The following is a 72,089-nucleotide window of genomic DNA, read 5'->3' as shown; positions in this document are numbered from 1 at the left end:
GACATCTGAGCAAGAGTGAGGGCACAGGTGTGAGGACAGGCATCCTGAGAAACGGTGATGCCCTTAACCTGAACAGAAGTGCCAAGAAAAAGAGTTGGTTTGTTGGGAAGCGTTTATGAGTTCAGGTTGGAAATATCGAATTTGATTTGCCAGTGAGACATCTAGGACATCTGGAAAATTGAGAGTAGTATTAAAAGAGAAACAATAGTAAACATTTATTAATGAATTGTTGTATGCTAGGCACAGGCACAACACTTTACAAGCCTAATCCATTGTAATCTTCCCAAGCGACGTGAGACGAAAAATCTCAACTGTACAAATATCTCCTTTGTACAATGGAAACAGAAGGAGCTTCAGGAGGTTAAGCTGCGTAGGAGACAGTCAGTCAGAGGAGCAGCAAGGCGGCCAGTGAAGCTGGAGAGCTGAGAGCAAGAGGTGACAGGGGTAGAAAACGAGACTGAAGACGTGCCGGGAGCCAGGTCAGGGAGGGCCTCTGCAAGGTATCTGCCTTGATTCTAAAGGAGACGAGAAGTCGCTGGAGGAGCAAAGGACTTAGGCTCTTTTTTTTTTTTTTTTTTGATTTTGTTCAACTTAAAATTTATTAACCAAATCATGTTACTTAAATTGTAAGGACTGAGGTTCTTAATGTAATTTAATGTTTCAGAAGAATCACTCTGGCTGCCGTGTGGGAACAGACTGTAGACAGCAAGAGAGGCAAAACGCCAAGGAAGAAGGCTCTTGGGGGAACCCAGGCCAGAGAAGAGGATGCTCTGGACCAGAGAGTAGGGGAGATAGGGTTGGGGTGGGGATACATTTTGAAATTAGAGCCCCCAGGCTTTATTCAGGAACTCAGTGTGGGGTAATAGAGAAAGAAAGAAATCAGGGATGATTCCAGGATCTCTTGACTCAGCAAGCTGGTGCCTGGCAGTACCATTTACCAATGGGGTGGGGGGAGGGGCAATAGGGAGGGGAAACCATGAGTTCTGTTTTAGACATGTGGAAGTTGTCCGTATAATTTAGTAAAAATAACAATATCCTACATTGTTACAGGGGCTGAGCATAGGCTGACAGGGTAGAATTTGAAATACTGAAAGGTGCTCTAGACGAATACTCTCTATTGTTACCCCTGAATGGTCATCACTTTGGGGGCTGAATCACTTTTATGTGTGTATCATAAACCTAACCTGACCCTCACTATCCCAACAAACTGTAAACCAAACAGAACTGCCTAATATGTTATATTCAAGCCCTAAACAAAATCTTGGAGGCATGCAAATGATGGATGAGAGGCTAACCTTTCCCTCCTGGAGAGGGAGAAGCCAATGGAGGCTCTAGAATAACAGCATGGACCAATATTTAATGGGGACTTACTGTGCTAAATCTTTACCTGAAAGTTTCATTTAACCATATGGTAGTATTCTGGTCCTCACTCTGTGGCGAATTCAACCAAGCAACATACTGCCAAGATTTATTTGGTTGCAGTATGCTAAACAGAGTAAGGAAAGAAAGTTGAAACCAGGTAACCAGTTAGAAGTCTAGCTACAATAGCTCACATTTATTAATGAGGGATGGCAGTGATAGTGAAGAAAATGGAAACAGCATGGGAGAGATACTGATTAGAATGTAAGCCCCAGGAGGGCAGGAACCTCATCTGTCTTGATCACATCCGTCTTGTTGCACTCTGAGTGGGAACAATGACTGGAATACAGTAAACACCCAATAAATATGTGAGAAAGAATGAAAGGAAGAGAGAGAAGAAGAAAGGGAGGGAAGGAAAGAAGGAGAAAGGTAAGGGGATAAAACTGTTCTTTTAATGTGTGTATTTAGGAAGAAATTACACACTGGGAATTTTTACTGCCCGATTTCTCAAATTTTCTGAACATCTGTCTCATTCTCCTTATGTAAGCTCCAGTTTCTCCATTTAAACTTGCCACCGGGCTTCCCTGGTGGCGCAGTGGTTGGGAGTCCGCCTGCCGATGCAGGGGACACGGGTTCGTGCCCCGGTCTGGGAAGATCCCACATGCCGCGGAGCGGCTGGGCCCGTGAGCCATGGCCACTGAGCCTGTGCTCCGGAGCCTGTGCTCCGCAAGGGGAGAGGCCACAACAGTGAGAGGCCCGCCTACCGCAAAAAAAAAAAATAAATAAAAAAAAAATAAACTTGCCACCTAGTATCATGTTTATTTTTTCAGTATTACGATCAAATAGGTGTTGGCAATTCAATATAATTACCATTAGGAGTTCCCCAATTTCTTCCTCCTTCCTCAGAAGCGCCCTAAATGTCTGAAGGTACGTAGGGCTTAATGCAGAGGTAAAACACCCAAACCAATTTTCCTCACAATTGTAAAATTTTTTACTGTTGCTCATATAATAGCTTTACTACAGCTCTACATAGTTTTTCAAAAAGATTTATAATTATATACGTGTTTGATAATAAATAGGAATTATGAATGAATAGAATCCTCTGCCTGGAGACCTAATATTTTTTATTCATCATGTTTACCATACAAATAATTTATTTTTTAAGGACATAGGTAACTACTTTTGCCCTAAGGACAAGTATCTGGATATGCAAGTACATAACTTAAAATTAAAGGATGTACTAATAGAAAGAAAATTCTCTGGGAATTCAAATATCTCAGTCAAAACTGTTCACAATATGCATTGAATTCAAGTGAGTTATGTTAAAATAAATCTGACATATGTTGTTTTTCTACTCTGTCTTTTCAAGATCTCATTCTGTTGTTTCCATTTTTTTCTTTGTTTAAATTTTTCTCTTCTAACTGTCACTTATATGTGAGTTTAGGACTCACGATCTCAGTATCATCACTCTAGAGAATCCTTAGCACAAAGGAAAGTACTAATCCTCCTGGGATATTGTCTTCACTGATGGCGCCAACAATGGACAAACAGATTGTCATAGATATTCTCACTTTAAATGAAAGAAAACAATGTTTCCAAAAAAATTGCCTTTGAGAACTTTGGGTATTCTACACTCTACAGAATATAAATTTCATTGTTAGTAAAAGTTAAGATCAGAGATGATGCGGTGTTTCGGCAGCAACATGGAATACTGGTTAATGCATAGAATACTGGCCCTGGAATCAGGCTGCCCAGGTTCATGTTCAGGCTCAACTACCTGTAATTCCTCTGTGCCTCAGTTTCCTCTCTATAAAGCAGGGGTACTGGTGGTAATGGTGGTGCCTAACTCCTAAGACTGTTGTGAGGATTAAACAGGCTAATTTATGTAAAGCATGGGGACACCTGAACTTACTATCATTTCTTCCAGAAATACACACTGCTGGCAGGCAAGCCACTTTCAAGAAATCAAAAAGGTAAGAATCTTTACTGATCTGGGATTTAACAGGCATGGAGATTCTCACCCAGAGAAGCTTTCTGCATTTTCTGACTAGGATGGGAATGGTTTGCTGCTATGATATATAAAGTTCCAGGAAAAAAATTAAAAATTTTAAAAATGAAAGATCATCTGGGTTTGTTTTGGCAAATTTTAGAAGGCTTAGCAAATAAGTTAGCCTTTATTTACTTTAATGTCATAATTTTTAAATAATATGCCCCAGCTATTTTCTTGTCCTGCCCCAATAAAACATTTTTTAAAGTTTTCCTTTGCTAAGTGTCCTCTGATTGCTTCCTGTCCTCAACTGAACGAAAAGTTCACTGAGACCTGAAGTCGTCTTAGGCTCCTCTCATCTCTCCTCTAGAGCCAAGCAACATATTTCAGGCTCTCAAAAATCTATGTTGATTGACTGCTAACAAGGCCTTAAATTTGTATAGTGCTTCATAATTTACAAAGTACTCCAGCATACAGCATTTCATTTCGTCCTCACACACGAAAAAAATAAGGATCATTTTCCAGTTTAGGAAACTGGGGTTGAGAAAAATTAAATAATTTGCCCAAAGTCATAAAAGCTAGTAAGTATGAAAAGCCGAACTTTGAGTTTTGGTCCTCAGAGCAAGTCCAGCGCTCTTCACTCTATGCATTTCCCCACAGCTGACTCCCCATCCTCAATCCCAGCAAGTGGGAACTCCCATGTACGCCAAGACCCTCGGTTTCACATATTTCGGGGTAAAATGGCTCGCCCCAGACCAAGGTTTGGAATTCAGGGTCCTGACTCCCAGTCCAGTGCTCTTTCCAGAGATGAGAAAGTGCATTCGCTGGATATGGAAGGGAAAGGACAACCAATCGGGAAGTAAGTCAATGACTCCCTCCCCATTCATACCTAAAACTTGCCCAAAATGATTGCAAACCCCTTGAATTTAAAAGTATGTATATTCTGTATAAGAAACTCTGACTAGGGTTTTGGAACCCTGAGTTTTTATAGAAAAACAAACCCTATATATTTACTTATGCTTTTTCCTTCTCTTCTCCCTTAATACATGAAATTAATACAATTCCTGCTTTGGTCGGGGCTTACTCAAACATGTGCCTTTGGTGTGACAGATCAATGTTTTCCCCTCAAATCAATTAGCCATGAATTAATTCTAGTGTAGCAGATATGAATCTCAGTCCACAAGCTCAGGTGTTCAAGAAAGATTGCTGTTTTATTGCCTTTTAATCAACTTAATATGGCACCAAGCCTGCATTTCATCCCAGTCATGAAGAGCACCCCTTCCATTCCCAGGCTGCACCAGATCGATGGGGTCACTTGGAATGCAGAGAAGGCAGGAAGAGCTTTGGGTGAATGTCCTCCAAGCCCGGAGTGGTCCTGCAAGGGCAGGAGCCTTGGCCTCCGTGCCATACGTGGGCACTGGGGATCTTTACCTGGACTGGCAACCCTCATGCTTATTGTCTCTTCTCCCTGAGGTGCCGTTTTTCTGGGTCTTCCCAACTCCTCAGCTACTACCCCCTACTAAGCAATGCATTTATTCCCCCATGAGACCTCAAACCTCTTACTTATGAGTTTGGGGAGACTCTTCTGCCTTGATTTCTCCAAGCCCTTAAAGGCCTTATCTATTTCCCTTTTCCTCATAGGACATTACCATTGGCTCTTTTTTCATTGAAATATAGTTGATTTACAATATTATATTAGTTTCAGGTGTACAACATAGTGATTCAATATTTTTATAGATTATATTCTATTTATCGTTATTACAAAATAATGGTTATATTTCCCTGTTCTGGCCATTAGCTAAGGAAGAAAGGAAGGAGGAAAGAAGGAAGGAAGGAAACATTGCTTCTCCTTTCTATCCAACAAAAATCTCTGAGCCAAAAAACAGAAACAAAAACAACAACAACAAAAAACTAGACCAGGCTATATTCCTCAAATAGAGAAGAGGGGAAATAACAGGAGAAAATAATCAGCTAATATTTCAGTAAATTATCCCGTCACACTTTTTTGCTCCTAGGTCTTTGACGTAAGTCAGGCATTGATGCTAAACTATTTCACATGAAACAAGATTTAACAAGACTGGTTCCTCAAAACTATGACAGTGAGCATTGTTGAAAGCACTCATTAAGAAGCATTATGGAAATACAAACTTCAAACACGCCCTGCGGACGTGGTGCAAAGCTGTCAGAAAAACATGACCTCTTTTGGGAGGGACACAGGCCAGAGGCAATGTTGGCTGAGACCTTGCTTAACAAGAGTGCAAACCCCTGACACACCGACTGCCGCCTTCTCCCAGATCCTCTCCTGATCCCTTTCACACCTTCAAATATACCCATCTTTTCTAGGGCTGTCCAAAAGGGAAACAGAAATAAACTTTGGAGAATAACACGTATCTTTCATTTTTCCAAAAATATTTTCTTTAGCTAAAGGAAGAGTTGGTGAATAACCATAAAATAATACTCTGGTTGGGGGGCGTGGTGTTGGATGGGGAGAGTAGGGGACGGAGAGAAAGAGGAGGAATGACACCGTCAAAGTCTACTCTGACACCAGAAAAACACAACTACTCCAGCCTCATTTTTCTAAGTGAAAGGAAAAAATAAAGACTCTAAAGGATCAGCCAAAACACTGTATTAAAGGATTGCGAACTTAAAAATCACTTAAACGTGAAAAAACTTCAAGTTTTTCAAAGTAGAAAGTTATTGGCGTTGTTTTTATAGTTTTTTGTTTGTTTGTTTGTTTGCGGTACACGGGCCTCTCACTGTTGTGGCCTCTCCTGTTGCGGAGCACAGGCTCCGGATGCGCAGGCTCAGCGGCCATGGCTCATGGGCCCAGCCACTCCATGGCATGTGGGATCTTCCCGGACCGGGGCACGAACCCGTGTCCCCTGCATCGGCAGGCGGACTCCCAACCACTGCGCCACCAGGGAAGCCCAATATTAATAATTTTTAAAACAGCAGTATAAAAGGCAACCCTATAAAATAAGAGACTATTATTATCCCCACTTTACAAAAGAGAAACTGAGGCTCAGAGATCTTAAGTAATTTTTCAAAAAGAATGATTTGAGCCCTTAGCTACAGGGGTCCAAGGCAAGTATAAATTTTACACACTGTTGCCACTAGTGTCCAACAGAAAAAACTGGAGAAAAGCCAAACTCGATGGTTGCATTGCACTGAAATGAAAAATCTGATATTCTACTAAAGCAGACTATTACAAGGCAGAAATGTAATATGTAATACGTGTAAAATGTAATATGAGCCAAAACATAGTCATTTAATATTATTCTATCTGGACATATATCAGATCTTACCCATTATCGAAGAGCAAGGAGATGCAGAAAAACACCAAATAAATGTCTACAAAGAGCGGGCTTCCCTGGTGGCACAGTGGTTAAGAATCCGCCTGCCAATGCAGGGGACACGGGTCCGAGACCTGATCCGGGAAGATCCCACATGCCGCTGAGCAACTAAGCCTGTGCTCCACAACTACTGAGCCTGTGCTCTAGAGCCCACGAGCCACAACTACTGAGCCCACATGCCACAACTACTGAAGCCCATGTGCCTAGAGCCCATGCTCCACAACAAGAGATGCCACCACAATGAGAAGCCCACACACTGCAACAAAGAGTAGCCCCAGCTCGCCACAACCAGAGAAAAGCCCACGTGCAGCAACAAAGACCCAACTCAGCCAAAATAATAATAATAATAATAATAAAATAAATAAATTTATTAAAAAAAGAAGAAAAAAAGAATTTGCCTGCCAATGCAGGGGGCACGGGTTCAACCCCTGAAAAATGTATCTACAAAGAGCAAAAATAACTTTGAGGACTAAAGTGAAGCAAGACTAATACTGCTAATCCAGGCATTACCACCTGGCTCCATGTCTCCAAATTTCAATAGGTCAAAAGTGACCAATTTGAATTTTCTCTCCTATTCCTCAACTTCTTCTACCTGTCCCATTTTTTTTTTTTTTTGCGGTATGCGGGTCTCTCACTGTTGTGGCCTCTCCCGTTGCGGGGCACAGGCTCCGGACGCGCAGGCTCAGTGGCCATGGCTCACGGGCCCAGCCACTCCGCGGCATGTGGGATCTTCCCGGACCGGGGAACGAACCCGCGTCCCCTGCATCGGCAGGCGGACTCTCAACCACTGCGCCACCAGGGAAGCCCTACCTGTCCCATTTTTAAAAGCTCCCCTTAAAACCCCTGGATTGCAGAGATGAACTGAACCAACAGGGCAGAGCTGTAAATAGTGATTTTGGAAATTTTACAATTCCAAGTCAAATCTAAATCCCCCTGCTCTGAGTAGGAACTGTCCACAGTCCCCTGGCAGAGAAGCTTGTAGAAAAGAGGGGATGGGAGAGGGAGGGTGTGTTCAACCTTCATTTTCTCAGCCCCTCAGTGCACACAGGACCAGCCAAGCAGCTCTGAAAGAGGGATGCTTGGCAGAGGGGAATTCTAGTTCTACTCTCGCACCTGGGATTCCTGCTTTCCTGTGCACTTTCCCAAAGCCCATAGGCAATCTAAATCCTCCTGGTTAGAATCTCACCTCAGAAGACTGGAGTAGCAGGGCCTACCCCTTCCCCCCTTCCCTCCTACATCTGCCTCACTACGATGTGTTCTCACTCTGATCTTGCCTGGTTCAGTCACCTTGTCTCCCACCCATCGTGCACCTATGTGTCACTTCACTTTGGATCCAGAGGATTTGGAATCTCAACTTTATTTCTAATTCTACCCAGTTCTCAATGCTGCTCACTAATTGTTCTCTCTACCAGCCAAGTGTAAGTGCTTTTAGAACCATTTTATATATATATATATATATATATATATATATATATATATATATATATATATATATGTATGATTGCACGGGGTCTTGGTTGCAGCTCGGGCTCCTTAGCTGGGGCATGCGAACTCTCAGTTGTGGCAGGCACAAGGGATCCAGTTCCCCAACCAGGGATGAAACCCCGGCCCACTGCATTGGGAGCATGGAGTCCCATCCCCTGCACCACCAGGGAAGTCCCAGAACCATTTTAAAATAAGTCACTAACTCAGAATTGAATCCTTCAGGAAATGGCCCTATGAAAAGACAGAGAACAGATTTCCAACAGCAGCTGTGCACTAAAATCACCTATTAAATCCTGAGGCCCAGGCCATGATCAGGACCAATTAACTTAGAAGCCCTGGGAGAGACACTCAGGCACTGACATTTCTAAACATTCCCTCAGTGGTCCCAGTCGATGGCCACATTTGAGAACCACTGTGTGGAGACTCAGAACCTGCTGGTAGAAGCTAAGCGAGGTAGACATTCATTTCTACTTTGTTTCTGGAAAAAAAAACCCACCAATGATGTGAAGCAAAAAGCCACTTTGGCTGCATATGTAACACTCTTCTATAACATCTGGGGTTTTCCGCTCATGTCCCTTATGGGTAACTCTAGATTAAAAAAACCCAGAATTTGGCAAAGGTATGGCTGCAGGTTGTCGTGTCTAAGGATAGTGCTGGAGAAGAGATCCAAGGGTGAGAACTACTTCTGTGGAAGAAGGAGTACCCAGAGCCCTTTAAAAGAATGAAGATGTACTTAGGACCTCCCTCTCTCTCTCTCTTTCTCTATCTCTCTCTCTGAAAGAAGTCACACCTGAGAGCAAAGATTGTACCCAAACAATGTCTATTAGAGGACTGCATCCCTCCCAAATCCAAAGATTTTAATAGTTTGGTCTTTTCACAGTTTTCTTTTGTAATCATTCCCTCTGTGGCAGAGATTGCTAACTATTCCTCAATATTCATTCTCCTCTTTTCATAGTAATAGAACCTTTGAGTTTCAGCTGGCTACTTGGCCACCCAGAATACAGACAGCATTCCCCAGCCTCCCTTGAAGCTAGGCAGGACCATGTGACTAAGTTCTGGCCAACAGGATGGTTGTGAAAGTGATGTGTGCAACTTCCAGGCCATTCCTTAAAAAGACTATTAGGATATAGACATGATGATGCACCACACTGGACCTTACATGCAGCTACCTTACGATGGCACAGCAACAAGGTAGAAGTCTGGGCCCCTGTCCCTGTCATGAAGGAGAGCAACCCTAACAGTTCAGACTTTCATACAGTAGAGAAACTCCCGCCATACTTAAGCCATTACTAATGGTGGGTCTCTGTTTCTATGATTAAACCTACATCCAAACTAAGAAAACCTCCAGTTTATTCCTTCAGTAATGTTTCGTGTTGGTGATATAGTAAAGAATTAAGTAACAGAGCAGGAAAAGATACTGTGTCCTTCTCCACACCACCATTCAGCTGAAGCCAGCACAATGGCAGCAGCGTCATATCATGAGGGCAATGGTTGTAGTGTCCAAACAGTGACCACCCCTGAAATAAGCAGAACCTCAGGGCCAAGATGAAAGAAGTGAGCAGGAACGTGTGCTACGGAGAAATAACTCAGGGGAAACATGAGATAAAACCACCTATCCCTAAATATACTAAAGGAAGAGAAGTCTTCGAGAGAAATTGACACTTAGGTTATATTTCGTTTTGAACAAATTGGGATGGGAGCTGATGGGTTAGTGCACAGACTTTTGTGAGGGAGAGACTTGAGATCTGTTGCTGACAAGCTGTATGACTTTGGGCAAGTGACTTGACCTCCCTTACCTGAGTGTCCTCTCTGGATTTAGTAATAGCTATTTCATAGGGCAATAAGATGGATTAAGTTAAACGATGCACCTTAATACTTGACACAATGCCTGGCATGTAGTAAGTGCTCAATGAATAACCTTAAAAAAGAAAAATAAAAAACTCCAGCCAGGAAAAAATCATTACATGACCTCAAAAACAGGTCTTATTAATTCCTGCTTTGGGTCACAACACACCTCCACTTCTAAAGGAAACTCTTCTTCCCCTCCCTGCAATTCAAGTCCACACAGAATCCTACCTTCCTCATCAGGCCTTAGCTGATCATCCTCTCCCTTCTCTGAAATATATGTAGATGTATCATCTTGTCTGTATCACTCACTGCCACTTAATCCCACACTGGTTTTCATTATAACTTAAGACTTTCATGTTCAGCAGGTCTGTCTTCCATTAGAGTCTAAATATGAGTCCTTTTCCTTTAGTTCACACATCCTATTTAGCCCAACATGGTGTGCTCCTAAAATACTCATTAAAGGGATAAATGATACCCTTCAAACAAATGTGCATGTGCAGCTTACAGAGAGCCAAGTAGAATAAATGTCATTCTATTCATATACTGAGTAAACAAATGGCAGAATACCTTAAACTTTAAAACTCAAATTAATGGAATTTTGACATTTGCAATCATCCATGAAGCCAATACCATGTACTTTAAATTTTTCCTTGACAGGAATAGATGTTTTCCTTGACTTACCTCCCTAACAGCAGGTAAGTTCTAGCTGAAAACTCAGCTCCCCGCACAGCTGTTTCCCCTGCCATTTCAAAGCCCATCATGATCCTAACTTTACTGGGCTCTAATGAAATAATATTCACTAATTTATTTCTCAAACATTTGTATGCCAAATAATAACTTGGGATATAAAAAATAAATAATTCTAGGAATTTCCAATCTAGTATAGTTTGCTACTCTCTTCTTGGTGAACTTTAATATTTATGCCTTATATCCCAAGAGCAAACCCAGGAGAGGACAAGAGACACCTGCATCTATTGTTGGTCTAACTTCATGGGACGGTATAAAGTGTTACTCAGCACAGGAATTGACTGGAATTAATGTTTTGAGTGCCTAAGTCAATCTGTGTAAATCGCTTTTAAAAATCCCTGGCAACATAGTAAGTACTTGACAAGTGTTGGCTACTATTAGTAGCAGTATTCATATTATTAGTGTTATTTACATTTAAAGTCACAATATTCAATGTAATGTCAAAAATAATTCAATCCTAGCTATAAGTATTGACAATATTTGAAACCTAGAAAAGTGTGGAGGTAAAAAGCAAGAGTGTGATGAGCCTGATGCAGTTGTCCATAACTGGGAACTTATCAATTCAACTTGCAGGATCCAAAATTCATTAGGAACACAAAAATTAAAGTGTAATGAATTTATTATGTAAAAATATTCCTTCTATGTGTTTTCACTTCTATCACAAAACAGCAGAAAGGAAACAAGAATGTTCCAGTAGGATATATTTAATGATTGATACATGGAGCTCTATACATTTATGAAATATCAGAAATATAAAAAGAAATAAATGTATTCAGATTATTTAGCTCAAAACCCTGGAGATTTTAAAAGGATAGACAAATGGTTAAGATGGTAAGTTGTATGCTATGCATATTTTATGAGAAAAAAATTTTAAGTGTATGTAAAACAATGCAATATTCTCAAAAAAAGGCAACAACCATGCTGATACCTATAAATTTTTGTAACTTCTATATACATAAAGTTTATGCAAAAGTGTTAGGAGTCCACCACAAGAGGAACTGATTTTTAAGCAAAATAGGATTAGGAAAATTGACCTGCTGACAAGCCTAAAAGGAGAGAAATTTACAGGTACACAATCAAGATTTCCTCGGCTTTAAAAGGAAGACCTACCCTAGATGTATAGTTAACTAGAATCTTCTGTTCAAGAAAAAGGGTACTGAGTGGAATTTGAAGAGATATGAAATATGATGTCATAATATGAAAACACCAGCTATTCCAAAGCAATGTCTGTTCACTAGTGAGACGAGTGGTGTGTACCTTAAGCACCACAGGAGTGTGGCCCGAGGGAGATGGCGCTGGAGGTTAGGGAGGCTTTTTTTTTTTTTTTTTTTTTGCGGTATGCAGGCCTCTCTCTGTTGTGGCCTCTCCCGTTGCGGAGCACAGGCTCCGGACGCGCAGGCTCAGCGGCCATGGCTCACGGGCCCAGCCGCTCCGCTGCATGTGGGATCTTCCCGGACCGGGGCACGAACCCGTGTCCCCTGCATCGGCAGGCGGACTCTCAACCACTGCGCCACCAGGGAAGCCCTAGGGAGGCTTTTTGAAGAGGCAGGCTATGAGCCGCGTCTTTCAGGACCACAGACAGGCAGGAATAAGAGATGACATTGTACTTCAGGGAAAGGAGACGGAAGATGCAAGATTTTGAGGGACACTGAGCGCGCAGAGAATGAAGAGATTAAGGTCTCACAATGGAGCGGCTGAATTTATCCATCCCCTTTCCCTTCAATTTCCCTTTCCATTTCTGGTGGTTTTAGTCACATCCATGCGGTCCTAGGAGAGAAGATACCAGTGTCTCAAGATTTCCACCCTGGCTCAACCCCCCAACCCATCCAGAGAACAAGAGAGGCTGAGAGACAAAAGCAAGAGCACAAAGTGACTCTTTACACGTGGGATACCTGCCAAGTCCTACAAACCCAAACGGCGCTCACTGCTTCAATCAGTACTTGATTTATATTACTATTAAAAGAATTAAAAATTGCATTACCGAAGTAACCTCAGTGGAGTGATACACCTTAACAGCAAAGTGAGTCACTGAGGAAGACAAGAGGTGCTTTTTTGTGTTTTGATTGCTGGTGACTAAGCTATGGCTCCAGAGTTACTGTCTGATGCCTGGTGACGGCTCCCAGCTCCTCCAGGCAGCCAGCTCCAGGAGTCCTCTCTGTTTCCCCTTCCATCACAGCCCTGCTGGACTTTAGTTACAAATCTCTTTACATTTCTGTCCCCCCAACTAGGCTAGGAGCTTAGGGCAGGGACCCTGGGAAGGCCCGGGTTCTGGAGCCAGAATGCCTAAGTTTGAATCCTGTCACTGCTGTTTTCTAGCAGTGTAACTTCAGGTTAAAGCACCTAATCTCTGGACCTCCCTTTCTGATTTATCAGGGGAGGCTGTGAGTCTATGAGTTAACTCATAAAAAGCACTTTAAACAGTCAGTGTCTGTCCACAGTGAGCATTCAAAATGTTAGCTGTTTGATTCATCCAGAGCCTAGCACAGTATCTGGCATATAGTGTGTGCTCACGAAATACTTGTGGAAGGAAGGAGGGAGGGAGAAAAAAATTTATTTACTGGGTGGAAAGACACTTGTATTCTTCTTTGCACCTCTCCCAGAACCTAGTTCTGATTCATAGATCTGTATTCAAAGAAAGACTGCAGGCAAAGATTCTACCTAAAATGAGGAAACAAAGCCATTGGGTGGCATTCCAGATGCCCACGAGATTTTTTTTTTTTTTTGATCAGAGATCTTGCCTTCAAGACGCTCTATTCAGGCTTTTTTTTTTTTTTTTTTTGGCTGCGTTGGGTCTTCGTTGCTGCACGCAGGCTTTCTCTAGTTGCGGCGAGCAGGGGTTACCCTTTGTTGCAGTGCACAAGCTTCTAATTGCGGTGGCTTCCCTTGTTGAGCATGGGCTCTAGGTGCGCGGGCTTCAGTGGTTGTGGCACGTGGGCTCAGTAGTTGTGGCTCACGGGCTTAGTTGCTCTGTAGCCTGTGGGATCTTCCCGGGCCTGGGCTCGAACCCGTGTCCCCTGCATTGGCAGGCAGATTCTTAACCACTGCGCCACCAGGGAAGCCCCATTGTTATTTTTTTTTAAACCAAAACACTAGGTTTTTTTTTCCTTCACAGTAAATATCTGTAATTACATATTATTTGTTTACTTGTTTATTATTTACTTCTGCCACTAAACATGCATTCCATGAGGTCAGGGATTTTGTTCTTGTTGTCATATACTCAGCAGTACCTAATAAAGTGCCTGGAGCATATTAGGTGCTCAATAAATATTTGTTTCATAAAAGAATGAATGGAAAACCAGTCATGTCATAAAGAACCAGCCTAAGTGAAGAAAAACTAATGAGATGGCTTAGAAGTAATGAGACTAAAAATGAATTAGTGAAGATTTTAGACTCAAATTCTTGGTTAGTGTTAGTTTGTATTTGTTGTTTATTCAGAGGTATAAGAAAGCAAATGTTTCACCATATATCCATTATTTTGTTCAATTCTTATAAAAACACCTTTTCCAAGTACATATTATCCTCATTTTACAGATACGTAAACTGAGGCTCAGGGAAGACACTGGCTCAGATGGTGAGTGACACAGGCTGTTGCGCTGTGTTGTGTTGTGTTTTGCCTTAACCACTTCCTCCCTGTAGGCTGATCATGAAGATTCCAGGAATAGTGGAGGAGAGAAAGTGGGAGGAGAGAGATCAAGGCACCAGAGTTCTTGCAGAGTAAGGAGATAAGAGCTGACAAAACAAGTAAAAATTCACCTCCCCAAAGATCCGAAAGCACTGAGGCAGGGTCCTCATCGTTCCCTATATGATGAAACGCAGGCTTGCTCAGGGCAAGTGATTTGTCCAAAGTACTTGCACTCTGGGTTTCTCTATAGGTCAGCAGTGATTCCCGAGTCCAGACAATACCCTCTCTCTCTAGCTCTCTTTCTCTGCTTTTTGTCTGGTCTTTTCGTTCTCGGTAAGAAAGCTGTTTAAAAGGCACAAAGACCAAGCAAGAAGAGACAGTGTCGCTGCACTGAGAGAAACAGGATTTGGCCTTCAATACAGCCTGAGCTGGGTGCTTTACAATCAGGTTTTCGTGTGTGTGTATTAAACCCCCCGCTTTGGAGAACTGACCTCTGGCCCAGAAGACTGCAGGAAATCAATTTGTTGCAATTTTTTGCGGAAAGCCACAGCCCTCCCCTTTGGTAAAACAGAAACTTCAGACTGAGGCAGTTTGCAAAAACTTCTCTAATGGTGTGCGAGCGCCATCTGACGCCCAGAGGCAGGGGTGGCTTCAGTCTCTAGTTTCAGGCTTGACATCCTAATCACAAAATGTGGTTATCAAAATAAGCAGCCACGCACTCAGATTCCATGGATTTTCTTGTCAATAATGCATAGCCAGTAATAGCCATTATAACCACTAAAAACCTCAGCTGTAAATTTGGTATTCATATTTTTCTTTATATGAATTTCATTCTATATTTGTGACCTGAGTCTTATCAAGGCATAGCTCATATACTTATATGTATATTATGTCACCTCCAATTTCACTGATTCAACTAATACGTGTTAAGCATCGACTGTGTGTGACACCCCATTCTTGGTACTTCAAAGGAAACAAAAATGAGTAGGGAGAAAAAAGTCTTGCCCCTAGGAATTTCCACTCTTGCAGTAGAGATAAAACATCTTGACAACTTAGGGGGGGAAAAGTCAACATTACAAGTTGACTATAAGAGGGAATTGAAGGAAGCTGGGGGAATATTCAGATAACGATCCACTCTCTTATAGCTGAAAAGGCTAAGAGGATCTGGGAGGTTTTATGAAATGTGGATATGGGCTCGCTTGGGGCAATTGCTGCCCTGGGGTGGGGGACAGGGTGGGTGGGATGCCTCTCCTGAGACTGGTGGGCTCAGCAAGGGCAAGACTGGTGCAGGTACAGATCAGCCTGCTATGCTGAAATCTGGGGGCTGGGGAAGGTAGGGGCACCTGATAACAGAGAGGAGGGTAAAGCAGAAGAATGCAACTCGGACACAATAAGAATTTCTTTCTTTTGTAACAGGATAAAACCCCAGGTGCTGAAGATGGGCCCCCTCCCTCCCGACCCAAATGTCTGTGGCTTCCAGCTCTGGGTTCCTCACCCAGCAAATTCATCCCCCCAAGTGGGGGCTGAACTGGGCTTTGAATTTAGGAGTGCCTCCCGAGAAAGAATAAAGCCCCCAAGCCTCTGCACTGACCATGAGCTTAATCAGAAGTGGCTCCTTTCCATTACTCTCTGGCTAGTTCAGCAGTAGTGTTTTAACTGGGTACAAGTGTGTTAGGACATAGGAAGGCTTTCCCGGGACACGCGGGCATGGACACAAGATCCTCAGTGTCCATGTCTTTTCCTAAAAGTGACTGCCCCTCACAGGCTCTGATGGGGGGCAGGGTCACCTGCCACCTCCCCTTTCACAAGAAGTCTCCCTCCTGACAAAGGAAAGACTCAGCCTTCCCCCAGTCTGACTTTGGAGCATTGCCCCAGGTTGGAAAAACCTCCAGGTCACTAAACCCATGGACAGATTGAGAAAGCATCTCCCTTGAGGGCAAAGCAGAGCAAGTAAGGTAGGAAATACTGAAGGAGGTAACGCTCATTTCACCTCGGTGACACACTGATGGCAGTCTCTAAGCCTCTGTCTTCTACTGCTGGGTGCAATATTGCTCCCTCCCCTTTAGGACAAGAATTCAGAAGAGGAACGGCTGTCAAAGGAATGTATCTGAATGGAACTGAAAAAGATGAAGAACACCACTTTTTTTCAGAAAGATTTGGCTGTTCGGGTTGACAATGAGGAATCGTTTTGTGGATTAATTACACGGTGGGCATATTTTATGACTATATAACTCGAATCTACAGCGTCAAAAATCTATTTGAAGCACACGTGCAATCATCTGGTAACTGCACATTTATAACTACTTAAGCTTACGATTAAAAATGTTTAAATATCAAGTATACATGTGAGAGGGGAGATAGAGGTTTTCAAATGATTTGGAAACAATTCAAGCAGAAAGAGAGAGTGAGAGAGAGAGAGAGAGAGAAGGGCTCTGGAGGGTGGGAGCAATTCAGAATCTCTCTCTCTCACCTCACCCCCATTTGGTCTTTATCGTTGATTTATAAACACCTTCTGTGGTGTGCATTGTTTCTTTCTTTGTCTTTGTTTCAACTTGTTGAATGTCCTTTAGTCAGAGACCAAACAGCCATACCTCACCCTGCCAGCTTTCCTCCTACTTCTTTTCCTTTGATGTTGCAGTATCCCAAACACGAAAGGTGTTCCTCCAAAAAGGATTCATGGCATAAATTTGGGGAATGCTGAATACTCTACCCTTCCTCCTAGAGATTCACAGTCTATGTTAGCATTGTCTCCCCTTCTAGACCACCAGGACCATGCCTGTGGTGTTCACTGTACCTAGTTCACCTGATACCTAGTAGGTGCTCAAGGAATATAACTTGAATGGATCAGGACACCAGAGACCCTGAATAAAAGAGTCTATATACGAAAACCTGTTCAATGTTCTTTAACTCACTTTCCCAGATTATTTCACCCTAGAACTCCTGTGTGTGCATGTCCTGCTAAAACACTTTCCATGCAGAGACAATCCCAGAGACAGTAGCAAATGGTTGACCTGCTAGGGCTCCTGTGGCCTATTTAGGAACAATTTCTTCACCTGGTAACCATGTTGCCTCAGGTACAGCCTAGCTCATAGGGGCACCAGGGACCACAGGAATACTCACACCCACATTTTGCTGGCTCTTACACTTAACTACCACACAATACCCTAAACCCCTCAAGGCCCCCTTGTGTATTTTTGAGAATCCCCATGCCCTGTCTTATATGTACTCACAGGAAAGCCTAGTCAGGTATCAGGTGGAGCCCCCCAAGCCCCCATCTCCTCTGGTGACATAAGATACCACCACACCTTTGGAACCTGCCTGCTCTGGGAAGCACCTATGTCATCTCCTCCAGGTACCACTGCAGCCTCCAGCCACTGCTGCTGTCACTGAACAGCATGGCCATGCCTGGAACCTGCTTCTTCTGCCAGGTACTGTCCCATTTGCCAAGCACTGCAGCCTGAGAAACACCTTGTCCACTGTACTAATGTTCTGGAACCACTGAGAAGCCAAAGGTACTCTGCATTCTCTGGAATGCTCGGTGTGTCAAAGGCACCTTGCATTCCATCTCCAAGTGGGGAGATCCTCGTTGGGGGTACACTGTTGACTGCCTGCCAAGGGAGTATCTCAGCCCTCAATAGAAATAGGCTCAGATGTGGTCGCCCACAGAAGAGTTTCCCAGAGATATGTCTGAACCCCAGCCATGGACACTGCGTGGCTTTTAGCTACGAACCACCCACCAAGCCAACAGATAGCATGGCGCTCATCTCTATCCTCCCTGCAGAGCTGCTTTCTCCTTTCTCACCTCCCACTTGCACTGCAGTCAGCCCTCCTCTCCCACCCTCCAGTGGTGGAGCTGCTCCTGAGAGGACACCAGAGACCTTCTAATAGCTAACATCAGTGCACTTTTCCATCCCCAGTTCACTGGACCACTCTGTGGCACCTGCCTCTCCTGATAACACTCATCCTTGAGCTGTCTCCATTCTGGTGGCTTTCCATTTTCAGTTTAGCTTCATATGTATTTCCCCTCTCCTGCCACCCACTCACCCCACAAAAAATCCTCTTTATAGTGACCAGAGTGATTTTTCTGGGCCTTGAAACATTAAGGACCTAAGTAACATATTCATAAATCTCAATCTCTCCAAATTCCAGATCTGTATAATCAACTGCCCAACATGCAACTCCATTTAGAGTTCCACAGACACTTTCAACTCAGCATGTCCAAATCTGAGCCTGTGTTCTCCCCCATCTACCATAGCTCTTCTTCCTGTATTTCCTGTTTCTGTTCATTTACTCAGAAATTCTTCTAAATGCTCTTATACATGTATTGTCCAATCTTCCCAAGAAACTTGTAAGAGGGTTACGATTAATTTCCAGATTTTCAAGGGGATAAAACTGAAATTTAGAAAGGTGACGTAAATTTTTCAAAGTCCCACAACAAGTAGGACACAAAGCCAAGGTTTGCCCCTGGTTCTCTCCAACTACAAAGTCCGTACAATATGAATGGACTTAAAAGTCCCTAAAGCTGGGGAACCTTATCTTAATCTTTGTACACCCAGTTCCTTCTACAACTTCCAACACAAAGAAGATCTGCAATAAGTGTTTGCCCCTTAAATTACTAAATATTTGCTTATTGCCAAATATAAGCAAGGCGCTGTGCTAGGAATCAAGGGAGAAAGAATAAAAGTACAAGACATGGAGCCTGCTCTCAAGGAGTTATTATCTTGTTTAAAGGAAACAATACAGGCAAGATTCAGAAACGGATGACCTCATCACCACTATTCTTTAACATTATTCTGAAAGTGCTAACCAAAGCAATAAGATGCAATGACAAAATAAAGGGCAAAAACATAGGAAAGGAGAAAAAGTCATCATTATTTGCAATGCTATGATTTGCATAGCTAAAAAACCCAATTTTAAACATTTTTGTAGAAATAGAGAGTTTGGTAAGGGGGTCAGATACAAAATTAATATATCAAGGTCGAGAGTTTTCCTAAAAATTTAAAGTAATCAGCTATAAAATATAATGAAAAAATCCTACTTTTAATATAAAATACCCAAGCATCAATTTAATAAGAAATATGAGAAAGCTACATAAGGAAAACTATAAAATTCTTCTGAAATATATAAAATATGACAATAAATTATTCAAAAAATTGTATTTCTAGATAGCTCAATATTTTTAAAATGTCAATACTTTTCAAATTTTATGTTAATAACACCCACACAAAAGCCCAACATATATATTTTTGTGATATGAAAAAATAATACCAAGTTCATCTGGAAGAATACAAATACAAGAATAGCTAAGAATTGTAGGAGAAAAGAGTAATGAAGTGAGACCTATCCTTCCAGATATTGAAACATATCATTGAGTAAGGCTATTAAACAAAGGAGAAACAAATCAACAGAACATAATGGAGAACCCAGAGGCAGAACCAAGACAATATATTTGGAATAAAAGTGACATTTCAAATCAGTGGGCAGAAGATGAACTATTCAGTGATGATATTAGACCATATGCTAACCCTTGGATAAATAAAATAGGATTCCCTACTTCATACATCAGTTACCTTTTGCTATATAACCAGGCAATCTCCAAACCTTAGGGACTTAAAAACCACCTCCATTTATTTAGTTCATTTTTCTGTGGGTCAGCAACTTGGGATGGACTCAGCAGAGCAGCTCTTCTTCAGGTCTTGGCTCTCATTCGTGTGTCTGCTGCCCTCAGCTACTGCTCAGCTGATATCTTGGCTAGGGACCAACTGGTCTAAGATGACCTCACTCACATCTCTGTAAGCTGACTTGATGTCAACTGGAGTGATCGAGGGCAACAAGGCCCCGTGCATCTCATCACCCAGCAGGCTTGTTCATGTGTGGCCCAGGAAGGTTCCCAGAGAGCAAGCAGAAGCACAAAGTGTTTCTTAAGGTCTAGCTTTGGACCTACACATTGTCACTCCCATTCCATTCTATTGGTCAAAGCAAGTCACAAGGCCAGACTTCAGAGGTAGGGAAACAGATTCCACCTCCTCATGGGCAGAGCTCAACGTGACATTGCAGAGAGGGGTGGTACTGAGAAGCATGGAGAACTGTAGCTATTTTTGCGACCTATCACACCTATTAAACCTGAATAAACTCCAGCATATATGATGATTTCTGTGAAATGATAAAACCACAGAAAACCTACATGAAAATATGGATAAATATTCATATGAAGAGGAGGGAGAGATACTTTTTTAAGCAAAACAAAACTAGATCCCATAAAAGAAAAGGTGGAGAGAATTAACTCTCTAAACACTTAAAATTTTCACATGACCAGAAAAACACCATAAAAAAAGATAAAAAGTAAACTGGGTGCAACGTGAAATGCTAGGAAATGGTTAATGCATAAAGAGTTTTCATAATTTGCCAATTTAAAAAAAACAAACAACAATTCATAAAAGTAAAAATCACAAATTATCAATAAAGATGTTCATCCTCAATAGTAACCAAAGATACCAAAACGGTAATAACATATAATTGTTGGCCTACAGGATTGGCAAAGAATGATATTTTTAAAAAAATAAGACAGTGTTATCAAGGGTTTGGAGAAAGAAATTAACACACTGTTGGTGAAAATGTGAACTAGAGGAATCTTTCTGGATGGTAGTTTGGCAATAGCTGGCAAAAATTTAAGGACATATACTTGAACCCAGCTATTCCTTCTTTTTCTTTTCTCTCTCTCTTTTTTTTTTAATGAATGAGGCAATTTACTAACCCAGCATCACTTGCTGGAATGCTCCTTGTCGTCAGCCATCACCTTACCTGGCAATCCCATCCAGACGTCTCTGTTCCTGCGGTGTCAGTCTGTGGACCCCACCTCGGGCCTTTTCCACCATTTTCGGCGCCCCCGGAGCTGGGAGGACCACGGGCCACGCTCTTGGAGCCTGGGCTGAGGCAGGACGCCGCCCCCCTACAACTCGGTCGCCGAGCCGCCCCAGCGCTGCCCTGGAGGGACAGGTGCCACGCGGTGTGCAGAACCAGTTCTCACGGTCGGGAGCAAGCGCTTTAGGCCTGGGCGGCTGCAGTGCCCACCCATTCAGGCACTTTCGGCCTCCTGGACCTTCAGGAAGGCTGCTAGGGCTCTGACGGACTCCCGCGGGCCTCTCAGAGTCACTAAGCATCGTGCTGCTTTCGCGCAGCGGGCCAGGGAACAGGGAGCAACAGGGACTTCCCGCGCACCGTTTGGGGTTCGGCTCTCGCGAGAGTTCCAAGCGCTCCTCCCGCAGGTCTCTCTCTGGAAATTCCGCTCGCTATGCATAGCCACAGGCAAGAATGCGTAGGGAGAGACATGTGTAGGTGTCAGGTATTTTTCCGTTTTAGCTAGGATGATTTTTTTCTTAAAAAAAAGTTTTGGTTTTTTTTTTTGCGGTACGCGGGCCTCTCACTGCTGTGGCTTCTCCCGTTGCGGAGCACAGGCTCCGGACGCGCAGGCTCAGCGGCCATAGCTCACGGGCCCAGCCGTTCCACGGCATGTGGGATCTTCCCAGACGGGGGCACGAACCCGTGTCCCCTTCATTGGCAGGCGGACTCTCAACCGCTGTGCCACCAGGGAAGCCCTATTATTTTTTAATTGTAGTTGCCGTACAATATTATATATTACAGGGATACAATATAGTGAACCACAATTTTTAAAGGTTATACTCCATTTATAGTTATAAAATATTGGCTATATTCCTCCTGTTGTACAATATATCCTCGTAGCTTTTTTTTTTTTTTTTCTTTTTTGTGGTACACGGGCCTCTCACTACTGGGGCTTCTCCTGTTGCAGAGCACAGGCCCCGGACGCGCAGGCTCAGCGGCCATGGCTCACGGGCCCAGCCGCTCCACGGAATGTGGGATCTTCCCGGACCGGGGAACAAACCCGCATCCCCTGCATCGGCCGGCAGACCCTCAACCATTGCGCCACCAGGGAAGCCCTTGTAGCTTATTTTATACTTAAGAGTTTGTACCTCTTTTTCCCTTACCCCCTTATGGCCCCTCCCCCTCCCCTCCCCCCACTGGTAACCACTAGTTCTCTGTATCTGTGAGTCTGCTTCTTTTTTGTTATATTCACTAATTAGTCATATTTTTTAGATTCCACATATAAGTGATATCGTACAGTATTTGTCTTTCTCTGTCTGACTTATTTCACTTAGCATAATGCCCTCCAAGTCCATCCATGTTGCTGCAAATGGCAAAATTTCATTCTTTTTTATGGCTGTGTAGTATTCTGTTGTATATATACACCACATCTTCTTTATCAACTCATCTGTTGATGGACTCCTAGGTTGCTTCCATATTTTGGCAATTATAAATAATGCTGCTATGAACATTGGGGTGCATGTATCTTTTTGAATTAGTGTTTTTGTTTTTCTTGGATGTATCACCAAGAGTGGAATTCCAGGGTCATATGGTACTTCTATTTTTAGTTTTTTGAGAAACCTCCATAGTATTTTTCACAGTGGCTGCACCAATTTACATTCCCACGAACAGTGTAGAGGGTTCCCTTTTCTCCACACCCTCACCAATGTTTGTTATTTGTGTTCTTTTTGATGATGGCCATTCTGACAGGTATGAGGTGATATCTCATTGTGGTTTTTATTTATATTTCCCTGATGATTTAGCTAGGATGATTATTGAGAAAGGGACACTGGAGCAAAGCCCTGAAGCTGTAAGGGAGTTAGAAATCAGGCTATAGTGATCCATGCAGAGGAGGACCACTGGTTAAATTGCCTAATTCAGAAGCACACCAAGGGAGTTTGAGGCTCAGCTCAGAGGCTGGTGTGGCCGGAGTGGAGTGATGGGGAGGCTCAAGAGTAGTAGTAGCGATGAGGCCAGAGAAGTTATGGGGGTGAGGCATGGAGGGGGTGACCGTGGAAGAGGAAGGGCATGGAGGGACTTGGGGGTGGCTTGGAAGGGTGTGACTTGGATCAATGGGATATGGAAGAGGGTGGGGAATAAAGAAGGCAGATCTTTTAATTTCTGAGTGAAATGGGGAGTCATTGGAGTGTTCTGAAGAAAGGATGACATGATCTGACTTACTTATAAAAAGGACCTCTCTGACCACTTTGTTAGAATAGACTGAAAGTGGGATTCAGAGGCAGAAAGAAGCCAGGTTAAGAAGATCCTGAAGCAAAACAGGAGAGGAGATGATAGTGGCTCAGCCTGAGGTGATAGCAGTGGAGGGAGTGAGAACTGGTCAGATCCAGTGGATGGAGGATGTGAGACAGAGAGGAGGCAAGGATGACCCTGAGGGTCTTGGCCTGAGTAATCAGAAGGATAGAGTTGCCATTATCCAGGGTGAAAAATGCTGGGGTGCAGCTGGTTTGGGGAGAAGACCAGAAATTCACCTTTTGTCATGTTAAGTCTGAGGTGTTTATTAGACAAGCAAGTGGAAATGTCAAGTAGACAGTTGATAATAGTCTGGAGTTGGAGAGGGAGGGTCTAAAGGGGAGATGGATTTAGGCGGGGGGCCAATAACAATAAGGGTCTCAAGCACTATCGCAAGTCAAGCTGCCATCCAGGAACTATGGGACATGGATTAGGCATGTTTATCATTTCATCGTGGCCTTCTCTAAAGTGTGGGAAGGGAGGTTTGGACTAAGATAAGCCTTAGAAACCACAGTCTTCACCATAGTTCCCTGTGTTTAGCCTCACATTGGCACGAGAAGCACTAGCTGAAAGCTGCTATTGAATTTTTTTCCTGAAACAGCACGTACAATTCTCCAAAGCTGTGTACCAGAAACCAAGAATCTAAAGAAGGTGGCAAGCACATCCTTAGAAAAGTTAAAATCTCTGAATGAAATCAAAGCTTTACAAAGTTAGTTTCCCCTTTATTTTTTTTTAACATCTTGGAGTATAATTGCTTTATAATGGTGCGTTAGTTTCTGCTTTATAACAAAGTGAATCAGTTATACGTATACATATATCCCCATATCTCTTCCCTCTTGCACCTCCCTCCCTCCCACTCTCCCTATCCCACCCCCTAGGTGGTCACAAAGCACCGAGCTGATGTCCCTGTGCTATGCGGCTGCTTCCCACTAGATATTTATTTTACATTTGGTAGTGTATATATGTCCATGCCATTTTGTCACTTTGTCCCAGCTTACCCTTCCCTCTCCCCGTATCCTCAAGTCCATTCTCTAGTAGGTCTGTGTCTTTATTCCTGTGTAGCCCCTAGGTTCTTCATGACCTTTTTTTTCTTTTTCTTTTAGATTCCATATATATGTGCTAGCATATGGTATTTATTTTTCTCTTTCTTACTTCACACTGTATGACAGACTCTAGGTCCATCCACCTCACTACAAATAACTCAATTTCCTTTCTTTTTATGGCTGAGTAATATTCCATTGGATACATGTGCCACATCTTCTTTATCCATTCATCTGTTGATGGACACTTAGGTTGCTTCCATGTCCTGGCTATTGTAAATAGAGCTGCAGTGAACATTGTGGTACATGACTCTTTTTGAATTATGGTTTTCTCAGGGTATATGCCCACTAGTGGAATTGCTGGGTCATATGGTAGTTCTATTTTTAGTTTTTTAAGGAACCTCCATACTGTTCTCCATAGTGGCTGTATCAATTTACATTCCCACCAATGGTGCAAGAGTGTTCCCTTTTCTCCACACCCTCTCCAGCATTTATTGTTTCTAGATTTTTTGATGATGGCCATTCTGACTGGTGTGAGATGATATCTCATTGTAGTTTTGATTTGCGTTTCTCTAATGATTAATGATGTTGAGCGTTCTTTCATGTGTTTGTTGGCAATCTGTATATCTTCTTTGGAGAAATATCTATTTAGGTCTTCTTCCCATTTTTGGATTGGGTTGTTTGTTTTTTGGATATTGAGCTGCATGAGCTGCTTGTAACTTTTGGAGATTAATCCTTTGTCAGTTGCTTCATTTGCAAATATTTTCTCCCATTCTGAGGGTTGTCTTTTTGTCTTGTTTATGGTTTCCTTTGTTGTGCAAAAGCTTTTAAGTTTCATTAGGTCCCATTTGTTTATTTTTGTTATTTCCATTTCTCTAGGAGGTGGGTCAAAAAGGATATTGCTGTGATTTATGTCATAGAGTGTTCTGCCTATGTTTTCCTCTAAGAGTTTGATAGTGTCTGGCCTTACATTTAAGTCTTTAATCCATTTTGAGTTTATTTTTGTGTATGGTGTTAGGGAGTGTTCTAATTTCCTTCTTTTACATGTAGCTGTCCAGTTTTCCCAGCATCACTTACTGAAGAGGCTGTCTTTTCTCCACTGTATATTCTTGCCTCCTTTATCAAAGAAAAGGTGATCATATGTCGTGGGTTTATCTCTGGGCTTTCTATCCTGTTCCATTGATCTATATTTTTGTTTTTGTGCTAGTATCATACTCTCTTGATTACTGTAGCTTTGTAGTAGAGTCAGAAGTCAGGGAGCCTGATTCCTCCAGCTCTGTTTTTCTTTCTCAAGATTGCTTTAGCTATTTGTGGTCTTTTGTGTTTCCATACAAATTGTGAATATTTTTGTTATAGTTCTGTGAAAAATGCCAGTGGTAGTTTGATAGGAATTGCATTGAATCTGTAGATTGCTTTCGGTAGTATAGTCATTTACACAATGTTGATTCTTCCAATACAAGAACATGGTATGTCTCTCCATCTATTTGTATCACCTTTCATTTCTTTCATCAGTGTCTTATAATTTTCTGCATACAGGTCTTTGTCTCCTTAGGTAGGTTTATTCCTAGATATTTTATTCTTTTTGTTGCAATGGTAAATGGGAGTGTTTTCTTAATTTCACTTTCAGATTTTTCATTATTAGTGTATAGGAATGCAAGAGATTTCTGTGCATTAATTTTGTATCCTGCAACTTTACCAAATTCATTGATTAGTTCTAGTAGTTTTCTGGTAGCATCTTTAGGATTCTGTATGTATAGTATCATGTCATCTGCAAGCAGTGTCAGCTTTACTTCTTCTTTTTCGGTTTGGATTCCTTTTATTTCTTCTTCTTCTCTGATTGCTGTGGCTAAAACTTCCAAAACTATGTTGAATAATAGTGGTGAGAGTGGGCAACCTTGTCTTGTTCCTGATCTTAGTGGAAATGGTTTCAGTTTTTCACCATTGAGGATGATGTTGGCTGTGGGTTTGTCATATATGGCCTTTATTATGTTGAGGTAAATTCCCTCTATGCCTACTCTCTGGAGGATTTTTATCATAAATGGGTGTTGAATTTTGTAGAAAGCTTTCTCTGCATCTATTGAGATGATCATATGGTTTTTCTCCTTCAATTTGTTAATATGGTGTATCACACTGATTGATTTGCATGTATTGAAGAATCCTTGCATTCCTAGGATAAACCCCACTTGATCATGGTGTATGATCCTTTTAATGTGCTGTTGGATTCTGTTTACTAGTATTTTGTTGAGGATTTTTGCATCTATGTTCATCGGTGATGTTGGCCTGTAGTTTTCTCTTTGTGACATCCTTGTCTGGTTTTGGTATCAAGGTGATGGTGGCCTCGTAGAATGAGTTTGGGAGTGTTCCTCCCTCTGCTATATTTTGGAAGAGTTTGAGAAGGACAGGTGTTAGCTCTTCTCTAAATGTTTGATAGAATTCACCTGTGAAGCCATCTGGTCCTGGGCTTTTGTTTGTTGGAAGATTTTTAATCACAGTTTCAATTCAGTGCTCTTAATTGGTCTGTTCATATTTTCTATTTCTTCCCAGTTCAGTCTCGGAAGGTTTACGTTGCCCTTTAACTCCGTCCTTCACATGTGAGGGCTGGACTTGCAGTTCCCAGAAATCCTCCATTTCTAGAGCAGTTTTGTCACTGCCACACTGATGTGCTTTGTATCTAGGAAGTCAACTCTTCAGATTCCAATTTCCTTACCTGGAAAGGAAAGTGAATAGACTATGTAACTCTGTTTCAAATCTTTTTCTGTTTTGTTTGAAGCAGGGCAGGGTGAAGGCTGGTAGGAGCATTAAGCACCCCTAGTTTGGCTCTCCTCAGCTCTAAGTCCCAACTCTGTGTAGGCCGCTTAGGGCACTGTAGGAGCACAGCTTGGAATTACTGGACTAGCTGGTCCCTTCCCAGCTCTGAAGGTCTCTTTTTCTGTTTACAGCCTTCGTGTATATGGCGGTAGGGTGAAGTCAAGCAATGGTAAGGATCAGGAAGGCAGAGAATACAGCAGCACATGGGGGCCTTTGACAAAGGAAGTATGGTTACCAAAGTAGGAATTCTCCAAAACAAAGTAACAAGCTATGTGGCATTCCAGACAGTTATGGAGATGCCATAGCAGGTGACAGAGTAATCTGGCCTGTGACACTTAATGGATGGGGTTTTTCTCTCCTTTAAACAAAGGTACTTTGAGGAAAGCCTTCAAATACTAATTCAAGTTAATGTTAATTTCTTACATGCCTATTGTGGATGCATGACTGATGGTTGGAGCCTCAGCCCTACATCTGGCTCATCATTCAGATCACACTGCCCTTACCAGCGACTGTCCCAAAATACTTAATACAAAATAAGTTCAAATTTTCCATGCATATTTTGTACTGAGGCTTCAAAAGGTGAGTCTCCTATTCTATTTGACCTTCACATTTTTTGGGTTTAGGGAATTTCAAGTGCCTACATATACAGAATTCTCAACATTTTATTTTGCAAATCGAAATGGTTCTCATGCCCCAAGCAGAGGAGTACAGAGGGGGCCTCTCCAAATGAGCTGTTGTCTCTAGATGACTTTCCCAAATAGGCAGCCAGTATCAAGGACTATAAGAAGGGACCTGCCAAAAGGATTCACCACCCCCTGTACCATATTCCACCACCCTGACACCACTTCCTGCAGTAAGTGCAGAGTTACAGGAGAGTCTGTAACTCCCTTAGCATCTAAAACCACAGCAACCATTACACTGCTTCCTCCCACTTCCTCCTACATTTTTCCCAGTGCTGCAAACGGTGATCATAAATATGTAAAGAAACATCAGAAAAGAAACATCAGAAAAGAAATGCACAATTCTCTTGTCTTCATTTTATCAATATAAGCACTTTGGCTGTGGCCTAAGAATCTAAGTTGACTTCATTCCAGTGAATATTCTCTGCCTTTGAGGTCAGAAGAATAAGTTGGAAGAGTGTTGAAACATCGTATTGATTTTCTTGATAATGCACTAGTATTTGAAGTTGACACATTCAGACAGCTATTGGCTTTACTTCTGCATAGTGCATGAAAATGAATGAATTGACAAGTACTTAGTAAAAAGACGACCTATAAAATTACAGAGCTACTATTATAAATTTCATACTGCAAAGAGATCTGGGGAAAAAATCTTTATAAAATCAATTGTAAAATCACCAAGCTTTATAAAATCACTTTATAAAATCACCAAGCTGTACAGTTGTGCTTGGACACTTTTCTCCATGTATGCTATATTTCAGTGAGGAGCTAAAAGTTAAAAACCTAAGGGGTGGTAGCTAAAAACATGGGCTGAAGTAGATAGTGTCCGGTTAGAAAAGAATCCCATCCCAAAGCAAATATTTTAAGAGAAAATTGAAGATATCTCATGGGAAGGAAATTCAAGAATTCTACTCCAGCCCTAAGTCATGATATTTTAAAACAACAATTAATCATAGGTTTCCCTTATCTTGTATGTGTTCCTGCTTCTCTCTGTTCTGTAGCTGTGTATTTAAGAACACCTTCCCATACTATAAACTATAGTAGATATAGAACTATATATCTACTATATAAGTTTATAGAACTATAAACTTGTAAACCCATCTCCAATGGTTTACTTTACAACATTAGAGAAATGTTGTAGGAAGGACAAATTTTGAAGGACAATCCATCCTGGTTGATAGAAGTTTCTTCTTCTTGGTTCTACTATCTATAACTCCTTAACAAGAGAGACAAAATTGTCTCCCAGGACAATAATCATCTGAGCAGTGCTGATTCTAGAGGAAAAGTTATCAAGGCACAGGAGACATTTAAAGGCTCTGCGTGAATCACTTGAGACCAACTTTACTAGTAATTGCTCTATTTTTTTATTTAATTTATTCTTGACACTCACTAACAGCTACAGCATACTGCATGCTTAACACCAAACAAAAACAAATTAAAAACTCTGCCTCTGAATTGTGCAATTTCCTGAAAAGACAAAAAAAAAAAAAAAAAAAAAAGATGCTACTCTTTCCTTTGCAAATTTTTTTCTAGGTGATGGTTTTAAATTTCTTAAATATCTTCATTGACCCTACATCCAAAGTAGGCTTTTGGAATGTGTGCTAATGCCTTGGCTGACATTCCACGAGTCCAGGCCCCCACTCACTACAACGGGCCCACCTGGTACAATATCCATTTAGCCTGCATATCAAAGCTTGCTCCCTTTCAGCAAGAGCTACGCCACACTCTGAACCAAGGAAGAATCTGAATTCAACAGGCTAAGATACTAAAACAATAGATTTACTGCCAGTAGAATAAAGTTGGGCATTCCTGAACCAAGAGAAGAGATGTAAACAACACCTGCTGAGGCCACTGGGGTTTCTTGTTAATGTTTAAAAAAAAAAAAAAAAAAAAAAACCCAGAACTCACTCTTGCCTGGATGTTTAAACTTCAGGGGCTAGAATGAGGTCCTGTCCTCAAAAAAAGTAGGGGAAAAGCGATTTTATGAGTTATGAAAAATCTGAGGACCAAGAACTGTTAGGACAGTGGAATGGGAACCACCAAAGGGATTGAGTGTTGCCTTCTCTGGAAATATGAACCCACAGTGTATACTCACCTTTGTAGCTCTTTTCATCTTGCTACTATGTACTCCTTAATATAGTCTGGATGAATAAATATTCTTTTGAATGTTCATGATAAGGGCTGGGTTCATACAGGGGTGGGGAGGGAAGAGAAATATAGAACTGAATAAGAAACATTTAAATTATAAATTTTTTGAGGCCACATCTTTTTTATGTCTCTTCTGTATACTAGCACAATAATAAGCACACAGTAAAGGCATAATTTTTGAAAATGAGTAAAAAGTCATAAAAATAAGCATGGAGTAATAGTGTATGATTCCACTTATATGAGGTACCTAGAAGGGACAAATTCATAGACAGAAAATAAAATAAAGGTTACCAAAAGCTGTGGGGAGAGGGGACTGGGGAGTTATTGTTTAATAGGTATTGTGTTTCTGTTTGGAATGACGAAAAAGTTCTGGAAGTGGACAGTGGTGATGGCTGCATAACAATGTGAATATCCTTACTACCACTGAATTGTACACTTAAAGTGGTGAATTTTATGCTAGGTACATCTTGGCAGTGTAAAAAAATTGTTAATAAAAATTTAAAATGAAAACGCAAGCAGAGAATACTTGGCTAGATAGGAACAGTGACCTGTGATGTCAGGAGGCTCTGATCACCTCTTTACAGAAGCAGCTGGGGCTGGGCATCTGGCACGTGGGAGGCTCAGAAAAGGAGAAGCAGTGCTGGCACTGGGGCTGGTGATGTGTGGGTGAACAGAAGCCGCCTCTCCCATTTGAATATGGTACATTTTCTTGTGTAGAGTTCTGCTTCAGGTGGAGGACTCGTTTATATACGTGAAGACAGTAATCACATAACTCTACACAGGAGGTGGGAAGCACCTCAGAAGATCTGGACTTTGGTCTCAAATACCTCACTTGCAATCTGGGTAGCTTACCCTTCTCAGGTCTCACTTTGTATTTCTGCAAATTAAAGCATTGAGACCACATGATACGTGGCCTCTACCAGCTGTACAACCTCATCGTTCTACGTCATCCTTTCTTTTTTCCAAACAGTTCCAATTTAAGTTCAGTGAATAAAACACAGTTTTTCATCTCTTCAGCATTACTATTCTTTTCTGGACTCTCCAGTATCTTACTATTCTGTTCAAAGGAACAGTGTTCCAAAGTGAACATATGAGTTTCATGAAGCTATGGTGAGTGCAAAGCATGAAGAAACACCACTTGTAACTTCTAATTATAACGTAAAATCACCGTGGCCTTTTTTCTTTCTTTCTTTCTTTTCTTTGGTTTTTTTAAAAGTAATAATACTATACAGTTGAAAATCACTTTCAACCATTGATAAATTACGGTCATTAGGAATTGAGCTATGGAGAACAGTATGGAGGCTCCTTAAAAACTAAAAGTAGAACTACCATACGACCCAGCAATCCCACTACTGGGCATATACCCTGAGAAAACCATAATTCAAAAAGAGTCATGTACCACAATGTTCACTGCAGCACTATTTACAATAGCCAGGACATGGAAGCAACCTAAGTGTCCATCGACAGATGAATGGATAAAGAAGATGTGGCACATATATACAATGGAATATTACTCAGCCATAAAAAGAAACGAAACTGAGGTATTTGTTGTGAGGTGGATGGACCTAGAGTCTGTCATACAGAGTGAAGTAAGTCAGCAAGAGAAAAACAAATACTGTATGCTAACACATATATATGGATTCTAAAAGAAAAAAAAAAGGTTCTGATGAACCTAAGGGCAGGACAGGAAAAAAGACACAGATGTAGAGAATGGACTTGAGGACACGGGTAGGAGCAAGGGTAAGCTGGGACGAAGTGAGAGAGTAGCATTGACATATATACACTACCAAATATAAAATAGATAGCCAGTGGGAAGCAGTTGCATGGCACAGGGAGATCGGCTCGGTGCTTTGTGACCTCCTAGAGGGGTGGGATAGGGAGGGTGGGAGGGAGACGCGAGAGGGAGGGGATATGGGGATATACGTATGCATATAGCTGATTCACTTTTATACAGCAGAAACTAACATAACACTGTAAAGCAATTATACTCTAATAAAGATGTTAAAAAAATAAAGTAATAATACTATACTGTTGAAAATCACTTTCAACCGCTGATAAATTACGGTCATTAGATATCGAGTTACATAGTAAAAGTAACTATTTTCCTTTTCCTAAATTGGTTGGACAATAAAAAGCAGCCTGATTACTCTTCATAGGAAAGGATGAGAATATGAACAAAGAAACTTTTTACACTACCTTGCACTATGTAGAAGCAATAAGGAACATTCAGTGGTGTTTACCTAACCTTGTAGTTCCTCTAGCCAAATTCATTCATTCCATTCAGTTATTCAAAGCTGCTGTTAAAAAGTTCTAAAGATTTTTTTTGAGATTTAAGAACTTTTTATGTACAATTCATACCATTTCAAATGAATCAAATGTGGCTGCGTTATAGACTGCATATAAAGTGGTTAAGGTAGGTTCAGTTTTAAAGGAGGTTTTCAGTTAAATGTCTGGGTTTTGCCTGAATGATGACAAATAATCAGTCTGATTGAGCAATTCACTCTTCAATCTATTGATTTGGTAATAAATAAAGTAGAAATACCAAAAAGCCTAAAAGCACTTGAGTATAATGGATGAAGTTACCCTAAAGAATAAAATGGTATGAAAACTAGAAATCAGCTTTCCAAGGAGGGAAAAAGACTGAAATTAGAGCAACCAAGTGAAAATTAAGAACATATCTATCTATTCCCCGTCCTGGGGAATTCCCTCGCAGTCCAGTGGTTAGGACTCGGTGCTTTCACTGCCGTGACCCTGGGTTCAATTCCTGGTCAGGGAAGTAATAAGATTCCACAAGCCGAGTGGTGCAGCCAAAAAAAAAAAAACCCTTAAAATAACATACCAACAATATTCCAATTGACATGTCTTCATTAGATTATTTATCTTTAACATTTTTTCTTTTTTAAATACATAGTAGGCTGGAAACCTAAGTCAGGCTTCCAGTATATTATTATCAGGAAACCCAGAAAGTTCCAACACCGTAACATATTTTCTTTAGATGATGATATATCATATTTCAAGGAGGCATAGAGGGAATCCATTATGCTTCAAATTCATAAAACCATAAAAACAGGTTTCACTTAAAATTAAATGAGAAGATAATATGCAAAGATACACAAAATCTTTATTAAATGACCACATAGTAATCTGATATAATACTTCCTGATACAAGAAAATGGATTATGAACTAGTTCATAGTATATTAAAAATTTTCCAAAGTAAAACAAAATTTGCAAATAAAATATGTCTACACACATTGCCATTTCCTTTTATGACCAATTCCCCTCTATTTGGACATCCACCTTTCATATACCTATTGTCCTGTGCTGTTCCCTGCATCATGTTCCTCCTCCTGGATGGTGACGCATCCCCTACAAGGTCTCTTCAAAACTATACCACCACCACAAAATTCCTTTTGCTACCAAGCTCTGATCTCAGCTGGCTCTCCTGGAAAATGGCAATAAGGTAAATACACAGTAAGGTGGTTTCAAGGAATGACAGGCCTTTTATGACCTGATTATGTATGTTATGTAGATGGCTACTTCTCCACACCAAAAGCGAGTCATTCCTAATTCTCATTGTCTTCTATATAGTCAATAGAGCTAGTTATCTAGAAGAGAGAGAAACACAGAGAAAGAGAGACAGAGAGAGAGAGAGAGAGGAGAGAGAGAGAGAGAGAGAGAGAGAAATACAGATTTATTTTTAGGTTAAGAACAAACATCCTAAGATATCTAAAAATTCCATTATGTGTCAGGGAAATATAACTGAAAGAGGGTGGTGGTTCAAGGCATTAAAAAGTGTCTGTACTGACTGGGTTTTATATATACCAGAACTGATGGTGATACCCAAGCAAAATGCAGGGGTACCAAATACCTATTCAAATAAGTTGTAAACAAAAATCAAGCACAGGTTAGATCTGAACAAATTCTTCTCTACTTAAGACAATGACCCCCAACTTAGAGACCACTAGCCTCTACCAGTTTTCAAGTGATGACAAGTAGTCCTCAAATTCATATACACACCCAGCCAACAGACTAAATAAAACACATGCTTCTCAACCATAGGGATGACTATTCCTCATATGTAAATAGTTCATGATGTGATTAATAAAATCCAAATACATTCAAAGAAAGTATTGAATTCATAATTAGCTTGTCATTAAGTATTTTCTCAGCTAATAAATATTCAACTACTCGTATGAGTGAGTCCTTGAAATTTTGGGCTTTATAAAAAGTATCTTCATGTCCACAAAAGGGTTGAGAATGGCTAACCTAAGGTTCTATACTAAACTCTCCAGACAAAGTTAGATGTACCCGGGTTCCAGTGCCTCCGTATGTACAACATACATAAGCTCATCTCCCTACTTCCTTCCACAGTGATGAATAACCAAAATACAAGCATGGCACTAAGTTTCAGTGATATGCAAAAAAAATGGATTTTCCTCTGGAGTAATAAATTTGAAGTAACAAAAGGACAATAAACAAATATAAACATGTGACTAAAATCCATACAAAAATATATTAATTTATCAGATCCCCTCCATAGATAATCTGCACAGAGTACACTGAAATGTTCCCTTAGCATGAATTGACTATGATCTTATGAGCTAAATGAGCCCACAGGGCTGCTTCACACCTGCTTTCCCAATATCACTCTGTAAAGAGCTCCAAGCTTATTAGCCAAGTGGACCTTCTTTAAAAACAGCAAGAATAACATATGAAGAGCAAAGAATAGATAAGAAATCATCAGCAAATCTAAGGCAGGTTGATTGCCTGGTCCTCCTTGAATTTGGGGATCTTCTTAAATTCACTTTGCTTGAAGAAAAGCTGGGCCAGGATGTGGTCTGCTATGGCCTGGAGATAATCGTCCATGTCAAGGGTTTGCAACTGACAGTGGAAACAAAAAGAAGATGTATCAGCACCAAATTACTCAGGTTCCTACAAAGATCTTACAGCCATCAAGGCATTTTCAAGACTGTAGGTACATAGCTGTGTAACATTAGGAGCTATGAAGTCCTGCGAATGGTCCCCTTGTACACTTGTCTTCTCTTGCCATGGGGAGCTCACCATTTCGACTCTGGGAATAAGGAAAGTCTGACTGATAGCTAGAGATGCTGAGGCATCTGAAGCTTTATTTTTTTTATTATTATTATTTTTTGCGGTACGCAGGCCTCTCCCGTTGCAGAGCACAGGCTCCGGACATGCAGGCTCAGCGGCCATGGCTCACGGGCCCAGCCGCTCCGCGGCTTGTGGGATCTTCCCGGACCGGGGCACGAACCTGTGACCCCTGCATCGGCAGGCGGACCCTCAACCACTGTGCCACCAGGGAAGCCCTGAAGCTTTCTTTAGAAGGGACCTCCATCCCACTGGGAGGTAGTTCTCTTTAAAGAGGGAGCAAGACCTTTTGTCTACTTGTAAGCAGGGACTAGTGGCAAAAGGGCCTCTCAGAGCTCCATGCCCACAGGTACATGATGGAGGCTGACCTGGCTGCCAGGTAAGTGGTCCTCCTCCTGCACAGCCAGAGACAGTCGTTCATCTCTGCCTAACTGGCCTGGCTGTCCAGTTGGCTGGCTCTGACTCTGTCTGTCTGTCCTTGTGCCCTCTCTCTATCACGATCTTACTGTCCTTTCTGCACCCCTCCCCCTTGACACTACCTCTCTTTCTCAGCCAGCCTCTCAATTTCTGCATGTATGTGGGTCTCTCTGTGTCTCTCACTGTGTTTCTGTCTCTCTCTGTGTCTGTGTCTCTGAGCTTATGTGACTCTGAATCTCTCTCCTAACTCTTTGTGTGTGTATCTCTAGGTATGTCTGCCTTTCCCTGCCCCACTGTGTATAGGTCTGTCTGTGTCTGGGTATGTGTGTATCTGTGTGTCTCTCCTTCTGTGTCTCTGTCTCTTTATGGGTCTCTGTCCCTCTCTGTGTCTATGTCTGTATGTCTCCTTCTATTTGTGTACCTGTGTTGTTTCTCTCTTTTTCTCTGTGTTTGTGTCATTCTCTTTGTAGATCTCTGTCTCTATGTCTCTATCTCTGTGTGTCTCTGGGCATGTATGTCTCTCTCTGTGTCCCTATGTCTCATTCTGTGTTTCTCTCTAGGCATGTGTTTCTGTCTCTCAGCCTCTCTCTTATTCTTCCTCCTTCCTCTTTCCCTTCATACCCCTATGCAAAATAAATCCCCGTTAGAAACACCCCTAATACCCCTTCTACTGGGTTAGTCGGGGTTATGCTCCCTCAAGATGCATATCAGACATTCCTGGCGGTGGGGGTAGATGTAAAAAAAATTCCTCTTACCCAAAATTCTGATTCATTATTTCCTTCCCTGTTGTGGATCACTCCCCTAAATTGCTTCTCTTCATTAAAAAAACAAACAAACAAACAAAAAACCTCTACTTCTATTCTCTTTTCAAAAGATTTATATTTAATTCTTGACTTGTATTTAATAATTTTCAATTGTTATTTTTATCCTTCTTTCATATTTTTAAGTTTTAAGTTGTTGGTATTAGCCTTTCACATCACATTAATCTTTAATTAAGTTTTAAAATTCCCTTTTCTTGATCTTAATTTTTTTTAACTCTAACTTGCTGTTTTAATGAGATTTCCCTTCTTTTCCTATTTATATTTGATTTGATTTCATTTTGCTTCATGATTTGTTCTTATAACAGCTGTGGAGAATGATGACCAAGGGGATGGCAGTAGCGGTGAGCCCCACACCAACAGCAGGGGACACTGGAACCCTCTTCCCCCCGAGAGTCTACAGCTAGCTTTCCATTGCATCTCCTCCTCACAGAGCTCTTCACAAACCTCATCCCAGGCACCTCCAGGAAGGTTTAGAGACCCAGAGAAGCAGATGCTGGAATTTTCCAGTGTCCCTCAAAGAAGGAAAGTGTCATGATGGGAAATAAGCACCACTGAGCAGGATGGCGTAGGTTCTATAGATGATACTGCTGAATTCATGCTGTGCTCTCCCCTGGAGATCTTGTTGGGTCTCCATGTAGGAAGAACCATGGCCAAGAGAAATGTCTGTCTGTTCCTGGATTTGCCCCAGGAATACCCAGACTCTCATAATTCTCGCCCAGTCTCAGCAGGGAACCTAGTCCTAAGGACTGTTCAAAAATCTAAATTCCACTGTTTATTCTTGTTTTTCAAACACATTATTCATCTAATTAAGGAACACTGGGGTGAATTTTTAAAAGCAAACAACTATGTAATACAATAAACAATTCCTCTTAATGTATGTTTTATACTACAGATCATGATATATCAGATTTGCTTAAAACAAAGAATGATGGGAAGGAACACTACTCCTTCTTGGTAGCACTGATCAATCATACTCAATGTTACTTCACGTCTCCTAAAGTTTCTTTTCATATGCAAGAGACTCTTCTTTTCCTCTCTCTGCCAAGTAAATTCCAGAAGAATAAACTAGCCATGCTCACTTCAGCTTCTCCCTCTCTGTCTGGGAACGGGCAAAGCTTCAAAAATCATGCTCTGCTTCTCTACGCTGTAAGGTAGTACAAGGGCCCACCTCAACGTCAGAAGGCCAGCCCATTTCTGGAGATAGATATTAGGAAATCCACTTGCCCACAGATATTAATCATATTCTCTAATACCTGCTTGATTAGTAATAGAAATGATTTCCTGGATCTCTATATACTGCTCTTTGGTCTTTTTTCTCAGCTGGTTGAGAATTGGGGGAATTAAGAGGGAATGTGATGTATTGGATCCCTTTATAACTGAATGAAAAGATTATTTGATTCTTCTCTTCACATTTGCGTTCAGCCAGTTCATTCATTCAATCATTTATTCAGCACACATACACTGAGGGCCCCCTATGATGCAGATACATTGCTTAGCAGAGTATTCTGCACGTCACTGGCACTCAGCAATCTCTCTTAAACTGGCTTATTCTCACCTGGTCTCCAGTGCTGAAGGCAAGAACCAGAAGCAATTCCTTATCGCATGTACTCTTAATGTAATGCTGGGTTCCAGTGGGGAAAAATATCACATCTCCAATGTGAATGTTAAACTCTATGGTACACTGAGCATTGATAAGGCCCACCTAAGGAGGGGAAAAAACTATGCTGAAGTTAAGCAAATAAAATCAAATATTCATTAAGGATAAGTATTCATAGTGAAGAACAGATGGATAAAAGCATATCGTTATAAAGGGACTTCTCAGAGAGGGTAAATAGCAGAAAAGAGGCAATCCTTCACATTAACTCTCCCGTTTCTGAGACAAAGTCCCACAAAAATTAAAAGATGCTCTATTTAAAGTAAATTCCCTCAAAATGCATTAGTGAATTCAATAGTGTAGAACATCATGCAAAAAGAGCATTAATCACCATGTTCTAATTGAGGGCTATCAATTACATTCCCTAATTAGGCAGAGGATTTAAATTGCAGTGTTTTACCACCTCTATGCCCTCCTTTCTACTTGCTTGGGAAAATTCAGCCTTCTGGGAGAGCAGCATCCTAATGGTCTTTTAAAAAAGAGTTAGAGACTTAATGTGCGTACAAACGCACACAGATGAGCACAAAGCACACCAAAAATAAAATCTGATCCTTGAAATTAAATTTGTGGAAGATTACAATGCCCTTTTCCAATTTATTAAAGCGTTCACTTCTAAAAACATAAAACTTTTGCTATGGGTGACAAAAAAGGTGAATTTCAGTCTGGTCTGATTCTTTCTGTCAAGACTGATTCAGGTACAAGCTAGAGAAGCCCATTTTACCTGTAGATCTCCCCAGGAGCCCTGTAGTAACATGCTACTTCGTGTGGTTTTTCTGAAGAATCAAAGGGGGTGATATTAATAACTTCACCAAGATGACAGGTATGTGTCAGAAGGATCCTGGATAAATGGGGATATATGGCCACCCTGCTGGTGCTCCACACCTCACCCCCGCAACTCATCTTACACTGAGAGGCAAACAGCCAATTTCACGGTCCCCAAAGTGGAGCACATTAAATGCTTGCATTACCCGAGAATGCAAAACTCTGAACATGTAGGCAGGTATTCCAGCCCCTCACCATTAGTGATAAACCTCTTTATCAGTTCTGAAATGTTCTTAGCCCCTTCTCATGCTAAGAGCAAACTTGGAAGTTACCTAGCAGGACCTGCATGGTATCCTCTGTGGAAATGGCCCAGAAAGCCATTGGCACAGAGTCCTGTTATGTTACCAACAACTGAACCAAAACAAAGAAGTACCTCCTGTTTGCTTCTTTCTGCACTGAAAAGGAAAGTTCAAAAAAAACCTGTTCACAGAGAAATTACCTTTGCACATCCACTTATTACATATCCCATTTCATTTGCATTAAAATGAAAATGTGGCTATCTTAATCCATTGCTATAAATCCTAAGTGTACTCAAAGTGAGGGCATTTTTGTGCTTGAGAAAGAAAAAGAAAAATGAAATCCAGTTATTTAGCCAACATTCAACTCAGCAACTTAACAATTCATATAATCATAATAATAACTAATATTTATGAAGCCCTCACTGAGAACATGCAATTTTTTATGTCCTTTACATTTATTATGTCACTTGTCCCTTATAATAATCTTATAAGGTTGCCACCAACCTTATGAGATGAAATTAAAATCTAGGTTGGTTGAGTATACTAGGGTCACCCAGTGGCAGAACTGGGATTTGAATCAGGGAATTTGATGCCACAGCTGTGCTCTTAGTCATTAAGCGATACAGCCAGTTGAGCATTTAAAACAAATGAAAATGAAAAGAGAAATGAACAGAGAAATCTCACGAGCATCCAGTCTCTTTGTTAATGTAACCACCCACGCCAAGAAGTTAAGCTCCCAAATTCACGAGGCCTCAATCAATAGTTTGCATCGATCAAACCAACTAGTGTTTGACTAGCTCTTTCCTTTTCCTTTGTCCAGAAAAATGATGAATCCAATCTAAATCTCATATTTCATCCATTTTAATAATAATTAAATAATAATAATTAAATAAATAATGTTTTAATAATTTCAAAACAGTTTTCTCAATTACCTGATTCAGGAATTCACTAAAAAAATTTTCATTGTTGCTTAGTTCACTTCTATTTTTCCAATATTGTGCCAATTGTATTATTCCCCCTGGAAATTGATATTCTTTTGAACCTAAATCAGATGAAGTTTAAAAAACAAAATAAGATAAAACTACTTCAAAATGGTACTACAAGAGGAGAGTCAAATGCAGTTCCAGTAAGGTACAGAGCCCTTCTATAGTCACAGAAAGTTTATGTGGTAGGAATTGCCAATACCACATCCTATGTTCCCCCAAGGTATTGATCTGATACTGTCAGATACTATCCTAACTTCCCAAACTCTCCTGAAATTTCTAACATAGAGTGACCTCTTTAAGACAGACATTCAAGTCAGGGGACCTGGCTGGAAAACGTGAGAGTCATCCTAAATAACAATCCCTACCTCTCCCCTCAATCGGTCAACGAGGCCCTGGATGAGCATATGGCTTTTCAGAAATGAAAATTATAGTAATTTGTATTAACTATATCATAACCTTTCTACCAATTCACTATACAGTAGCTTCCTATAGCAGTCCTTCGTAAGGGAAAATAAAGAGCAATTCAACTTCAATGCTCTTGAGCCCATTACCCAAATGTCACTTTGTTGACTGCTACCTTAGAAACCCGAATATTCATGCCCTCTTTGTACCCTCATGGGATTTGTTCTCAGCAGTGGTACAGACCTCAAGTGACCTGGAAGCAATGTCCTCAGGTATAGAAAAAATTACATCATCAGCTTCCAGGGTTTGAAGTTCATGATGTGTAGAAAAGAAGAGCAAGAAAAGCAGTCTTCACTCCCCACATTCTCTGTCCAGTGTACTGTGCTTTTAGGGAAGAAGATCACTTGGCCAGCTGTAACACTGTACGTGGTAACGACAGCACCATCATCAACCGCCCCAATCCATGCGTCCCCTGAAACATAACGGAAGAGCTCATCCAACACTACTTTAGAGCAATGTTCCTCAACCTTTTTTCATTACCTCCTTTCTAAGGTACCACGTTAGACTTTTTTTTCTAATCACCACCCTATGAAATGCTAACACTACAGAGGTGCTGTAGATGTGTATACTGCATACACATACTGCTCATGTGCTACATGTACATCTATGCTTTTTACATAAAAAGAGTAATATTTTTATCCTGCTAACAACCAGTTTTTGCCCCCTTTTGGGCAATACCACCCCCACTGAGCATTTAGAGCTCTAAGTTCATGCTAGTTTGATAGTCTGAAAAGACTGCAGGCACATGTGTAGGCACATGTGTACACACATGCATGTGTGTGTTTGCATGTGTTTGTGTGTGTATGCATACAGAGGCATATGTATTTACCAGATAAGAAAAAGTCTGCATACAATTTTGATAATAATAATAGGAATAGGAATAACATAGTGCTTTACTGTGTGTCCAGGTATTCTTCTAAGAAGGGTTTAATCTCATATAGATAAAGCTCTAATCTCTCTTCTTGCTGTAAATTCTAAAATTAAGTGAATTGTCCAAGAATAAAAAAGGAGTTTTATTAACAACAACAGAAATATGTCACACACAAAAAACTGGCTGATCTATTAATAAGATCATCAGGGTAAGACCAAACTCTGAAAGTTCTATGAGAGCTTAGTCACTACAGCTTCCCCAGTGTCTGGAATACAGAAGCCATAAATACATTTCAGAATTAATGACTTATTTGAAATTCAAGTAAGTACACTAATTTCACTTCCAAAGAATTCTGAAAGGTCTAAACCACAAAAGGGCATCCAACTGGCTGATCTCAGAGACTCCAGGCTGAACTCAGCAAACTAGTTTATTATTACAGTCACTGCTTTGTTCCTTAGAGGGAAGCTGTAGTTTCTTTGATCATTAGATCACAGCTACCAGTTTTAGCTTTGGCTCAAAGGATGGAACAGTGGGGATTTCCCTGGTGGCTCAGTGGTTAAAAATCCGCCTGCCAATGCAGGGGACACGGGTTCGATCCCTGGTCCAGGAAGATCCCACAGGCCACAGAGCAACTAAGCCCATGCACCACTACTGAGCCTGCACTCTAGAGCCCAAGAGCCACAACTACTGAAGCCCGTGCGCCTAGAGCCCATGCTCCGCAACAAGAGAAGCCACCGTTATGAGAAGCCCATGCACCGCAACGAAGAGTAGCCCCTGCTCGCCGCAACTAAAGAAAGCCCGCGCACAGCAACGAAGATCCAACACAGCCAAAAATAAATAAATAAAATAAATAAATAAATAAAGTTATATATTTAAAAAAAAGATGGAACAGTGATCTTAGCTTAACAATGTATGAAAAATGATTTCATACTGAAGAGGAAGTTCAAAGTGATGCCAAGAATAATTAAAACAAACAGGTTAATGCTTCAAGGCACTGATAACTAATCTAATTGAGTACACAGCCAAAGCCTGGATGTTGTCTACCACTTATTTAAGTAGGTTTTGCAACAACCTAAATACTAGCCTGAGGACACACAGCACAAATGCTTAAGGGCAGAACGTGGGCAAACTGGTGATACCTGTACAAGATAGCAGTGTTCGGAGGCCACTGCTTTTTATTCTCAGGGTCCCCAGAGTCATCTGTGATCTCTGACTGTTCAGGCTGCTGCCAAAGGCGTCTTCTTCAATGCTGAGATAGTCTGTGGCATTGTTCCTGTACCAGGCCCACTGGATTGCAACACCGGGGAACCCAAACACCTGAGAAGCCATAAGCAAATCATCAGCATGGAGGCCATTTCCTGGAACGTGAGGCCACCATGGCCTACGGAGTAAGCGGGAAGCACAACGGAAAAGGCAAGGTGGTGTGGTGAGTACTGGAGCCCCTAAAAGGAAGAGAAAGAATAGGTCTGCGAGACTCCAGGAGACAACGTGGTACATGCAGTGCTGTCAGTCTCTGTTTGACATAAAACAGAACACCTAGGGCTTCCCTGGTGGCGCAGTGGTTGAGAGAGTCCGCCTGCCGATGCAGGGGACACGGGTTCGTGCCCCGGTCCGGGAAGATCCCACATGCCGCAGAGCGGCTGGGCCCGTGAGCCATGGCCGCTGAGCCTGCGCGTCCGGAGCCTGTGCTCCGCGGCGGGAGAGGCCACAATGGTAAGAGGCCCGCGTACCGGACAAAAAAAAAAAAAAAAAGAACACCTATCTTGGCAAGAGAACAGGGCTGTCCTGCACTTCTCCCCTCCAGCCAAACATAGAACTATCTACTAAAGAAAAATTCTGCCTGGAGCCAATATCCACCCAACTTTCCCCCTTCTCTATCACTCACTTCCCTTCCTCCAAATAGCCCGCAGCTGCTTCCTTCCAATGAAGAGAGAACAAAGCTTAGAAAACAAGCAATGGAAACTTTGTTTTGGAATCACCATTTATAATAGATGATTCTTTTTCCTAATATGTGTGATCCATACCTTGGATTTAGGTAAATAATTAAGAAACTTGAATTTGGGATCAACAGCCTTTTGCACCATGGGAATTGCTGTTTGCAGAGGCGGGGCTCCAGGTTCTGAATGGGGCTGAGAGTTGTTAACATAAACCAGGGAGAGAATCAGGACTCCAGATGCTGTGGTAACGGTGCAGGCCAAGAGACACACCAGGAAAACGCTCGTCAGTGACCACTGCCTCTTCCTTTCCTAGGAGAAATTATGAAGCCATTCTCTACTCTTTTTTTTTTTTTGCGGTACGCGGGCCTCTCACTGTTGTGGCCTCTCCCATTGCGGAGCACAGGCTCCGGACGCGCAGGCTCAGCGGCCATAGCTCACGGGCCCAGCTGCTCCACGGCATGTGGGATCTTCCTGGACCGGGGCACGAACCCACGTCCCCTGCATCGGCAGGCAGATTCTCAACCACTGCGCCACCAGGGAAGCCCCCTATTCTCTACTCTTGATGCATGAGAAATATTGCCTCCTTTCTCAATTTGGTTTATTTTCTCTTTATTTAAAAAAATGCATTTGTGGGATAAACATACTGAGTAAAATACTACATGTGTAAATAAATACACACATACATACACTCACAGTATGGTCAGGCCCCGTAAGACGGCTGCTCTCTTGCTCTCCGTACACCCCCTGCCCCCCTCCCCAGCCCTGCCTCACGCTTACTTATGCACATGACTGCCTCCCCTCCTAAGTGGAAAGTTTAATCAGTAACCACTTGCGTGATTGCCGCCCCCCCAGCCGCCGCCGCTAACCATTGTTCTAGCCCTGGGACCAGACCAGCTCCAGTATGTTCAGTCATCAACAGGAAATCACCGCACTTTCGTTGGTTGCTAACCCAAAGAGCTGTGCAGAGATGTGTTCCGAAGTCCCCCTGGCAACCAAGGAGCCCTTTTGATGTCATGCCCCCTAATTGATAGCCTCTTCCTCCCCTATGCAGGGAAGACTGCTGTCATGTCCTGCCTGCCTGCCCGTACACGGTGGGTGTCACTCCAGGACCTCGGCCTCTGACTCGTAAGTTTCCGTGTCCAGTGAATCACTGATGTCTCTGCCGCTGACTCAGGCTCTCTCTTCAGTCTAGCAGCTGGGCAAGTGCAAGGACTGCAGGCTGCGGGGCACAGCCCCACACTCACACACACCCCATATACACAGATGACAACCAAATAAACAAGGATAAAAATAAAAATATAGGGCTTCCCTGGTGGCACAGTAGTTGAGAATCTGCCTGCTAATGCAGGGGACACGGGTTCGAGCCCTGGTCTGGGAGGATCCCACATGCCGCAGAGCAACTAGGCCCGTGAGCCACAACTACTGAGCCTGCGCATCTGGAGCCTGTGCTCCACAACAAGAGAGGCCGCAATAGTGAGAGGCCCGCGCACCGCAATGAAGAGTGGCCCCCACTTGCCGCAACTAGAGAAAGCCCTCACATAGAAACTAAGACCAACACAGTAAAAATAAATTAATTAATTAATAAACTGCAAAAAAAAAAAAAAACATACACACAAACCAACTACCAAATAAATAAAAGCTTCACAGTCACTTGTCCCTAAGTAAACACCCCAACTTTGCTATATCCAACTTTGCTATATCCCTCAATTAATATTTAAATAAATAAATATATATATATATGGAGCTGGGGCACAGAATAATACTAGAAAATTAAGTACCCAGTTAAGTTTGTATATGAAATGCATTCCAAGTCAGTCAGTTAGCCCCTATTCACCAGTTTCTTCACCTGAAAATCAAAGAGGTTATAAGTAATATTTTCTAAGAACTTTTTGGTTCCAGAATGTACAAATGCATTTACATGTACAGCTACATGCATGGGAATAAGCAACATATCAGTAATCAATGGGCTTGACAGGTCTCTGTCTCTCTCTCCCCTTCCCTCCTTCATTAAATAGCTTCATTAAATTCCCTTTCTCCTGTGTATTACCTATATGAGCTTCCAAGTCACCACCCATCTCCAAGTCACAATATTTCCATGTATTTCTATGTTACTATTTCCTGGTTTCATATCACAAATATATGCTATAAACAGCAGTATTATTTCTGAGTTACAATCCACATTACTGAAAGCTGTGAAGAAAATACACACCCTAACCTTTGGACCAATTTGCCCTCACTCCTCTGACCACTAAAATGACGTTTATAAGCAATGACGTCCAGGACTCCTTTTCCACTGCCCTCTGAGTTCCCAGTCTTTCTCTCTGAGCAAGCAAATCTTTGATCACTAATAATTCTAACAGACATTCTTACTTTAACATTCTTAAATATTCAAAAGAACACAAATAACTAATGTTGGTGAAGATGTGGAGAAAAGGGAATGTTGGTGGGAATGTAAACTGGTGCAGCCACTGTGGAAGTATGGAGGTTTCTCAAAAAAACTAGAAATATAACTACCATATGACCTGGCAATTCTACTCCTAGGTACATAATAATAAAAAAAAAACACACTTATTCAAAGAGGTACATGCACCCCAGTGTTCACAGCAGCATTATTTACAATTTCCAAGATATGGAAGTGTCCATCAACAGATGAATGGATAAAGAAGAGGTGGGGGCCTCCCTGGTGGCGCAGTGGTTGAGAGTCCGCCTGCCGATGCAGGGGATACGGGTTCGTGCCCCGGTCTGGGAGGATCCCATATGCCGTGGAGCGGCTGGGCCCGTGAGCCATGGCTGCTGAGCCTGCGCATCCGGAGCCTGTGCTCCGCAACGGGAGAGGCCACAACAGTGAGAGGCCCACATACCGCAAAAAAAAAAAAAAAAAAAAAAAAAAAAAGAAGAGGTGGTATATATACAATGGAATACTACTCAACCATAAAAAGGAATAAAATTTTGCCATTTGTAGCAATGTGGTTGGACTTGGAGGGCATTATTGCTAAGTGAAATAAGTAAGACAAATACTGTATGATATCACTTATATGTAGAATCTAAAAAATACAACAAACTAGTCAACATAACAAAAAAGAAGCAGACTCACAGATATAGAGAACAAACTAGTGGTTACCAGTGGGGGGGGGCAAGGTAGGGTGGGGCAGTGGGAGGTACAAACTATTGGGTGTAAGATAGACTACAAGGATGTACTGTACAATACAGGGAATATAGCCAATATTTTGTAATAACTAAATGGAGAGTAATCTTTAAAACCTGTATAAAAATTTTTTAAATTATCAATTCTTAAATGGTATTTTTTTTTTTTTTTTTTTTTGGTACGTGGGCCTCTCACTGTTGTGGCCTCTCCCATTGCAGAGCACAGGCTCCGGACGCGCAGGCTCAGCGGCCATGGCTCACGGGCCCAGCCACTCCGCGGCATGTGGGATCTTCCCGGACCAGGGCACGAACCCGTGTCCCCTGCATCGGCAGGCAGACTCCCAACGACTGCGCCATCAGGGAAGCCCTTAAATGGTATATTTTGTATAGCATAATCATTTGCCAACATATTCAAGTTAACATTGTATAAGGGTAATATATTGAACAATAAACAACTCATTAATGCCATGAACAACAATTCATAGAAAGCCGGGCCATTAAATAGCTAAAGAAGTTAAGAGTTTATGAGAGATGGCAAGTCAGGAGATTTCAGAGCAGGAGATGCTACCTTTCTGAAGAAGGTCACTTGAAGAGAGCTGGTCTAAAGAGGGACTGTTTCCTGAGCTCTGCATAAAGGTTATGGGGGGAACTAATCTCAAGACTTAAGTCCCCATTTACATTCTTACCATTCTGGATATGGTATTCATCTTCCCCACAGACAACAACATTCTGCTTTGCATCTTCATGCATTTCAAATGCTAAGTTGTCCATTGGCATAGATGGGCAAGCAATTCACTGAAAAAGAAAAACAGGCGAGGGACGTAGCTTTAGCAAATGGAGAGATCCCTGAGAGGAGAAGAATGATAATTCTTAAGGAAGGAAGTGCTTATAGAGAGCTGAAAGTTAAGGAAATGAAACAAGGAAGTTGTTTCTTAAACAATAATCTCAGTTGAAAAAAAAAACAAACAAACCGTAGAAAGCATTGCCAAATTAGAGACCAACAAAACACTTCTTGTGGTCCCCAACTCTTTGCTCACTGATGGCACATACACAGATAATAACAACAATAGCTAACTAACACTTATTTCCTCCCTTCAACAAAGTACCAGGCACAGTACTAAGTGCTTTCCATACATCATGGGATTTAATTCTTACAGCAATCCTGTCAGGTACTATGATGATTATTCCCATTTTGTAAATTAGGAACCTGAGGCACGGAGAGGTGCGGTACCTGCCTGAAATCACACAACTAGTTTTAGTGCAGAAGCAAAGCACCCTTTATCAAAAGATTCTTCCATGGCATTGGTTCTCTGCAGAGTTTGATGGTGGGTGCTCAGTCTAGCACAACATTTTATCACCCAAATCAGTCCTGCCTCTAGATAATGTGACTGAGTTTTCTATGTGGTTTACTTATTAGATAATTTTGTTACCTGAACGTTAAATCTTCATTTAAAATTCATTTTGCATCAGCTTTCCTGGTGATGAGCTGTGGCCTGAGTAAGCTAAAAACTACTACTGTAATCCACAAAACAGTCACCCACCCTCCCTTCCTTTCTATCTTCCTACCTTTATTCCTTCCATAAACATGGTTGAATGCCTACTCTATTCCAGGCTGTGTACCACTCTGCACATTACAAAGCCTTTTATTACCTTATAATCTAGTAGGAGAAATGGAAAAGAAAGCAAATAATTTCCCCCCAAAATGTGCTGTGTTCTGATAGAAGTATGTACAAGATCTTGTGAGGACGGAAAGAATAATTGTGTTTGAGATAGGAAGAAAAGGCAAGACCTCTCTGAAACCATAATTTTGAGCTAAGTCTTCGAGTCCCAACACTGTTTCACTTGGTAGACACCCTTAGCCAGTTACATTCTATTTCATATTTCTGACTTGTCTGTAAGTAGTTTAGTAACATCATGTGGTAAAAATATAGATTCTATCTGGGTCAGGCAGCTCAAGCTCTGACAAGGCTGAAGGTTAATCTATGCTCAAGTGATGGGGAGTGACTTTGTGGCTTTCCTACCATATCTCATCAAATCTAAGATGCATCAGTGACTCATATCAATTTAGCCTTTTCTCACAGAGACCTGGAATTTAAACGTACGGCATTGATATTTGAGGTAATAAAGTATTCAAAATAATTTATCTGTGGAGCCAGCAAGGTGATTTTCTCATCATGCTATCAGAGTACCATAAAACATATTTTTCCTATTAAATTTTCCTTGTGCATTTGTTAGAATGAATTCTACATTTTAACATCTCTAAAAATGGGATGTGCTTTACAATGAGTGGTCTCTAAGACTCAAATGGAAATATAGGTGGTGTGGTCACACCAGTATATACTAGATGAATATCAGTCCTGCCAGTGGCTATAACCAGGGCAGAAGTTTATAGTGTGTGATTAAGAGTGAAAATTCTAGAGCCAGACCACCAAGGTTTGAATCCCAATTCTGCCACTTATTAGCTGTGTGACCTGGGGCAAGGTACTTAACCTCCCTATGCCTCAAGTTCTTTACCTTTACAATGGGGCTAACAATGTTGCCCTCATAAAGGTGCGAGAGGACTGAACCAGTTAATATAAGTAAAGCACTTAGCACAGTGCCCATACATAGTAAATGCCCAATGAATGTCAGGCTTTTCCTTTTTAATAAGCACAAGTAGACTCACTACTTTAATAAAACCCTTATCTTTTTTTTTTTTTTTTTTTTTTGCGGTACGCGGGCCTCTCACTGTTGTGGCCTCTCCCGTTGTGGAGCACAGGCTCCGGACGCGCAGGCTCAGCGGCCACGGCTCACGGGCCCAGCCACTCAACGGCACGCAGGATCCTCCCAGACCGGGGCACAAACCCGTGTCCCCTGCATCGGCAGGCGGACTCTCAACCAATGCGCCACCAAGGAAGCCCCACACCCTTATCTTAATATGGTAGAAGGACATCTGAATTCATAAACAGCCTATTATCCCTCCTAGTAAGTCAAGTTACTACATCCTCACCCATTACCTTGAATCATTTATAGAATTGTCCTTATTTTGCAAATTAGAAAATCAGAATAAAAGACCTGCTTATATTAAGATAACAGAATTATAACTAAAACCCAGGTTTTCTTATTGCCATTACAGTGAACTTCCTATCTAGACCATACCTAAGTACCACTGGCAATATATTTCTTATCTTTTAACCCCTTCATCTTCTTCTAACCCACCCTTTCACCATTTAACATCATTTAAACCATGGTCACTTTAGTCTCCAAAATGGGCAGTGCTGGTGGGAAGGCAGGAGTCCTTAACATCTATGTAAGATATTCATCAGATATCCACCAAAAATATATTTTTTAATGAAAGAAACAGAAAATCACCATTAGATTATCATAATAATAATTGCTTCAAGCAAGATCCCTTGGTGGGTGCTAAAATTACTGGTTGAAAAGTTAAGCAGAAAACAACATATATCATATTGTTTCTGTTAGAAAACCTGAGCCAACTGGATTCTTCCTTTATGCCATGCTGGCATACAAGAAAAGGCAGTGCTTCTTTGTTTCAATAAGAACATTTCCCCAGCGGCCCCCATCTCCAAGTTATCTGCCTTCTATGATTCAGGTGGGAAAAGCTGATAAGATAAAGTTGGCAATTATTTGATTACTTCCTTTGAAATGTCTACCAGTAACAAGATTGATCAATGCTCTTATTATGCAAATATTTCTTATCTATTGCTAACTTTCAGAAGACCAGACACTGGAGACAGTTACCAGTATCATAAAAGGTATAGACTCTTGTCTCAAAGGCAACAATGTAATGATTCGCACCAGTAACAAATATCACAAGGAAAATTAAACAAGACAAAAGCTATGTTTGGGCTTCCCTGGTGGCACAGTGGTTGAGAGTCCGCCTGCCGATGCAGGGGACACGGGTTCGTGCCCCAGTCCGGAAAGATCCCACATACCACGGAGCAGCTGGGCCCGTGAGCCGTGGCCACTGAGCCTGTGCGTCTGGATCTTGTGCTCCACAACGGGAGAGGCCACAGCAGTGAGAGGCCCGTGTACTGCAAACAAACAACAACAACAAAAAACAACAACTATGTTTTATAGTACCCTGGTAACAAGATGAGGAAATCCCCTTACTGGTCCCACAGATAAAACTTAATTTATTTTAAATATTTTGTCACCTCAAAATCAATGCCATACATTTAATTTTCAGACATTTGTGGGAAAAGACTCAATACGTGTTCCCACTGCTCCCATAGTCCACCATTACCCACTGCAGAATGTTCTCAGGAAGAATTCTAACAGGTGTTATGTGGGTATGGGCTCCTAAAATAAGTGTCAGAGAAGGGAAAGAGCTGGGAAGGAGCTCTGAACTTGTGAAGAAAATGAAAATATTCTATTCATGCAGCTCTACATGACAATCTGATCTTGGACAAGTTCCTTAACCTTGCTAAGTCAGTTTTCCTCATGTGTATAAAATTAAGGCTAGATTAAATAACCCTTAGGACGGTCTAGCTCTACTCACTTGAATTAGAGATATAATTATTTGGGGAAATAACACTACTGGATTCCCAACACTCCCATTTTTTTCAAGATTTCATCGACATAATAATTCAAGATATTCAACATTCCAGCTTTTGTTTGTTCCCCAATATAATTGCTTCATATGTAATTTTTAGTGCCAATCCAACAGCATTTTAGAACAGAAGGCTATTGAGTGGTGATATGAACAACAAAATCAGCTGAGTCCAACTCCAGAAAACTTCTGTTACAGCTCATGTGCATTCATTCAACAAATATTGACTGTAATGGTTTATATCAGTGATATATCTGTTTAGAAGGGCATAGTTAACTTCTCCAAGAAATAGACAACGGATAAATGAGGAGAGATCACAGTGATCTTAAGTTAGTTAAGTATGAGCAACACTCTATTGCTCCAATGCAAAAGAAACACAGAAACATTATACCTAGTGACTAATAACAATTGTAATAATATAATAGTTAACATTGATCGAGGCTTTCTTTATGATCTATTTTACTGTCCCATTAAATGCTCATGACAATCCTCTGATGTAGGTACTATCACTAGCCCCACTTTACAAATGAGAAAGGCAAAGTGTAGAGAAGTTAACTAAACCAGGGTCATATAGCTATCATGTGGTAGAGCCTCAACACAGACAGGTCTCACTCCAGAGTCCCCACTTAGCCCTTGGAAACAAACAAACAAACACCCAACATTTCTCATCACATACAACCTTTGTTTTCTGAAATATATGTAACTATGAAGATATCTTGGTCAGCATTTAAGGATGAAAACATACAATGTAACAGAGGCTGTCAACTTCTTTTTGTCTCCAGAAACTGACACTTGCAACACATTATCCCTCACCACAACCCAGTGATCGAGTTGAGGAAGAAATACCACCCAGCTAATCCTGATATACCCACCTTGAGAATTCCACAGTATACATACTCATATCTTTATTCATAAGCAACACTACATATGGCTCCACCTAAATCTTGCTTGTGGTTCCAAAAGATTTTTAAATAAAATGTATATTCAAAGATTTTTGCCACATTTCTCTTATGCAAGACTCGTGTTAAAAAAATTTCATCATACTTCAATAACAGCTTATAATAAAGAAAACTGAATTAATTTAAAAAATTTAAATGATATATCTGTTTATAAATTACAGGTATATTATTTCTACATAGATACTGCAGTAAACTAGGGAAGAGAACAATGAGTAAGAAGAGTAATCCAGGGAAAGCAGATACTGAACCCAAATCAGGAAGGACTGAGACATAGTCACATATAACTGGAAGGAAGAAGGTTCAACAATTAATCAAGCTAGCAGAAGAAGTATAACAGGGCTTCCCTGGTGGCGCAGTGGTTAAGAAGCCGCCTACCAATGCAGGGCACATGGGTTCGAGCCCTGGTCCGGAAAGATCCCACGTGCCGCAGAGCAGCTAAGCCCGTGCGCCACAATTGCTGAGCCTGCGCTCCAGAGCCCGCGAGCTACAACTCCTGAAGCCCGGGCGCCTAGAGCCCGTGCTCTGCAACAAGAGAAGCCACCGCAATGAGGAGCCCGCACACCGCAACGAAGAGTAGCCCCCGCTCACCGCAACTAGAGAAAGCCTGCGTCCAGTAACAAAGACCCAATGCAGCCAAAAATAAATAAATAAAATAAACAAAATTTTTAAAAATGTTATAAAAAAAGTATAACAATAATCCTTGGAATATAGGATCTAATACAGAAATAATGAATAAAAGTCATGATGCTGATGTTTAGGTTTAACCATAATGCTAGAAATATTTTTTAAATCATTTTATTTATATATTTTCTATCTGTTATTTAAAGTGGCCAGAAGAATCAGATATATTATTTTGAATTGCAGTTTAAATTACTTCAAGGAATTTAATTAGTCAATTTGCAATCATTATAATACTTGGAAAAGTTAGGTTTTAAAATTGCATATATTTACAAATTAAGCATTTATTATTGGTGGTGTTCCTATGTTAAGAAGTCTCTGGGACAAAGGATCTATCAATAAGAATTTAAAATATGTAGAAGGCTTCAGGTCTTACACTGCAATTGAATCCCCATAGGGCTATAGATATTCAATATATAGTTCTGCTGTATACTTAGAGAATTATTCCTCAATCCTATATTCCAAAAATATTCCTCTAGAGCTGGAGTCAACAAAATCTTCTTGAAAACAGACAGATAGTAAGTATTTTACTCCTTGAGATCTAAGAAGCAAAACCAAAGATATTACATTACATTGGTACTTATATACCAAGAGAGAAAATAAATTTCCACAAATGTTTGATAAAATTCAAAATATAATAATGTCTACAATTTTTCATGATACAAGTCTAATGAGAAAAACTGAATTCTTTTTGGGGAGACAACATTTTGCTTAATTGGGATTCAAAGTTATTGCTCCTTATCAGCAAAACCAGTTACAAATGTTCATTTGTTAATGCTGACCTATGTGAGATGTTACATATTTCATCTTTGAACATGGCTTTTTCACACAGATAGTTACTGACAAATCCTGATACCAGTCCACAAACATATTATTTTAGTTGAGCATATTCATCACTTAGAGAGCATGTAGAGAATTCTATTAGATTCTTCTCTTGACGGTTGCCATTTTAAAATACATTAATCTGGGACTTCCCTGGTGGCACAATGGTTAAGAATCCGCTTGCCAATGCAGGGGACATGGGTTCGAGCCCTGGTCTGGGAAGATCCCACATGCCGTGGAGCAATGAAGCCTGTGCTCCACAACTACTGAGCCTGCGCTCTAGAGCTCGTGACCCACAACTACTGAGGCCGTGCGCCACAACTACTGAAGCCCGCGCGCCTAGAGCTCGTGCTCTGCAACAAGAGAAGCCACCGCAATGAGAAGCCCACACACCGCAACAAAGAATAGCTCCCGCTCGCCGCAACTAGAGAAAGCCCGCGTACAGCAACGAAGACCCAACGCAGTCAAAAATAAATTTAAAAAAATTTAAATTATATAAAAAAAGAATCAGTTAATCATCATTTATTAGCTTCTCTTCCAGGTAGGGTGGACCCTACTTTATTAAAAGGATGACTACTTCTACTAGACTGTTTATAAGCTACTTCCTGTACAACCAGTGGTTGCTCACTTTTTTTTTTTAACATCTTTATTGGAGTATAATTGTTTTCCAATGGTGTGTTAGTTTCTGCTGCATAACAAAGTGAATCAGCTATACATATACATATATCCCCATATCTCCTCCCTCTTGCATCTCCCCCCAACCCTCCCTATCCCACCCCTCTGGGTGGTCACAAAGAACCAAGCTGATCTCCCTGTGCTATGCAGCTGCTTCCCACTAGCTAGCTATTTTACATTTGGTAGTATATATATGTCAATGCCACTCTCTCACTTCCTCCTAGCCTACCCTTCCCCCTCCCCATGTCCTCAGGTCTGTTCTCTATGTCTGCATCTTTATTCCTGTCCTACCCTGGTTGCTCACTTTTAAAGTCAGTAGTGAAATTAGTCATCTCTAATTTCACCCCTTATCTCAACTCTGCCAACATTAAAAGCATTCCTAACTTGCCCTTTTTATTCGAGGTCAGAAAATGTGGTTCTTTTTTTTTTTTTTAATTTATTTATTTTTGGCTGCATTGGGTCTTCGTTTCTGTGTGCAGGCTTTCTCTAGTTGTGGTGAGAGGGGCTTATTCTTTGTTGCAGTGCACAGGCTTCTCATTGCAGTGGCTTCTCTTGTTGCGGAGCACGGGCTCTAGGTACATGGGCTCTAGGCGCACGGACTTCAGTAGTTGTGGCTTGCAGGCTCTAGAGCACAGGCTCAGTAGTTGTGGCACACGGGCTTCATTGCTACATGGCATGTGGGATCTTCCTAGACCAGGGCTCGAACCTGTGTCCCCTGCATCGGTAGGGGATTCTTAACCACTGTGCCACCAGGGAAGCCCAGAATATGTGATTCCTGGACAAGATACTGTTCAAAGTACTGAACCAAAGCCCTCATTTGTGTCATTCTTGCCAAGTGAGGCCTTCCAACAGCCAGAAAGCCCCCTGCTACACAGGTAATGCTAAGAGTTTGGACTTTTCCACTTGAACCTGAGACTATGGGTCATAGAGAATGCTATAAAAACTCCGTGCTATAAAATCTAGACATTCTAGATCCTAGAACTGGGATACAGAGACATCAGCTCCTAGTTTTACAATTCAGAACTCTACAAAGGGGAGTCCCCCTTCTATCCCTACTAGACAATAGAGGATTCCTAGGCTTCCAGTCATCCTGGCAGATCCTCCCCTCTACTCCTCACCCCTTACCTCTATACCTTACTCATCCTTTCATATTTGGGGGCTCCTCTTTGTGACCATGGCTAAGTAGAGACCTGACATTGAAACTGAGCCCCTCAAATTTGACATTCTACTGTATACGGAAAACAAGTCACATGCAAACCAGGATACAGATGTTATAACATCCCCTGTAAAGTTACTTTGTAGGCATGGTCACCAGCTAGGAATCTGAAACTTCTACTAATCCATGAAAAACTAAGCGAAACAGGGTCTGTTAGTTCAAAATAGTGATGCTATCAAAGTTCGTATTTCACCTCGTTGTCCTTGTTTTTACTCGTTCCCCACCTCACACCTCTTTTCTCTGACTTGAAGTGAGAGTGTTGGGGAGGCTATGGCCACTGGCTTAGTCTACCAGCTAAACTTGCTTTAATCTTATGTACGGTGAAGAGGTCTAAAGGATACGTAACAAGTGTGCTTCCCTTGAACCTCCACTCCCAACTCATGATGTCAAGCCTATACCTTGCTGAAGACCCAAAGCAAAGTATTCTTTCAAGGGCCACCACTTTACAATGGCAAAAGCATTGCCTAGGCTCAAACACCCTTCCATTATGTGAGTGTGGGGATGGTAGCTAGGAGAGACGGAGCACAAAGGACATCAGTGGTCTAACAGGAACCCTGGGCTGAAGCATCCTGAAGAGGAAGAAGAGAATTGGGATCCTAATCATAATGCTTACAGTCTAAAGAATGTATCTGGTCTACAGAATGGAGAGAGATGTTTCTTTCTCCTCAAAACAAAATAGTTATTCCTTGGTGTGGGAAGGGAGAGGGAGATAAGAGCATTTCTTAACATATTCCAGCACAGTTTTCAAGAGTTGTAACTGGGGAATGAATGCCAGGGGCTGAGCTCAAAGCCAGATTAATGGGTAGCAGGCCAATCACACAATTTATCTTGTTGCTGCCAAAATAGTGCCCTCTAGTGGGAGAAATTTTAAACAGACCTTACTAACACTGACAGGCATCTATTTCTACAAAATATCCACACACAGGCAGCTAAATGGCAACAATTATAACTAGCTGAAACTCTGAAAACAAGTACTGACATAATTGCATTTATCAATAACTGCTAACGCTGGGCACTTTCTATGGTGAGGCACTGTGCTAAGCAAACACTTTACAGGCATTATCTCACTTAATCCTTACAAGTGTGTGAGGCAGCCCAATTAGCTCTGCTTTATAGAATCTTACAGCTGTAACTCGCCCAAGGCACCCCAACTAACAAGGGGGGAAATCTGACACTTAAATTTTAAACCCTCGTATGAAATCTGACTCAGAAAAACAAAGAATGAGAACTAGAGCAGAAAATTGGGAAACGTTTGCTAAACTTTGTTCGTTTTTAATAGAATGTTGATTCTGCTTTAACTGGGAATAATGAAATAAGTAAATCTCTTTCTGAATAAAATTCTTCATATTTCCCCCAGGTCCAAAAAAATAATAATAATAATGAAGACTGAAATGATTTGAGGTCCTTCCAGAGCTCCTATCATCAGGGCTTCTGAATCCCACTCCAAGAGACTTCTTTGTGCTTGTTTCTGTTGTCTTCTTATACTCATGTCCAAAAGCCAACACATATCATTCAGTAAATCAAATAACATCTAGTACTGCAAACTAAGACAAATAAATAGCTGTCTAAATATTATTATTAAAAAAACCCTATATTCTAGGGACTTATTTTACAATGTCATAGGAACCTCAGTAAAACTGTATTTCTGAACAAAAACTAAATAAGGCCTACTTTCTAGCTTTATTTCCTGAAGAAATTACTAACATAATGCATTTATGTCATGGTATCAGGTTTTAAAGACTACCGGAAAGAAGGAAAATTGTATTTGGAAAAAAGTTCAATTTGACTGCAGCCACACATCAATGTAGGGACTAACAGTAACAGTAGCAAAAATTAACATTCACTTGAAGCTGCATCAAAAACACTGGCCCCCCCTCAGGCTTCCCTGGTGGCGCAGTGGTTGGGAGTCCGCCTGCCGATGCAGGGCACACGGGTTCGTGGCCCGGTCTCAGAGGATCCCACATGCCACGGAGCGGCTGGGCCCGTGAGCCATGGCCGCTGAGACTGCGCGTCCGGAGCCTGTGTTCCGCAACGGGAGAGGCCACAACAGTGAGAGGCCCGCGTAACGGAAAAAAAAAAAAACCCCACAAAAAACTGGCCCCATTCCTTTTGCCTACAGAATAAAATCCAAAATTCTTGGGGGCCATCCTCAGATGGCCCCCCAAACCAGTCTCTCAGCCTCATTCATTCAGAGAAGAACTATTTATGTAGCACTTTAATTACCCTTAGGTACTATTCTAGTCCTTGAGGGGTAAACAGTGAATAATGCAAAGCTCCTGCCCTCAACATTCAGTGAAGAAAAGGTAGGAGTAAAGGGGAAAAGCATACCAGCATGGGGCTTGGGCGGGGAGGGGTCAGGGTAGGCCTGCTTGGTAAAGTGGCATTTGAGCAGACACCTGAAGTGAGGGAGGGAATCATGGGGTGTTTGTGGAAAGTCTGACCAGATGGGAGGAAACACTGCAAAGGCCTGGAGGCAGAGGCATGTTTGTAGCTATTTGATAACAGAAAGACCAATGTGGCTGAATCAGAGGGCAAATGGGGTGACAGGGAAGGTCCCGGCCTTGCAGGGGTGAAGGGAGAGGTGTTGGCACACCTTACTGGGCTTTTTAGGCTAGGGAAGGAACTTCACAATTACTCTGAGATGGGAAGCCACTGGAAAGTTTGAAGAGGTACAACATCGTCAGACATGTTTTTCAAGGATAATTCTTGCTACAATGTACAGAGTAGAATGGGGAACCACAACGGTAATTTCAGCCTTCTGTCTTATTCCTAGCGCCTCCCCCCACCTAGGTGTATTAAACATTATTAGCAGCTAGTATTTACTGAAATCACATGTGTGAGGCATTACCATTTAATTCTTGAAACAAAACTGCCAAGTGCCTACTACAAATGGAAGGGGAAATTTAAATAAAGCCTCAGGCAAGATCAAGGAGCTCGTTTACAACAAAGAGCTAATAAATGGTGGAATCATAAAACAAATCTGCCCATATTAAAGCACTGGTTTCTTCCACTACAACACACAACATACCCTTCCAAGTCAGTAATTTTGTATCAGACCTTTTTAATGACTCAAGTCTTTGCACGTCTTACTCTCTGCCTTCCATCCAATTTCTTTGATGGCAAATTTGTTCATTTTGGAGATCAGCTCAAGCATTCCCTCCTGAGCGAACTCATTCCTGATTCTTCGGGTCACTTGGCTGCTCCATCGCCCGTGCCTTAACAGCAGTTGCTCCATCTTCATTTCTCTGAAACAATACTTACCTGGGGTAGTGTAACTGTATCCATTTATATATTTCCATCGAGTTCCTCAAATAGCCATACTTTGTCATCATCTCTCCCACCCTTACACTCCTCTCTCCTTCCACCGCCACGCAGAGCCAAATAAATGAATGCTGAATGGAATAATAAATTATCAAAGAACAATATGTAGATCCTTTATGATCTATGCATCCTGGACATCTGATGCCACATTTCTTAAAAAATGAAAACAACTCACCAAAAAAAAAAGAGAGATAAATATGAGGTGATGAATGTATTAACAAGATGGAGGAATCTTTTCACAATGTGTGTATATCAAATCATCATGACATACACTTTAAATACCTTACAATTTTGTCAATTATACCTCAACAAAGCTGGAAAAAAATTAGCTATGGGTGGCAATAAGAAAAAATACAGTGGATGGATGTTAACTAGACTTATATACAAATATCAAATATATAAATATCGAATCATTATGTTGTACATCTGAAACTAATATATGTCAATCATATATCACTACGAAAAATAAAGTGCGTACTCTAGAGTTTTGCTGTTAAGTAGGGCTCTGGATCATTTGTACAATGTAGACATTTAAACAACACAGGGAAAGCTAGACAGCATTCAAAAAAAAGTGAGACAATAATGAACATAAAACTTTGTCCAAAAAAATAATTTAGAAACTAGAAAACAGCCTGAAAGATGGAAGTAGCATTATTTTTGTTGGTTCCAATATTAGGAAGACCAAAATGTGAGACTGTCTTGAAAGGTAAAACTAAGAGTAATATGTGGAAGACACAGAAAAAATCATGGCTTAATTGAAGCAATATACTACAAAACAAAGCATTCCAATTGCAGGAAACGCTGAATTTCCAAAAACACTCAAAGTTATGTGGCACCTTGATGAAAAACAATTGAAGGAATGCAATCTACTCCCCTGATATTCTGATCTTCATTCATATAATTCCAGAATATTTATAACAGTCCCAGATTTCTAGTTCAGATCCGTTTTCTTTTACAAAGTTATCAAATTCATTAGATTTTGAAAATATTGGCCCAAAGTTTCTTACTGGGCCTGTTTTCCAAATGACCTGACATTTTTGCTATTTTACCTTTATTCCAGGTTCTTGGACAGGCTACACAGTATATTGCAAAACAGGGAGGTCAGAGTTGGACAGGTGAAGCATTTTTTAAAATTTCCCTTATGATATTTTCTCCCACCAAAACCTTTCTAGAACCTGACAAGTTTCCATGCCAGTCATCAATTTATAGTCTCTCAGCTCCAAATTCACCCCGACGGGGCTCACCTGCTGCTTTCTGGCAGCTCCACCATCAGTAAACAAGGTGGGTATAAAGACACCAGGTAGTTCTCTGCCCCAGTCACCGTCCCAGAATGTATGGTTCTCCTCGGTGACCTCACAGACCTGGCCCAGGCTGGTGATCACCTTCCTTCAACTTTCCCAATACAAACCCCTTACGCTCCAGGTGTCCAGCCAGCACTGTCCAGCGTGCAGGAAGAATCCTCACTCCCTCTCCAGGCCCACACCCAGACACCACCTGCAGCTTCCCTGAACCTTGGAGAATGGCTTCCTGCTTGCCTAGTAACTGAAAACCGACTCTGGTCTGGACAAACCAGTGAACTGTGCCATCAAGTGGACTGCAGGTACCCCTTCAACAAGCTCTGAACCCAAATCTTAGCTCCTTCTTACAAGGTTGTCCTTCCTTGAGTACTCTCCCTTATCTCTGGGGTACCATATAGAGCTCTCTTATATCTTATCTCTTTTGTCACAATTTAAAACTTTTTTTCCCCCTGTGGAACCCGGGAGAGAGGGAGGCAGCCAGGTCCAGGGAAACACCACTTCTTCAGCTGCTGCAAATGCTGAACTCCTGGGAGTCTGACCAGTTTAAAACTTTTTTTTTATATTAAGCTTCTCTTGTTTACAATCACTGTGTGGTTTCTGTTTCTAGATTGGACCCAGACTGATAGTTTCCCATCAAGCCAGGCTCAGAGAAGCAACACAATGAAAACCAGCCACTGAAAGTTTCCCTAGACTTAGTCCTAGATCTGTAAAATAGTTCATGTACCTGATGAAATGCAGAATATATAAAAACTCAAAAATCTTAAAAGTTTTCCGGGCTCAAGAGGTTAGAAAGCTTATAGCCAAGTCATCCAAAATACAAAAATGTTAATCTTATTTGATAAACTGCAATATCAAAAAAGAAATCTCTTCCACAATAGGTTTAATTTACCTCATTTCAAAAAGGATTTGCAGGACTTCACATAAATAAAAGACATGGTTTCTCCTATCTTGAGCTTACAACCTTATATAGGAAATCAGGCTTAGAATTATCAATTAGCACTTTAAATTTACATGTTTCTGGTTATACATCATTATGTAAGAGACACTATCAAGGAGACAAAACAAAATCAATCATCTAATACTTTTTGAGACATTTTCTCCCCTAGGGATACAAATTTGCTACAAGAGGAATATCAAAAACATAAACAAGAAATATAACAGCTAAATAAGCGATGGGAAAGGAAAATGGAGAGCCAACCTACCAGAGTTTGGAAGGTGAGAATGTCTGTAAAAGTAAGTATAAACTCTGTCAGAGCTTTAAAGAAATGGCAGAGTAAGCTTTAAATAACCAGAATGAAAGAAAACTGAGTATTTCAAGTATGGGAAATAATATGCATAAAGGTGAGAATATACATAGAAAGTTTGGGAGAATCTGAGTAAAGCAATTTAGCTGCAGCAAACTTGCTGAAATAAATCAGTAAGATTACAGTGGCGGTGTGTACAACAGTATCTTGTAAACACTAGTCAGGATGTCTTTGGATGTATCAACTGAAAATGAGGGGAAGAATGGTTAAGGGTGAAATAAATATTAGGAGGCAAATGGACTAGTCTCGGTTAATGTAACGAAGTTGATACATTGTAAAAAAAAAAGTTGTTACGCAGACCATAAGGACAATGTAGAATAAACTGGGAGGGTAAAAAACTAATATTTTTGTTCAAAAAAGGAAAATGATCTTAGCCACAGATGAATTTTGTTCCCTTTCATGCTACTTGCCTATTGTCAAGTTTACTTCTTGAGAGCACTTCTAACAAAGAGGTTTTGAGACATAGTGAAAGGTGGGACAGGAAAAAAGGAAACAAATTCAAAGTTATGAGTGATTCCACATATTCAAAATATAGGGGGAAAAAAGAAATCTTTTCATGATTTATCTTCAGGCAACATTTTGGTATAACTGCATATGATTTAACAAGACATTATCCCAAACATTAAATACAAAATAATAACCCCCCAAATCCACATTTATAAATTTCAACAAGAAATAACGTAACTAGAGAGACATACAACCGAAACAAACCCAAGAAGACAGAGTTCCTCAGTTTGGTCAGAAATCTCTATGAAGCTGAAATGAATTGTCCCAGAAAAAACTGAGAGTTCTTACTGATAACAAAGAAAATACAGTTGAGTTTCAAGTCTTCACATATGCATCACACTTTTATCCCTTGATCTCAAATAATTTTTGGAATTAGGTTAAATTTTTTCATGCTCAATTAAACATCTGAAATGTCTTATTAAAATTTTATCACTTTTTCTATTTAATATTTTTCAATATACCTAAAAGAGAGAAAAAGGTTGATAAAACTTCATATTCACAATTTTATTTTTAAAATCTAATTGTTCTCATCTGCTTTAAATTCCCAACTCAGCAGTCTCAATACTGTTGTCTCCTTTTTTTCCTCTGGAAATCTCAAAATAAAAAATACTGAAATATTTAACAATTAACTAAATCAATTCCTTAAAGAATTTATTGAACATTTATCATTTACATTTTTTTCTTGTTTGAATCTCCTATATATTTTTTTGAAAGGTTAGAATTAATCATTTAGATAAAGTTCTCTTTTTTGCTAAAAAACTTAAACTTCCATATTTAATACAAAAGGAAAAATACTCTGGGGTAAGTATAATCAAGTTTCTTAAAATACTAGTTATAACAAAATTTTAGAACAGGCTTATCTTACTTAGTACTGGATATATATGTTCTTGCAAATGGGAGCACTAACCAAATCAGTGCTACTCAGAGTTAACAAAGCATAATAATCCCTTTGGAGATGCTTTCTAGGTATACTAAACATATTATATCTGATCAACATATAATATGTAATTATCTGATATCTTTGTCTGCTCTGACTTTAGAATTCGTGGAATACTGGATTTCACTGGAACATGCTCCGCTCAGATCTATGTTCATCCACTTAAAATCTATCTGCTCTTTTAACGGCCAACCACATTTCAATCATCAAAGTAATGTCTTGTTTGATTGTATGCAAACTATCTACTGTGAAGCAGAAGACCATAATCAGAAACAGAATGTCTGCGGCAAAAACACCTCCACAGAGTAAACAAAACAAACTTATTAGCAAGTGACTCTTAAACTGGGCAAAAAGAATAGTACAGTGACTGACTCACTAGGCAAGGAAAAAAGACAGGATTCACTCCACAGTCTTTGACATGTAAGTTCTATAACAAAGGTCTTTAGATAGTGCTTTAAATTGGGGGGGAAAATTCTTTGACCCAATGTACTTAGGAATTCCTATTTGACAGTGAAGCTACTTATTAGCAAAAACGCTCCAATTTGGGTAGTGTTAATTTGTACTATTTGTATACATACCTATTCTTTAATTTCATCAGGCTTTTTTAATATGCTTCACCATGGCTTATGAATTATTTCTTCATTTTGTTGGTAAAGATGTTTCCTGCTTAATAGACGCTCACTTGGTATAAGTTGCAAAATTATAGAGCTCTGTTCAGTCCTAGTTAGTGACAAACCTTAAAGAAAGTTTGCTTTAAAGAAAGTTCAGCACTTTTCTCATTTTCCATATTCATTTAAGTTTAGTTATCAAATTTCATAAAGCAACTGGCCACTGATATAGTTTTTACTAGTTTGAGCTAACCTCAAAACTTAAATCTGGGAAATAATATCAAAATATTAAAATCTCAAATATCCCCCCCAAAAATATTTTATAAACTGTCAAGTACTGTCAAGATTATCTTACATAGAATCAAAGCATTAATTAAATGAGGTTTTCCTGGAATTCACAATATAAAACATCCTTTTAGCACTGTACCAATTAATGTTATTTGCAAATATAACATATTCTTAAATGTTTGCTTTATGAAACTTGAAAGTAACATACTTCCATATGGTTAAGATACACCATAACAATTTTGACATTCCTCAAGCTCCTTAAGTGGATACTAACTTTATAAAAGAGTCTATTTAAGAGATTTTGGATAGAAACCAGGAAAAGCTTCTTAATGATCCAGAATCAGATGATAAAATGATGAGGATGCTGAAGAAGGTTAAGTCCATGTAAGCTTCAAGAACGGAAGTCATCCATTTTTGAATATTAGACATTTGACAGCCTGAAGACCAAAGTCAGACTAGGACATATAGTATGGGTCCTTCTAGTTCACCTCCTGGTATTCTGGCACAAAATGAGGATAGGCCACAAAAATCTATGGACATTTTCAAGTCTGGTTTTTAAAAAATACATAATACTTGAACCAATCACAGAATAATATATGGCTTCTAATTACTTTGTCAGTTTAAGCAATAGGAAAAAAAATACATTTTTGTTCTGTGGTGACTATTTATTGGTTAGACTTTTATTTTCCTCTTCATATTTTCGGTGACTGTTTCCCACTGGAATCATCAACCAGGTCTCTCAGGCGAGATAAATGGTGCAAAGCCCTTCATTAAAAAGTATAAAACACATTACAAACCAATATTAAGGAATGAATAGGTAATGCAAAAAGAAATGGTGATTACATTGTTTCTTAACTTCAAAATTAGTATGAGAGATAAGTTTATGGAATAGTTTTAGTATCAAAACTGAAAAGTTTTCTTTACAAAACCTTGCAATCTGAATAACTGAGGGTTAAAATAATTCATCTAAAAATCTATAAACGCTTACTTTAAAAAATTATATGTTTGAGGGGTTTTTTTTTGTTGAAAGTGTGCCAAGTAGCCTAATAAGAAACAATAATAGGTATCATTTGTGTCACACTTAAAGCATCTTTTTCATGTACTTTGCAGAATGAAATGATACCTTCTGATATACTGTGTATATCATTTAAGAAATAAAGGACATAATTCATTTTTAACATGTACATTCAAGGCAGCTAAATTTAAATAGCACTAAAGAATCAGTTACAATTGAGGAAAACTCATTTTTATTGAGCATGGGGGAAAACAAATGACAATTACATTGAATAATGTAGTATTATACCAACAACCTGGTTTTTCTCAATCATCCCTCAGACAAACCAAGAAGATAGGAGCCCTTAACTTTCCAGTCTTCCTCTAAAAGTATTCTTCCAGCTTTGCTTCTCCCTTACCCTTCAGATCCTTGAGGATCACTCAAAAATATCAGTTAATCAACCATATTTCAGATCTCTGATAAATAAGAGACCAAGAAAAACAGAAATAATATACCAGTAATCTCTAAGGTGAGAAATTAGTGAGAAGTTACTGAAAGGTGGTGACTACAACACCTTATTCTACAGTCTCCAACACAGGTTCAATTGATGTATATTAAATAAAATACATCTTCCACTTTACCAAGGATAAGGAGATGGAGGAAATTAGTAGTGTTAATTACTGCATTATGTCTATTTCCCTGTACTCTATTTCTTAGACACTTTTACTCAAATGTATTAAGAATCTGAATTCTGCCATCCTTTTGGCAGCTTCTGTTAATTTTTGAGATTGTCATCTTCATTAACTAAATGACAATAACTCACCCAGAGTTACTAAGCAATCAGAGGTAAAATTAGACTTTATTATTTCTACATCCTACAGTAATATCTCTCTACTTAAAGAATTATTTTCTTCCTACAGACATATTTATGAGGAAGAAGATAATCTGTAAATATACTTGGAGCTTATCTTCCTTTTTCTTTTCAGGCTGTGATTCAAGAGAAAGAAGATGACAAGTGGCTAGAATCTGATGTTACTGTTTACAAATCAGAGGGTCAACAGATCCTTTAGATTTAGAGGGTCTACGAAATTGGATGGGGAAAAAAATCATCTTTATTTTCACAAAATGCTATCTCTAAATTAGCATTTCTTTCCATTATGAATGTAAGCAACAGCCAAAATCTGTGACCTCATATGCCATAGAAATCAGAGGTATTTTCATATCACATTTTAGTCATTGCAAGTATGTTTTATACTCATCACTACTTCAAAATTACAATAGTTATATAATAGTTACAAAATTACAACAGTTATTAAACCCACTGCTAAAACATACGTCCTCTAAGTCTTTCTGTCTACAGTCCAAAAGTTCATATGACATAACCGGCCAACTATCAGACAACTTTAAGTCTAGTTTTCATCCACCAAATAGTGAAGTCTCACTGGTAACCCAGACATCAATGCCTTCCAATATTCCCTTTCTTTGTTTGCTGATCAATATGTGAAAGCTACGTAAAAGCGCACACCATGATTTAATGCTTTTATTCAAGTTATGCAAAAGGCCTTCACACTAACACGTTTTTACAAAATGAATTTTAACTTACCTGTATTTTAAATGTATTGTCTTATTTTAAATGCAATAAAGAGAAGCATATATTACTAATTAGAAATGTATTTTAATATTTTCATAGTTAATTCACTATAACTGGTTTCCTTTCTAATCCCATGTAGTATATTTTATGTCTTTAAAACAAAATGTCAGGTAGAAAGGGGAGTGGGTAATAATGGGAAGGAATAAAAAAAAGCTAAGTAGAAGTGTGAAATCTTCAGTCTCCCTACCTCAGCTACGCAATCATTTGGCAGTTCCTTTCATCTAACCTCTATCTTCCGTTTTGAGAATAAAGCGATCTGTTTAGAGAAGAGTCTATCAAAAGTGATTGGTATTTCAAAGTTAAGTGTAGGGAGAAGGGAAGGATAAAATTGTAGAAGGAAATTCTTCTTGATTTTCTCCTCTCAAAAAGTGAAAAAGCAGGCTAATGGGGAAAACATCAACCTAAGGGTTGTATTACAACATTGAATAGTCATTCACCTTAAAAACTGAAATTAAAAAACTAATTTCTTATTGTGACAATGTATCTATTGATGATCATTCAAGTAAATACTAATCAACCCACAGAAACTCAGTAACACTGATTATGTGATGGCAATTTAGCTATACTTTACTCATTGACATCTTACATTTGTTTTTCTACTAGTACTACTATACTGGCTGTTCTCTTAAATACTATGTTTACTGGCCTATATTCAGCCTAGTATCCAGCAATAACTGAATGAAAGGCTTTTCAGAACAAACTGCCTACTATTTCCTAGATCTAAGTAAAATATGAGCACATTAGAATAAAGAAAAATATTTGCTTTAGGGTCAAGTTTTGCAAGTCTGAAAGCTAATTCTGTCTATCCCTAGTGCAGAATGAAGACCAGAAAATTGAGCAAGAAAAGAGATCTGAGAAATGAGACAATTTTTCAGCTATCATTAAGTTTGTTTTTCAGAGCATGGCCTTGAGTATTGAGAATTACAAAATCTTACACATTCATCTCCAAATTACATGTAAAACAACACATTCTGAAGCCAAAAACAAATTATTTTTGGATGACTGATGACTCTGCAATCGTCTACTACTGCTCACCTTTATAGTATGTGAGCAATATACAATTGCTCATTTTTTACAACCAGCCTAAGCTTACATGAAATAATAAAAGATTCTAGAAAAGGCCTTTGTTCAAAAACTACAATTTTTTCACTTGCTTTAAGATAATAATTTTAGTATGTAAATGCATAAGACAAAGCTAAGTGTTATAGGGATACAAAACAATTACAACTTTGATTCCTACTAAAAGCAAAATCCCTCTGGGAAAGATAACATTTTAAGCTGCTACCAATCATTTTATACTTCAGATCCAATGAATCTTTCTCAGCTATTTCTAATGAGAGAACATAAGAAAACTGAGTTTCCAAGGGAATAAAAAGAACCCATACTAAGATCCTGGAGTTTCCTAAGGCTAATGAAAGATATTTTAAACCCGGTCAGCAATCCAAACAGTTAGAAAGAAAAGCAGTTGTTTGAGGAATGGGGAGAAACATAATAAGAAAGCACCCAAGGTACAATCTGTAACTTCTGAAAAAGTTGGGTCTATTTATTTTAAAATATGAAAAGACCAGAAATCTAAACAGAACATTTTGCAGTCTAGAAAGAGGAATTCTGAGACTGAATTAATTTTAAATTATCCTTAAAACAGTCAATCTAAAGACTGAAAATAATGGGGAAAAATGTACTAACATGCTTTTGTAAGTCTAAACTTACTTCCTAACAGTACAAATGCCTCACTGATAATACTTTTGAAATGTAAAGTAAAAGCCAAATTAAGATTGCTTCAGCTACTCCAACAGAATCAAAAGCTAAAAGCCATCTAACAAAACATGAATCTCACTCTCTAAAAATGGCATTCTATATGTAGCAAGACTACTGATTGCCTACGCTAGAAAGAAGTTACTACTATCAAAAAAAATTACAGAAAATGGTAAAAGCACCTATAATCAGTATCAATTTTTGTGGTTATTTAATTACTTATGGCTCAGGGTTCATTTTCACCCAGAAAAACATCTTCCACGGTATGAACTTTAACTCGGAAAACACATTTAAGTCTATGACGCAGGTTCAGTATCAAAGCTTGAGGTCGGGCTTCCCTGGTGGCGCAGTGGTTGAGAGTCCGCCTGCCGATGCAGGGGACACGGGTTCGTGCACGGGTCCGGGAGGATTCCATGTGCCACGGAGCGGCTGGGCCCGTGAGCCATGGCCACTGAGCCTGCACGTCCGGAGCCTGTGCTCCGAAACAGGAGAGGCCACAGCGGGCACGAGGTCTTTATCCTAGATAATCAACTGAGGCACTGCACTTAGTCTAAAAGGATAATGTGCCACTATCACTAATGAGAGGAGTGTTAGGAACACAGGCTATAGAATCAGACTGTCTGGTTTGAATCCCAGCGCTGTTTTACTAGCTATGTAACCTTGGGCAAGTTACTTTATTACTTGATTTTTATTACTTAATCTGTATTATGAAGATAATAATAGTATTTAACCTCATAGGACTGTGAAGATCACATGAATTACATACAAAAGCACTTAGAACACTGATACTTGGTAAATGCTCAATAAATGTTAGTTATTAGTATCATTATTCACTGAATCCTATTAAATATGAAACACTATATCCAAGACTATGTCAAGCTACAAAGAAAGAGGCATTATTTCTACCCAGAATACTAGCAGTAGAGGGGGAAAAAAATCACACATATATACATATTTTTAAGTATGAAAACAAAAATGATACATATATATCATGACAATTAGAGTCATAAGTTTACATGTCTAGTGTTTCACTTTTCCACTGCTTCCTTAGGTAAGAGAATCCTAAGCAAATTCTGAAAGGACAAAAGGCAGACCGTATTTGTTTAGCCCCACTTATAATCAAGCAAAATGGTGTTTGTTACAAAGTAAAAAATCTTAAACTCAGTATTCCATCTTTTGAGGGCACTTCATATTCACACAATCAAATCTATAAAATAAATACCTGTCTCTTCTACCAAGATCATGACTGTAGGAAATTCTTCCCAACTTTTTAAGATATGTAACTAAGAAAATAAGTAGATTAACACCTTAGGGCATTTAGACCTATCTTTATATCCAGGACATCACATCCACTTAAATTTCTGTGGCGATATGTCACATAATGATATACTTACTTAGGATTATTTATCTCTTCTAGAGGGAATATATGACAACACATTGCACGTACAAGTTGTTCTTCCAGAAGATCCACACCAATACTATCTCAAATTGTTGGTATTACTCAGAAATGAAAAGAGAATTTCCCTAGGCCATTCACACCTATTATATTTTAAGTGTCTACAGTTATCTCATTAGGTCCTAAGAACATTTTAAATAGAAAATAGCGCAAGTTTTAGAGAAAATCTCGGGATTAAACAATATGCTCCAAGAATCTTAAATATACCTAGCACACCTCCTCTTCCAGCGACTTTAATTCCATCCTGCAACCTTCTGATTTCAATCAGAGATGTTTGCATCCATAACATACTCAGAAATTAACAGAGAACACTTACTTTTGAAGTGACCTATTAATAGGAGCCATGCTTTCCTTCAACTGTAATTTAGAGAAATCATCTTCTGAAACCTATTATTAAAAACGCCAAATATAATAAAACAGTGAAAATATTATATAATTATAAACTTAAATGCTATTTAATATGTGTGATTAATAAGAACATTAAAAATATTGTCTGCATTCCCAAGGAAATAATTCTAAGCAAATAATTTTCAGTAAAGCATTAAATATATACATATATTTTTTATTCTAAAAATACTACAACTTTTTCATCTTGCCACTGTCCTAAAGTATGCTTCTAAATGTTTGTTCATTAAATATCAAATCTTGGCTTGAAATTATGACTTTACTGAACAAGGCTTTATCTCAAGAATGTTTAAAAGGGGAAGGAAAAGAAGGATGGATTGCACTGTATGTTAGTGTTATGATCATTAGAATGTAAGGAGAAAAATTAAGAAATACAACTTAAGTGAGTAGCATGTGATAGTTCCTAAAATCTAGTACACTCACTTGTGATGAAAACTGAATTTTGTAAAGCTCTACTGAATAACAAAATAAACAATATCAATTAAAATGTATTAAGTATTTTCCAGGCATTAAGTTTTTACCAGGTGCCAAGCACTATAAATAAGTACTTTCTATAGTTTGTTTCAATTTGTCTTCTCAACAATCTCATTTTACAGAAGAGGAAACTGAAATTAAGGAGGTTAAGTGATCTGTACAAATACTGCACTTGCTAGTAAGTGGCAGAATTAGAATTCACAATCAGGCTTGGGAGAACATAAGCTAGGTTTGTAAACACTATACTACTGTGAGGAAAATTCGACCCCTATGAAATATCAGCCCAAAGCAGAAACAGATTTCCAAATTCCTAGGAAATACACAAAAACACAATAACTTTAAAATAAAACTTTACATAACCGTATTAAGAGTCAATAAACACATGGTAACAAAATTAAACTTCAGATGACAAAGGTTATGGGGAGAAGTCTAATGTTGAAAGGTTCTCTAGGCCACCTCAAATATAAACACAAGAAGTTGGACTAGACAGAATAATTTTGTAGGGTATTAAAAAACAACTCTTACAATCCTTTCATCTACAGTTTTAATAACATCATATCGAAATACTATGCTGTACTTATAACCATAAACTTAATAGAACAATCCATTCAGGGGTACACAACTGCAAAAATCTTACAGTATTAAATATGAGTAAGTTACTTTCTAAAAAAAAGAATAACAACAGTACAACTCTACGACATGTGTTATATACCATGCTTATTAACATAAAATTAGAGGTCAAGCTAAGAAAGATCTAGGAGGAAATCTTATCCTTCACAGATCTCAATTCACATTCATAGATTTCAATTCATAAATTAAGTTTGTGCTTACTTGTTTAATTTCGCCTTTTGCCTCTGTGGTTTTATTCTGATTAAAACTTTCTTGCACTGCTTGAAGATTAAATAACATTTGTTTCAGGGCTTCAACAGGACCATGATGTTTCCCTCCAGAAAGGGTACAGCTCTAAAAGTTAAAACAGATGAATGATGAACCATCCAAATTCAGAAGGGGAAAAGTTATATTTTGTATTATTTCCCCACAATATAAAATTAATGCAAAATCCAAACAATACATGTCAATAAAGTGTTCCAACAAATGAAAACTGTAACTCATAAACCTCCCCTTACCCAGTCACTTAAAGACAATCACTATTAACAGCTTGGCACATCCTTCCCAGTCCTTGTTCTTTTAAAATGAATGGTACATGTTTACATTTGCAATGCATTCACTTAGTACACTTAAAATTATAGATTTTTAGAACTGAAAGGTCCTCAGAGAGCAGGTAAGTCAATATGCTCTTTTCAAGTGTGTAGATGACGCTGGTTATCAGCTGAACAAGGACTAGAATTTCAAATATCATATTCTCTGCACAGTTCCAAATACGTTTTCACACAGGGAATGCTGGTTTTTCACCTCTTTATGGACCACACATTCCTCGCTACCTTAAAAACACTCACACCTCGATTACCACTGATCTTATCTGCATCCAAAGAAGGCAACAGCACTTAGCCACATAAGG

General features: G+C 40.0%; 2 protein-coding genes across 4 annotated transcripts in view; both read right to left on the bottom strand.

The window, feature by feature from the left end:
- Window positions 1–34,957: 34,957 nt before the first annotated feature.
- On the bottom strand, window positions 34,958–47,441 carry LOC307062483 (uncharacterized protein; the record flags this gene model as incomplete). Its single annotated transcript, XM_079718190.1, is given in 11 exon segments — window positions 34,958–35,089; window positions 38,111–38,257; window positions 39,471–39,527; window positions 39,531–39,584; window positions 40,203–40,312; window positions 40,868–41,002; window positions 41,005–41,160; window positions 42,729–42,906; window positions 43,614–43,835; window positions 47,357–47,392; window positions 47,394–47,441. Coding segments are annotated over 11 exon segments (1,275 nt in total).
- Window positions 47,442–64,509: 17,068 nt separating this feature from the next.
- Window positions 64,510–72,089, bottom strand: part of LOC307062125 (lung adenoma susceptibility protein 2) — a gene marked incomplete at its 5' end in the record, with an annotated part of 21,979 nt that continues 14,399 nt past the window's right edge. For all 3 annotated transcript variants that reach the window (XM_079717636.1, XM_079717637.1, XM_079717638.1), the window contains 3 exons: window positions 64,510–64,600; window positions 70,008–70,078; window positions 71,402–71,533. In XM_079717636.1, coding sequence (XP_079573762.1) covers window positions 64,528–64,600; window positions 70,008–70,078; window positions 71,402–71,533 — 276 coding nt within the window. In that variant the 3' untranslated portion in view covers window positions 64,510–64,527. The remainder of the gene's footprint in view (window positions 64,601–70,007; window positions 70,079–71,401; window positions 71,534–72,089) is intronic.

The sequence above is a fragment of the Hyperoodon ampullatus genome (assembly GCF_949752795.1).
Source record: "Hyperoodon ampullatus genome assembly, chromosome: 13".
NCBI classification, from domain to species: Eukaryota; Metazoa; Chordata; class Mammalia; order Artiodactyla; family Ziphiidae; genus Hyperoodon; species Hyperoodon ampullatus.
The sequence above is the reverse complement of the archived record's forward strand: the minus strand, read 5'-3'. Positions and strand labels throughout refer to the sequence as shown.